The following is a 60,948-nucleotide window of genomic DNA, read 5'->3' as shown; positions in this document are numbered from 1 at the left end:
CACAAGTGCTGGAGCAGTGGTCAGAAAAGTATGAATACAGGATGTGTGAAGAGCATTTAAATCTCTTCTATGACTTTCACTAAGAGCTCTTTTTAAAATTTATGGCTGGTCTACCATTCTCATTGAGATTGCAACCTCGGGCAAGCAGAGCTCTTTTGTTGTCGATCAGGTTTCTTTCTTTCATCGACAACACTGCTGCTGCTGCTGCTAAGTCATATCAGTCATGTCCGACTCTGTGTGACTCCATAGACGGCAGCCTACCAGGCTCCTCAGTCCCTGGGATTCTCAAAGCAAGAACACTGGAGTGGGTTGCCATTTCCTTCTCCAATGCATGAAAGTGAAAAGTGAAAGTGAAGTCGCTCAGTCATTTCTGACTCTTCGCAACCCCATGGACTGCAGCCGACCAGGCTCCTCTGTCTATGGGATTTCCCAGGCAAGAATACTGGAGTGGGGTGCCATTGCCTTCTCCGGACAACACTGCTAGGTATGGACTTTCTCTGCTCCAAATCATGTCAACCAACCATGGCTGCTGGTTTTTACAGCTGGCTGCCTCCAGATAATACACTAGCACCAAGTAAGCTGGAGCCAGAGAGTAGATGGGTACAGCTACAGGCATCTCAACTGAAGATTCCCACTGTTCTCACTTGAAGTTCTAGCAGTTTTCCCTAAAGAAACCCTTTTCAATTTGTCATTTGCCTTTGTTTGCGGTCAATTTCCAGAGCACTGAAATGGTTGCATTCTTTAGTCCAGTTTTATGCTTTTTGTTAGGAGAATATTAGCCTACTTTTCACTCCACTATGGCCAGAAATCTCCCTCCTTTGGTTCCCCAATAAGTGTGTGTGTGTGTGTGTTTGTGTGCGCGCGCGCTTAAGAAAGCAATTATAGTCTCATTTAGCAGAAGAGCTCTGGAAGATATGGACTCAGAAAATGTACTGTCCTATTAACATTAGACACAGGTGACCTGATTATCTGATATTTTACAGTGTAACTGATTTCTACATGAGTTATGTAGGAAGAGATGGTGGCTGTGTGAAAAAGATGTCTTCTATAATTTTTTTTCATAGTCTCAATCTAGTGAATAATTTCCCTGTTGTATCCCCAATGAGTATCTAACAAGAAACCTATTCACCCTCACTGGTTCACTAACAGTCCCTAAGCCCCCAATTAATTACTCCTTTCATAGCTGTGGAAAATGGCAGGCTCAGTGGGTCTTATATTTGGGTCAAAGAAAAGCCAAAGAATAGATAGTTAGGACCTGTCCTTTAATGGGGAAATCTAGTGGTTTCAAGAGCTTTTGAATTTGATAAACACTTTTGGGGGGAGGCAGTTTGTTTTAGAAAATCAGGGCAATTTTTACTTTGTCAAATAAAACAAACACATCAGCCATCAACCATTATTATCATTACATAATAAAGACATCCTATCACCTCCCAAATAGGAAGGTTTTAGTGACTTATAATGCATGTAATTTTAAATTATTTTTATATGAGATAGGATTATTAGCTGCAAATACATTTCTAAAAGGGGCATAAAAACATGTTTGTGTGCTATACAAACAGGGGTAATGCCCAAATATACTTTCAGATGATTCCACCTGAGCCTACCCTGTATCTGAAGCTGGCACAAGTATTACAGTCCACATTGCAGATACGAGACATGGGATACAACAAGCAGACCAGCAGCCACAGATCCTTTTAGTGCAGGATTTTGCTAACTACACATCTGTCTTATTTCAGGTTTCCTAGAAAACAAAGTCTAAGGAAAAGCTTACATTCTAATGCAGTAAGGGTGGGTGCAATCCTGGAAAGCAGGACTAGAAAAGAAAAACAGGAGAGCAGTGCATTAGTGGGGCTTCCCAGGTATTGCAGTGGTAAAGAATCTGCCTGCCAATGCTGAAGACATAATTCTTGCCTGGAAAATCCCATGGACAGAGGAACCTAGCAGGCTACGGCCCATGGGGTCTCAAAGAGTTGGATATGACTCAGTGGGTGAGCACACAGTGCATTGCTGAGTTGGCTAAAATTTCACACAGAGCCTCAGTGTTTATTTAAATACATGGGATGTCTCTAGAGAGGTTATAAGCAAACACTGCATGTTGTAAAATTCCTTGGTGGCAGGCAGCATGGGTGGTTTACCTGCTTATTCCTTCTTGGTGAAAGACATCCTGAAAGACACTGAGGTTGTATTATCTAGAACCTCCATGCAACCACTAGAGAAATCAAAGTTTTCATGAGTCTGATAGGTTTGAATCCAAGTTCCGATGCTCCTGCAGCACTCACTGGGGAGGGGTTACAAATGGAGGCCGTGCTGGAACCCAGTGTGCACTACTGGGAAAGGCAGAGATAAGGAGGAGTACTGTTAGAGGGAGCAGGAGCAATGTAAGGCATCACTGGGGGTGTTTCAAGGACAGAATAAGCCAGAATCTGAGTCCTGGAGAAGGCACGTGGTTTCCAGTTGCCCACTTTACCTGGGCATGCTACAATTCTGCTCAGGCCTGATGTTAATGACCTAGAGTTAGCCCAAATCCTACAAGCTAAGGGCAAGGTGTTAATTCTAGAACTACCGGGATTGAGTATAAGATCCCACAGGTTAAGGACTCAGTCCTATAAGACTGTCCTCCCCTCAGATGAGTGAAAGTCCTGGGGTCCACCCACATTTCTGACAAACTGGCTCCAAAGTGGGTGTTCCTATGATGCCCATCAGGTTTTATAATTCTCTAGAAAGACTCACAGAACTCACTGAAAATGCTGCACTTTATAATTACAGGTATATCATAATGGATGCAACTTGGGATCAGCCAAACTTTGGAGACACAGTCGGAAGTCAGGGCAGGGTAGACGGGAGAGGGGGCATCTTTTCTCTATAGCACCAGGGAGTGCCACCCTCCTGGTATGTTAATGTATTCACTATCCAGGAAGCTAAAGAGCCTCATTGTTCATAGTTTTTAATCTAGCTTTTATTATGTAAGCAAGATTGATTGAATCATTGGCAATTTGATTGACTTCAATCTCCAGCCACACTTCCCTCTCTGGGTGTTAGGGGGTAGGACTTGTTTCTGGCAATTAACCTCCATCCCAAAGACAGCTAGGAGCCTTGTTAACATAAACTCACATGTGGTCCAAAGGGTCTTACTGACACTTCTATCACTCAGGAAGGTTTTTTGAAGCTCTATGCCAAAAGAATCTGAACCCCTGGTATAGATATAAGTCTACTGGAAACAAAACCCAAGTAACAGTTTTCATTATATTACCGCATGGACGAGTGAATCTGGGTAGAGCATACAATCTGGATCCAGCACAACTGCCAAGTGCCTTTCTGTGGCTCTTGCTTCTTCCTGTTGGTGGTGGTGGTTTAGTTGCTAAGTCATGTCCGCCAGGCTCCTCTGTCCATGGGATTTCTCAGGCAAGAATACTGGAGTAGGTTGCCATTTCCTTCTCCAGGGGATCATCCCAACCGAAGGATCAAACCTGCATTTCCAGCATTGCAGGCAGTCTCCTGAAATGCAGATCTGCAATGCAGATAGATTTTTTACCTCTGAGCCACCAGGGAAGCCTGCTTCTTCATGTTACTGACTTCCAGATAGACATTTCAACATGCCTACTGGTGAGTCCAAGGGCATATGACTGCCTCTAGACATAAAAATACAAATACTCAAAAACAAAGAAATTCTCCCCATTATGGGGAAAGTTCAAATTTGTCAATTGTTCACTGCAATGCTGTGTGCCATTGCATTTTTATTACAGAGTGACCCCAAAGCAGCTTTTTTGGGGAAGGTTATTAGACCATGGAATTTTTTTTTAGAAGCACTTTCCCGGTTCTGTTATAAGTGAGACATATTTGTTATTTACAATTATCGAACTTCATTCATATCTTCAGACAGATTTGCTATGCAGTTGACTTTTCTTTACAGTCAAGGTTCTAATTTAAATCATTTGAAGCAAAAGGTAATGATATTGTTAGTGTAGATTAGCTGTCTTGTTTGGTCTTAGTGTTGATTAGCTGTCTCTACAGTCAGTAAAAGAAACTATAAGCTAAGAAAAAAATTGTGTCTACTATTACCTCCATATTCATTGGGAATTTAGTCATATCTAGTAGATGTTAGTCATTATATCTTATTACAACATGTGAGCAACATACTCATAATATGTTAATAAATCTCACAGAATTCTAGGAGATAAAAAAAATTATTCCCGTTTTACAGAAAAAGAATTACAACTTTAAGATTAAAAATTAAGCACATAGATGTCATGTGGAGACAAACAACCCAAGGAAAAAATGGACAGAACACCTAAACAGACATTTCTCCAAAGAAGGCATACAGATGACCCACAGGCACGTGAAAAGATGCTCAACACAACTATCAGAAAAGTGCAAATCAAAACTACAGTGAGTGACCACCTCACACCAGTCAGAATGCCTACCATTAAAAGTCTACAGATAACAAATGCTGGAAAGGGTGTGGAGAAAAAGCAATCCTCTTACACCATTGGTAGGAATGCAAGTTGGTTCAGCCACTATGCAAAACAGAATAGAGGTTCCTCAAAAAATTAAAAATACAGTTGCTATATGATCCAGCAACCTCACTCCTGGGCATAATCTAGACAGAATTATAATTCAAACATATACATGTACACTTAAGTTGATAGCAGCATGATTCATAATAGCTAAGACATAGAAGGCAATGGCACCCCACTTCAGTACTCTTGCCTAGAAAATCCCATGGACGGAGGAGCCTGGTAGGCTGCAGTCCACGGGGTCGCTAGAGTCGGACACGACTGAGCAACTTCACTTTCACTTTTCACTTTCACGCATTGAAGAAGGAAATGGCAACCCATTCCAGTGTTCTTGCCTGGAGAATCCCAGGGACTGGGGAGCCTGGTGGGCTGCCGTCTATGGGGTCGCACAGAGTCGGACACGACTGAATCGACTTAGCAGTAGCAGCACCAAGACATAGAAACAAGTTAAATGTGTGTCAGCGATGAATGGATAAAGATAATACATATATGTGGTACGTATACACAATGGAATACTCAGTTTAGTTCAGTCGCTCAGTTGTATCTGACTCTGCGACCCCATGAATACTATTAAGCCATAAAATAAATGAAATAATCCTATTTGCAGTAATATGGATAGACTTAGAGATTAGCATACTAAGTGAAGTAAGTCAGAAAGAAAAAGACAAATACCTTATGGTGTCACTTAGATTTAGAATCGAAAATATGACACAAATGACCCATCCATGAAATAGAAACAAGACTCAGACATGGAGAGCAAACTTGCAGTTGCCAAGTAGGAGGAGAGGGAAGAGAGATGGATTGAGTTTGGTTAGCTAATGCAAACCATTATATATAGAAATGGATAAACAAAGTCCTACTGCATAACACAGGGGATTATATTCAATATTCTTTGATAAACCATAATGGAAAAGAGTTTTGAAAAAATATATGTATGTGTATGTGTGTGTGTATATATATATATATATGTATAACTGAATCACCTTGCTCTACAGCAGACATTAACACAACATTGTAAATTAACATTATTTCAATTAAAAAAAAAAAGATACTATGTGGAAAAAGAAGGATACAAAGCTGGAGGGTGTAACTTTATGGTCGGGGGCTTTTAAAATCTCTCTCAACTGCCTGTGAAATATAAACTTCGGATACTCCAGTAATCTAGATTTTGTAGCTCTGTCTTTTTAAATAGTTTTATAGGATCAATTAAGTGTCCTCAAGAGGGAAATAATCCTCGCAAATGCTCTTCCAGGAAGTTAAAGAAGAATTTCTCCTTCCAGTTCAGCTCAGAGTAGTCTCAAATACCACTTTCCTTCTGATACACTATTGTCCTTCTTGTTCTCATCAGTATTAATAATGGAAACTTACTATACTAACCTTAGTCATGTTCCAGGCTTTGTGCCTAATAGTTCTCATTCAGTCTTTCTTTTCTGGTTCATCTTGGCCCCGCCCACCTACGTGCTGCTGCTGCTGCTGCTGCTAAGTGGCTTCAGTCATGTCCGACTCTGTGCTACCTACATGCTACCTTGTGGTAAATCCGAACTGTTTGGGATGTGAGTGTTTTACCTCATCAGTGAGGTGACACGGTCCCAAGTCAGTGGGTATACCCTATCGTCACTACAGTATTAACCAATAGCTTGTACTGAATCACTACTTTTTGGATGGCAATATAGATACTGAATGAAAAAACTCTGGCTTCTCTTAGGAATCATCTTTTTGTTCTCTTTCCTGTGTAACCTCTCAGTCAGAAATTTTCATTTATAATAATGCAAAAACTAGGAAGTTACTGGTAAAAGAAATTGTGCAAACAGGGCCACCGGTAAACACTTTTAACCTGGAATCAGTAAGCACCCGGGGGCTTCAGAAACAGGAAAATGGTTTGGCACTTTTTCCTAGCATAACTGTCCCTCTTTGCAGGTGAGAGAGGGAGGATCATTGTCATTAATGAGTCCTCTCTATGAAAACAAATAAATGTAAATAAATTATAACTAGAGCACCTTGGTCTGCTGGTGGCTGCATCTGTGTAAAACAGGAAACAGGTCTGAATCCTGGGAGTTGTCACAGGTCAATTGCTCTCAGCTTTTTTCTGACCTTCTATAGTACAGTGTTGGTCTCATCCATTTTGGTTCTTGATCATGCATACTATCTAATAGCAATCTCTCGCTTTTGCAAGGATCTCATCACCCAAAATATGTTGTCCTGAAACATGAAGTGAGAGTTGCTCCCAGGTGTTAATTGGTGGTGTTTTATTTAGAATTATTCAGTACTAATGTCAAAGTAGGGAGAATAGCATGGAATAGAAATAATGGGTGCCATTCAGAAGGCCAAAGCTTGTGGACTCAACACACAGGAAGATACCTGGTAAGGGAGAAGACAAGTGTTGGCTTCTCCATGGAAACAGATCTCATGCTTACTTGGCCTGCACATTATCTTTAAAGAGCAAAGATGTCAACAAAGCTAGATCAATATTTTTTTTTCCCAGTAAATGTAAGGATTTAAAAATCTGAGAAGTTAAGACAATTCTAGAAGGAAAGAATAGTCTTTACAACAAATGATTCTGTGACATCTAGATATCTGTATGCAAAAGAATAAAGCTGGATCCCTCCTTAGAGGAAAGAAAGGAGTAAAATTATAGGAGTATATCTTCACAAACTCAGGTTAGACAAAACTTTCTTAGATATGACATTAAAAGCATAAGAAACAAAAGAAAAGATACACTGAACAACATCAAAGTCAAAAACATAAAAAATAACTTCTGTGCTCCAAAGGACACCACAAAGAAAGTGAGAAGACAACCTTGAGAATAGGAGGGTGAAGTGAAAGTCGCTCAGTCGTGTCTGACTCTGCGACCCCACATACTGTACAGTCCATGGAATGCTCCAGGCCTGAATACTGGAGTGGGGAGCCTTCCCCTTCTCCAGAGGATCTTCCCAACCCAGGGACTGAATCCAGGTCTCCCTCATTGCAGGTGGATTCTTTACCAGCTGAGCCACAAGGGAAGCCCACGAATACTGGGGTGGGTAGCCTATCCCTACTCCAGCAGATTTTCTCAACCCAGGAATCGAACCAGGATCTCCTGCACTGCAGGCAGATTCTTTACCAACTGAGCTATCAGGGAGGACAATAGGAGAATACATTTGCAAATAGCATGTCTGTTATGATACTTGTATCTAGACTATACACAAAACTTTTATGACTTAAAGCATAAAAAACTCAATCTAAAAATGAATAAAGGATCTGAATAGATAGTTCTCCAGAGAAGATATAAAAACTGGCCCATAAGCACATGAAATGATGCTCATTATTAGCCACCAGGGAGACAGAAGTCAAAACTACAGTGAGATACCATTTTATACCCACTGAGATGGCTAGAGAAGGCAATGGCACCCCACTCCAGTACTCTTGCCTGGAAAATCCCGTGGATGGAGGGGCCTGGTGCAGTCCATGGGGTCGCTAAGAGTCGAACATGACTGAGCGACTTCACTTTCACTTTTCACTTTCATGCATTGGAGAAGGAAATGGCAACCCACTCCAGTGTTCTTGCCTGGAGAATCCCAGGGACGGGGGAGCCTGGTGGGCTGCCGTCCATGGGGTCGCACAGAGTCAGATATGACTGAAGTGACTTAGCAGCAGCAGCAGAGATGGCTAGATAGAAAGGAGATAATAAATGAAATCAGATGAGGGTTGGTGAGGATATACAGAAATTGGAACCCTCATACATTGCTGATAGAAATGTAAAATGTGCAGTTGCTTTGGAAAATATTGTGGCAATTCCTCAAAACACAGAGTTATCTTATAACCCTGGAATTTCTCCTAGGTATATACCCAAGAGAAATGAAAGCATGACCACAAAAAAGTGTGTACACAAATGGTACACGGCACCGATATTTATAATAGGCAAAAGGTGGAAAAAACACAAGTGTCCATCAATTTGATAAATGGATTAAAAAAACCCTGGACATCCAGACATGAAAAACAAAAACTATAAAACTTCTAGAAGAAAATCTTTGTTACAAAGGGACACTGACATGACACCAAAATCAAAATCTTAAAGAAACTGAACTGTTTCAAAATTAAAAACTTTTGAATTTTAAAAAAGCATCACTGAGAAAATGAAAAGACAAACAAACACACTAGAAAAAAAAAATTAGAACCTAAAAGCACTCTTATTATTTTATGAGATGGAGTCCCCACCCTCCAGGATCTAAAGCCTAGTGATCTGAGATGGAGTCCCCAGCCTCCAGGATCTAAAGCCTGGTGATCTGAGATGGAGTCCCTAACCTCCAGGATCTCATGCCTGGTGATCTGAGGTCGAGCTGACATAATAATAATAGGAATAAAGTGCACAATAAATCCAACATGATTGAATCATCCTGAGCGCTGCAGAGCTGATGCTTCTGAGCTGTGGTGCTGGAGAAGACTCTTGAGGGTCCCTTGGACTGCAAGATCAAACCCATCAGTCCCAAAGGAAATCAGTTCTGAAAATTCATTGAAAGGACTGATGCTGAAGCTGAAACTCCAATACTTTGGCCACCTGATGTGAAGAACTGATTCACTGGAAAAGATCCTGATGCTGGGAAAGATTGGAGGTAGGAGGAGAAGGGAAAGACAGAGGATGAGATGGTTGGATGGCATCACCGACTCAATGGATATGAGTGTGAGCAAGCTCTGGAAATTGGTGATGGACAGGGAAGCCTGGTGTGCCCAGTGCATGGGGTGCAAAGAGTCAAACATGACTGAGTGATTGAACTGAACTGAACTGAGTCATTCTGAAACCCCTATCTTGGTCCATGGAAAAATTGTCTTCCACAGAACCAATCCCTGGTATGGAAAAGGTTGGGGACCACTGCTATAAGAGAATAATCTTCCTGACTGTAAAGGAGCCCAAAAAATTAATTTAAGCAATTAAATTCCACGAAAGACACATGAATGGCTTAATGCAACATAAAAAATGATCAGTAGGGAAATGCAAATTAAAATCTGAACCAGAGACCAACACATAGGCTTTTCTGGTGGCTCAGACAGTAAAGAATCTGCCTGCAATGCAGGAGATCTGGGTTTGATCTGTGGGTTGGGAAGATCCCCTGGAGAAGGGAATGACTACCCATTCCATTATTCTTGCCTGGAATTCCATGGATAAGGGAGCCTGGAAGGCTACAGTCCGTGGGGCTGAAAAAAGTCAGGCATGACTGAGTGACTAACACACACAGAGACCAATGCATATTCACTAGAATAGCTATAAAAATAATGACAATAAGTGTTAGAGAAATTATGGAGTAACATGAACACTTACACATTCCCGGTGGGAATATCAATTGGTATACTCCCATTTTTAAAAGTTTAGTAATTTCTTAAAACTTAACATACATTTACTCTGTATGTGTGCACTCAGTCATTCAGTGGTATCTGACTCTTTGTTACCCCATGGACCATATCCCTCCAGGCTCCACTGTCCACGACCATACAACCCAGCAATTCTACTCCTGGGTATCTACCCATGAGAAATAAAAACCTATGTCCACCCCAAAACTTGCGTATAAAAGTTTATCAGAGCTTTATCATGCTATACTAAGTCACTTCAGTCGTGTCCGACTGTGTGCGACCCCATACACGGCCGTCCACCAGGCTCCACCATCCCTGGGATCCTCCAGGCAAGAACACTGGAGTGGGTTGCCATTTCCTTCTCCAATGCATGAAAGTGAAAAGTGAAAGTGAAGTCGCTCAGTCGTGTCTGACTCCTAGCGACCCTATGGACTGCAGCCTACCAGGCTCCTCCATCCATGGGATTTGCCAGGCAAGAGTACTGGAGTGGGGTGCCATTGCCTTATCATAGTAGCCTCAAATTGAAAGTGATTCAAACCAATAAGCAAAATATGGAACCAATCTAATACTATTCATCAACACATAGAAATGAACTTTTGATACATACTACAGCATCAATGAACCTCAAAAATATTATGCAATGTAGAAAAAGCCAGCCTCAAAAGACTACATATCACATTATTCCATTTTCATGAAATTTCTAGAAAACATAAATCTATAGAGGAAAAAAGTAGTCAGTGGTTGCTTAAGGCTGGGTATGGGAATTGACTACAGACAGGTATGAGGGAATGTTTTATATTGGTAGACATGTTCAAAGCTGGATTGTGGGGTTTGTTGCACAACTCTATAAATTCACTGAAAATTACTGAATTGTATATGTGCAATGAGTGAATTTTATGGTATGTAAATTATACCTTGACAAAGCTGTTTAAAAAATGCACATATTTCAGGCTCCTTAGATGCGCCACGGCTTCGGTAGCGACCGCCTCTCTACGCGGGTGTGAGCTTCGCCAGCCCCTCCCCCAGGAGACCGTTGCAGTCGGCCAGCCCCTGCTACTTGGTAACCATGTGTGACCGAAAGGCCGTAATCAAGAATGCCGATATGTCGGAGGAGATGCAACAGGACTCGGTGGAGTGTGCTACTCAGGCATTGGAAAAGTATAATATAGAGAAGGACATTGCGGCCCATATCAAGAAGGAGTTTGACAAGAAGTACAACCCCACCTGGCACTGCATCGTGGGGAGGAACTTCGGTAGTTATGTGACACATGAAACCAAACACTTCATCTACTTCTACCTGGGCCAAGTGGCCATTCTCCTGTTCAAATCTGGTTAAAAGCATGGACTGTGCCACACACCCAGTGATCCATCCAAAAACAAGGACTGCAGCCTAAATTCCAAATACCAGAGACTGAAGTCTTCAGCCTTGCCTAAGGGAACATCTCCATCTTTGAACCTTTGTTGTGTTTTGTACAGGGCATTCTCTGTACTAGTTTGTGGTTATAAAGCAATTAGTAAAACAGCTTACATTTGTATTTATTTTCTATTCCATACCTCTCTGCCCCATGTTTTTTCTCTTCAAAATCCATTCCTTTAAAGAAATAAATCTGTTGAAGTGTGCGTTAATTACCGTTTGTTCAAATAATCTATTGAAGATGGCCTATTACTTGATCTTGGGTAGGTTGGTGGGGGTGATTCCTTGAAGTTTTTGTGGAATGTAATAGACTAGCCTATTCAACACTCTGGAGTTTCATTCTTGTCCAGCCTGCTCCTGTTGTACATGGAAGAATACTACTCAGAAGTGCATGTTGAGAAATGCATGGCAGAGAAACTCGTACTCCTAACCTGATAAATACATTCCTTAAGTGCTCCTTCTGTGGTAACTGCTATAGACTGTTCTAGGCCTTAGGCCTCAAGAGAAGATGAATGTGTCGTATAACTCCTTTAAGTTTTCTGTGGCTGTAAAATGGAAATAAGCTGGTGAGAAAGTTGGGCTAATGAGAAATTTGTTGGGCTGTAGACATTTACCCTCCCCTGCCTTGGCCAAAGTATACTCTAGAGATTAAAGGTGGTCTTAAAGGGAAAAAGCTTTTGAGCAGCAGTCCTCCATGTGATTCTAATAAAGTCTGCAGGAATTAAAAAAAAAAAATGCACATATTTCAAAGGTCTACCACTGTAATTCAGGCCTCTGAGATGATGTAGTGCTTTGCTTTAACCTGTTAGATTCTAGATAGAAGCTTCAGAGTATTTATGGGTATACTGGAAGACAGTCTAGTCTAATAAATGCAATTGGAAACTAATTTATACCTTTTAATAAGAGTTCAATCTTTTTATAAAAGTTTTCTTTTTCTTGTTGGAGAAAGTATTTTTAAAATAATATTAAAATGCTTCTGATTTCCTAGCACACTTCAAGAATCTTAAGGGAAAAATGCTTTGGGATTTTTTAATTATTATTATTGACTACATGTGTAATAAAAGGCTGAAAAAGGAGCCCATCTGAAAGATAAGACATTCTCTCACTCTACTTCCCATTTACATGTCCTTTACTTGTTTCAACAGCATATGTCTGGTTCTTTTTCTTAAGCTTGATTTTTTAGAACTCTCTGCTTCCATTGTATTGAATCTTATTTTTGGTTGTCAGAGAATGCAATGGCACCCCACTCCAGTACTCTTGCCTGGAAAATCCCACGGACGGAGGAGCCTGGTGGGCTGCAGTCCATGGGGTCATGAAGAGTCTGACAGGACTGAGCGACTTCACTTTCACCTTTCACTTTCATGCATTGGAGAAGGAAATGGCAACCCACTCCAGTGTTCTTGCCTGGAGAATCCCAGGGATAGGGGAGCCTGGTGGGCTGCCATCTATGGGGTCACACAGAGTCGGACAGGACTGATGTGACTTAGCAGCAGCATTTTTGATTGTGAACACATTTTTTACTATTGTGTTAGGATTCTCCAGAGAAACAGATAAAGAGGATATTGTCAAGGCTGTATATTGTCACCCTGTTTATTTAACTTCTATGCAGAGTACATTATGAGAAACGCTGGTCTGGAAGAAACACAAGCTGGAATCAAGATTGCAGGAGAAATATCAATAACCTCAGATATGCAGATGACACCACCCTTATGGCAGAAAGTGAAGAGGAACTCAAAAGCATCTTGATGAAAGTGAAAGTGGAGAGTGAAAAAGTTGGCTTAAAGCTCAACATTCAGAAAACGAAGATCATGGCATCCGGTCCCATCACTTCATGGGAAATAGATGGGGAAACAGTGGAAACAGTGTCAGACTTTATTTTTCTGGGCTCCAAAATCACTGCAGATGGTGACTGCAGCCATGAAATTAAAAGACGCTTACTCCTTGGAAGGAAAGTTATGACCAATCTAGATAGCATATTCAAAAGCAGAGACATTCCTTTGCCAATAAAGGTTCGTCTAGTCAAGGCTATGGTTTTTCCTGTGGTCATGTATGGATGTGAGAGTTGGACTGTGAAGAAGGCTGAGTGCTGAAGAATTGATGCTTTTGAACTGTGGTGTTGGAGAAGACTCTTGAGAGTCCCTTGGACTGCAAGGAGATCCAACCAGTCCATTCTGAAGGAGATCAGCCCTGGGTGTTCTTTGGAAGGAATGATGCTGAAGCTGAAACTCCAGTACTTTGGCCACCTCATGTGAAGAGTTGACTCATTGGAAAAGACTCTGATGCTGGGAGGGATTGGGGGCAGGAGGAGAAGGGGATGACAGAGGATGAGATGGCAGGATGGCATCACTGACTCAATGGACATGAGTCTGAGTGAACTCCGGGAGTTGGTGATGGACAGGGAGGCCTGGCGTGCTGCGATTCATGGGGTCGAAAAGAGTTGGACACGACTGAACGACTGATCTGATCTGATATATATATATATATGTAGATATATATATATATGTAAATATATATATATAATGCAAGATACACATATGCATTTTGAGAAAAAATTGGCTCACACCATTATAGAGGTTGAGAAGTCCCATAACCTGCCGTTTTCAAGCTGGAAACCCCAGGAAAGTGGGTAGTATAATTCCAGTCTAAGTCTGAAGGTCTGAGAAGAGGGGAGCTGATGGTCTAAATTTCAATCCATGATCAGAAGAACAATGTCCCAACTCAACCAAGCCAACAATAAGGGGTGAACCCTCCCTTTCTCTCTCTCTCTGTTTTTGTTTTTTTTTTGGTTTTTAGGCCCAGATGGATTGAGTGATATCCAGACACACTGGGGATGGCAATGGGCTCCACTCAGTCTACCATTGAAGTGCTAATTCCTTCCAGAAACACTCCCACAGGCACACCCAGAAACAATGCCTCACCAGACATCTGGGCATCCTGTGACCCAGTCAAGTTGACACATAAAATGAAACTATTCATTCCAAAAACCATTTTCCACATCTTTTCTTAGGATCTGTTTCAACTGCTCTTTTCTGCTGACTTTGTGAACACATCCCCATTATCAATTTGGCCATTTTCTAGTTAGTATTCTCATTTGTAAAATTATATATACACACAATTTAGAATGTTACTTTGAAGGAAATAAATTATTTAAAGTACATAGTACTTTCTGAGCCCTCAATAAAGATTGACTTCTTTTGCCTTTTCAACAAATGTGCACTGAAGGGATGAATATTGAAGATAGACCATTCGTAATAAAATTCCTCCATGAGAATAGTATTACACATGAAAATTAGTATATTTTTAGACCTGTCTGTGAAGTCTAGTTTACAATATTGCCCTATGGCTCTCAATCTGGGCTCATATATTGCCAAGTATATGCAACAGCACATAAAATTTATGGCAACCTATTATAAATGTGGATATTTTGGAAGTGGCTATTTTTATGCATATACATCATCTAAGATTCTCAATTTTAGGTAAATAGAGCAGGGAATAAAATGCAAAATGCTCATAAACTTTTAAGTCATACATCTTCAGAAAGATTTCACAGAGAGAGGAATTTGTGGAAGTGAGGGGATTACACAGTCTCTGCCCTCTGACAGACACTTGGGCAGGAAAATCTAATCATCTCTCATCCTGCTCCTGAGCAGTATGTACAAAACGGTGCTTCAGAACCAATCTTCTAAGTTCAATACTGTTGCTATGCGACGAGAGTGCTTTGGATGTTAGTTGCACAGAGATGAGTCTACACTACTCCCATCCCTGCCCTACTGCCCCTTCACACTTTGACTTGTCTGCCTCAAACAGTGGAGGATAAACCAAATTGAGATTCCTGAGCAGGGCGAAATGGGAATTTATGGTTCTTGAGTGAAGATCTTAGGTAGCAGGAAAAGGGACTGAGGTAGAGGTCTTGCAAGATTTGGAGAGGGTTCAAGTCTTTTGCAGTTAGGGTGGAAAGTAAAGTCTTGGGGCATGGTGAACAAGATCAGGTTACTTAGCAGGTTCTTGATAAATGGTAATGACAGCTAAGGTCTTTAGCTGTAGGAATGTATCCAGGGATGATGGGTCTGCAGCTTCAAGGATGCCGTGTCATTACTGGCCATGAGGCAATAAAGGGAAAACATGCCTGAGGGAAAACTATCTCAAGGAGGATGGAATAGCTGAGTTGGTTGTTAAGAGAAGGTTTTGGAGGCACTGGAAATAAAGAGTCACATTAAGTGAACTGAAATTATTTAAATGAAAGTATCTCAGTCGTGTCTGACTCTTTGTGACCCCACGGATTATACAGTCCATGGAATTCTCTAGGCCAGAATACTGGAATGGGCAGCCTTTCCCTCCTTTAGGAGATCTTCCCAACCCAGGAATCGAACCCAGGTCTCCTGCATTTAAGGTGGATTCTTTACCGGCTGAGCCACAAGGGAAGCCCAACAATACTGAAGTGGGTAGCGTATCCCTTCTCCAGTGGATCTTCCCAATGCAGGAATCAAACTGGGGTCTCCTGCACTGCACTGTAAGAGTCGCATAGAAGGGAAATAAGTCCCTAGTCAGAGTGGATATTCATAGCAGTCATTTGTAAAGAAGAGATATCCATGTCAGGCATTTCAAAGCTGGGGACTCCCTGTATACATCCTAGGAAATTCCCTGTGACAAGATAGTGTGTGATGTGTATGAATGAGCAGTACAGTACAAAGGTCATGAGCTGGATACCAAGGACAGAAATCTGTCTCTCAGCTGCTTCTTGTTTAGTCTGTGCTTTAAAAACAAGAGGGAATGTCACATACATATTGAGATTTCCAAATTTTATTGGAAAAAAATAACAACAACAACAAAAAACAAGATCAGGAAAGACATCCACGTCCTGGCAATAATTAGCTACAGAATGTAGTCCTCAGTTTTCTAAAGCCCTTGTCATTTCCTATTGTCTCACACTCAGCTCTCTTCACTCAGGTGTGTGAATGTCCCCATCCTGGAGACTTCTTAATACCTGCCAAAGACTAAGTATCTCAGGAGGCTCTGTAGCATTCATCTGTTTATTAGAATATAGTTAGGGAATCCTTCTACTTGTCAATTTAGCTACCTGTTCTGTCTTCAGTCAGTTCAATCACTCAGTCGTGTCCAACTCTTCGTGACCCTATCAATCGCAGCACACCAACTCCCAGAGTTCACTCAAACTCATGTCCATCGAGTTGGTGATGCCATCCAGCCATCTCATCCTCTGTCGTCCCCTTCTCCTCCTGCCCCCAATCCCTCCCAGCGTCAGAGTCTTTTCCAATGCATCAACTCTTCGCATGAGGTGGCCAAAGTACTGGAGTTTCAGCTTTAGCATCATTCCTTCCAAAGAACACCCAGGGCTGATCTCCTTCAGAATGGACTGGTTGGATCTCCTTGCAGTCCAAGGGACTTTCAAGAGTCTTCTCCAACACCACAGTTCAAAAGCATCAATTCTTTGGTGCTCAGCTTTCTTCACAGTCAAATTCTCACATCCATACATGACCACTGGAAAAACCATAGCCTTGACTAGATGGACCTTTCTTATCATGTCTTATCCTTTTCTTGTCCCGTCTTATCCATTGTTAAATAAAATGAGGTATTACAAATAAAAAAACATTTATATTGGTGTCTGACAGAATAGATAATAATAACAGTAACTATTTCTAGGAAATGAAAAATGATATTGAAAAATTTCTCTCAGATTTTTTACAGATTTGGTCTGGCTAATTCTCCACACCTGAAAATACTGTTTTTCTCTCACAATCTGTTTTACTTAAAATGAATCAAATCTGCCCTTACCAGTGAGTCAACCTGAGCCCGCCGGTTCCTACTGAATTCCTCAAGTACAGTGTTGGCCCAGTCTTAGTTATTAACTGGTTTATTAATGATCTGCCAATGAGGGGCAGCCTGACAACTAATCTGAATGGTAGTAGTTCTCCTCTGGAGAATAAGATTTAAACACAAAGTGAGCTATTTTTAAATGAACCAGGACACCTCTAGCATAGACTTCAAAAGGAGAGGTTTCTTTGTTCTGTATTAAGAGAAAAAAAATGAAAACAAACTGCACAAATGTGAAACGCAGTCAGAATTGCTTGAAGCAAACATGGCCCTCAAAGATGTGGTCATCTCAGAAGATTTCTCATGGAGCTAAAAGAGCCCAGGCAGCTGACCCAATCCTTTTCTTTAGTTGAAAAAGGCGCTGAGCTGAAAACAGGGCATGTCTCTGGGGTAAGGGCACTGGCTGCGGTGACTGGTGGCTGAGGGAGGCTGGGGTCAGATTTGCTCTCACAGCCCAGGGCTCCCTCTCCATCCCAGGGATAGGTGGGTGCACAGAGAGATGTGCAGGGGGTCAGATGCTTAGATTTGTCAGACACAGTGATGGATAACCTGGTGCCCCTCTTACTTCAGCAATAGGTGGGCTTTTATTGGAGCCCTCTCTTCAGTGTTGCTCTGCACCGCTGAGCCATAACTCTGGGGAAGTGCTGTCTGCCATATTGTTGGGGGAAGCACACAGACTGAAACTGCCCACCCCGGCCTGGCACCGTAGTAACCATTTGCGTGAGTTGTTTTACAACAGGAGGTCCTGGTAAGGAACAGGGAACTAATAAGCCACCATGAACTGGAAGAGTTAAGGAAAGGTCAAAAGGAGACACCACATGTCTGACCACCTCCCAGAATCCTCCTCTCTGGCATCCATCTTGGCTGAACAAGGCGTTCTCCACCAGGAAGAACTCTGAGTCAGAATGATTGGCTAAAGACAACCCGGAAACTAATTCCATCACCATAAAACCCGAGACTGTGAGCCACGAGCCACGTGGCAGAGCAGTTCTCCTGGGTTCCCTTACCCTACTGCTCTCCACCCAGGTGCCCTTTCCCAATAAAATCTCTTGCTTTATCAGCACATGTGTCTCCTTGGACAGTTCATTTCCAAGTGTTAGACAAGAGCCTGGTTTCGGTCCCTGGAAGGGGTCCACTTTCCTGCAATAGTGTCAGTAAACAGAGGATGTTGTAGCCATCAAGGCATCTCATGACAGCCCTCCCAACAGTGAACCCCGAGGGAAGGCAGGATAGAGGCAGGATGTCCACCATCAAATCATCAGCTACTACACACACCCCCAAGGAGGAGACTCAAGATGGGAAAACACAGGATACTGGCCCCAGAGAGTTGAGGTGCACATCAAAGGAATGGTTTCAGGGGGCCCACACTCTTGTATCTTCCCATAAAAGGAAAAGCGTTAAATCCATTAACTTGAGATGTCTGGTTTTCTTTAATTAATAGTAATCTTTTGATATTGTCACTGCCTGATTTTGCTACGAAACTGTTCATATCCTGGCTTCTCCTTTAATGTCTTCGGAGTAGTCTCTCAGAGTGGTTTAAGTTCTCAGTTTTGACTGCCAAATAAAACATAATTATCAACTTTGAGGCTGTGCATTTTTTCAGTTATCAGAACAAAGTTATTAAAGCATAGAGAAATAGTCCTTGGGAAGACAGACAGAAGAATTGGGATCGTATTTCTAATAGAGGAGAGGAAAACTCAGCACTATAGTCTCTACAAAAGAGGGTAAAGATGTCAGTAAGTAGGCTATGAAGATGAGGGTTAATAAATCAAAGAATCAGGTCCCTGGTGGCTCAGACAGTAAAGAACCTGCCTGTAATGCGGGAGACCTGGGTTCGATCCCTGGGTTGGGAGAATCCCCTGGAGAAGAGCATGGCAACCCACACCAGGATTCTAGCCTGCAGAACGCCCACAGACAGAGGAACCTGGAGAACCCCCACAGAGGAGCCTGGTGGGCTACAGTCCATGTGGTGGCAAACAGTTGGGCATGACTAAGTGACTAAGCACACAAGCAATGACGGTATGGGTTAATAAACCGAAGAATTAGGTCTTTAAAACAGCAAAGAAGCCTAATGTTGCACATTCAGATCTTTCATTCAACTTATGATGAAATGGAGGCTCAGAAAAATGTCAAGTCACTGATTTGCCTAAAGGTCCTGACAAGAAATGAAAGCCCAGGACCCCTCACCCCTCACCTCCTGCTTTCTCCTTTATGAGTTAAACAAACAATTGGCCAGGAAAACAATCTCAAATACAGACCCAAAAAGATTAACAAAATTGCCCAAAGGGAATCAGTATAAGGCAAACTTCCACATTTCGCGGAACTCATCATCAAATTGTTCCTTTGATCTGAAGCTTTGGTAAAACCTAGACTTTTCCAGGCATTTAAAACCAAAAGCTACTAGTCTATCTTGCACAAGACTTCTCTGGCCAGCTGGACTTTTAGCAAAGATGCCCAAGGTCTCTCTTTAACAGATTTTGCTGAAAACCAACAAAACAAAATTTTAATAATGCTTTCTTGCTTGAGAAGATGGCGTTTATTCTGATGGGATCCTTATTATCCTTCTTTTTCTTTTTTTGGCTAGAGAGAATCCAAGCTTCCATATGTTCAGCAGTACTCAGCAGTGGCAAGGAAGCAATAACTTGTGATTTGACTTTTGTTACTGCTCCCTGTAACTTGAGTTGACAGTCCCAAGTTACCTTCATTTCCATAGTGCCTTCTGCTACTGCAAAAGCCTCTTGCTCCCAGGACAGTTCTCTGGCTCGCACCTGGGTCTTTCAGACACAGTGGCCGAGGACAAAGGCATGGTCTTCCGCATTAGGTAATGAGAACATCCTTTCAGCACCCTGGTGTGAGGGCCCCTGGCATAGAGTTACAGACCAGATATGCATCAGGATGGTGCAAAGCTGTCTTCTTTCTTTCTCTTTTCATTTCTCTTCCTGTCTCTCCCAAAATCTTCCTCAATAGTGGAACATGATCTAAATGTTTTCAGCATGCTATTAAGCTCCAAACCAGATGCAAATGACTCTTTCATTTTCTACTTGGAAACATGGCCAATTATTAAGCCACATCCCTAGGTTTGTAGTTCTGAGATCAGAGTTAACATCTCAGTAGAAGAGTGGAGAACCTACCATTTCAGCTGGCCTGGGCCCATAGGGGGAGAAGCGGAGCACATGTGCAATCCCCATCCCAGGCTTGCAGCAGGCTTGCTCACTTCATCACCAAACCCAGGGTTTCCAGGTTTCTCTAACATGTGGATAAAAATGTTTCCTGCCGTATCAGCAAACAAAGAATGATGAGCCCAGCAAGCCGTCAGCCACTACAGCTGCCCCAGTGGTAAGCCCGGAGGGGAGTAGGATGGAGACAAATGGGTTGTCTACTGTCAATCATTTCGCCTTTGCAACCACCTACAATGATGCATCCTGGTGGGGGTGGGGGGGACTCAGGATGGGAAAGAACAGGATACTGGCCCTAGGCAGCTAAGGTGCATATCAAAGGAATGATTTCAATGAGCCTAGACTCTTGCATCTTCCCATAGGAGGAAAAACTCTAAATTCATTAACTTAGATATCTAGTTTTCTTTAAATAATCTTCTGATGTTCTGAGTACCTGGTCTTTGTTGGAAAAACTCCTATATATCCTGGCTCCTCCCTTACTTCTTCAGAGCAGTCCCTCAGAGCGATCTGAGAGGATGCACCCAGGGTTTGAAGTTCTCAGAAAGTCTGCTGAGTAAAGCAAGAGCTGTCAACTTTAGGTCTTGCTTTTTTTTTTTTTAGTTGACAAACATTCTGCAACTTGTTAGCTTTCTATTATTATTGCTGCTGTTTCTCTTTATGATGATGAAGATGATTCTCTCTGTCAAAATTTCAGGTGATTTTACAAAGACTATAGGCAATTTATATTGATAAAATTTCTGTTATTTTCAAGGGAACTGATCATTGGTGGCCAATGATGACTTCTGTCCACTCTAGGCAAACCTTAAAGTTCTTACGGGGTTAATAAGTAAAAAAGCTTGTTGGTTGTTATAATGATTTAGCTAAAAATAATGGGTCAGAGTCAGGAAGCGCTCCTGGAGAAGAGAATGGGTACCCACTCCAGTGTTGCCTGGAGAATTTAATGGACAGAGGAGCCTGGTGGGCTACAGTCCATGGGGTTGCATAGAGTTGGACACAACTGAGCGAGTAACACTTTCACTTTTCACTTTCAGTGGTTCAGGATAAAGTGATTAAACCACTATCAACTACTTTCTTTCAAGGTCATTCCATTTGATCATTGTTCAAGTACATTTCTTTATTTCTTAGAGTAAAGGCACCAATGAGAGCTTTATTATTGATTAGTTGTATCAATTGGAACATTTTACTTTGTTCTTAATTTTAACAATAGAAGTTTTGAGTTGGAAGAAATTATAATTTCTCTCCAAACACATGCTGAAAGGTAATGAGACAAATTTTTCTTTTCTAATTTTAGAAGCAGAGACTGCACCATTTCTGTGGAGCTCTAAATACAAGACATGTCACCTCTTATATTTCATTCCTACTATATCAAAGTTTGTTTTTCAGAAATGCAATGTTAGTTACAGAAAAGATAATAGATTGTCTGCATTCAAAATTGAATAGCCTTAAAAGAATGTATATTTTAGTTGGGGAGATATAATGGTAACTTCTTATTATAACATATATATGCTTCATATTTTCACTTTTTTAAACAATGAAATGCATCTTATGCATTGAATATAGAATTTCTTTTTTTCCCTGAAAAGTCATTTACCTGGTGATACATCGTCCTACATTTCATGGCATCTTGCAAATGAAGACATGGTGATTATAATACCTTATGTAATACTGTAAAGCACTTTTAGTTCTACTCATTTGTTTGTATACATTTTATATGTATGTATTTCACATTCTACAGAAAAAATAGGTTTGACATCTTGTCTTCCAACACCCACTCATGTGATCAGAATTCTCCAGATAGTAAAAGGAATCATGATAGTGAAAGAGATCAGATAGTAAAAGGGATTTCAGAAAAGGACAGATGTGGAAGCACAAAGTTAAGACCCTATTAAGAAATGCATCAAATTCCCCTCAAGTTCCCCTCAGTTCCTTGAGCAAGTCACTTAACTGAAGTTGAACTCTCGTCTGTAAAACCAATATGATAAAGTAACTCTTGAAAGAGCACAAAGGACCTTTGCAATTTCTTTAAGCTCAAGCTCAATGGCAAAATGACAATACTGAAAAATATCGGTTGCTAATATTCATCTCTTATTTTAAACCAAATTTTAGTATCTGGCCCAGTGTTGATGGTTCTTCTCAGTTGTCTGTTATAATACCATTTCTACTTTCAAACTTCAGAGTTTGGTTTGATCTCTAAGGCCAGATAGAATATACAATGGATTGTTTGAAGAAGAGGAAGGATAGTAGTTCTTTTAGGACTCCTTCAGTATTTATAAGAATAATGGTGGAAAGAGGCAGTTCCAAAAGCAATTTGAAAAACCTTAAAAAGATGATGCAAGCCCAATATTTCTCCCATAAATCACACTACAAGAGTATTTGATTGACCAGAATGAGACTTGTCAATATTAGGTAGTGTTGTGATCCTGGGGAGACCGGGAAAGGGGAGAAACAGTCTTTTGTGTGGTGTCAGTTCTTTCCAATTCTGCGTTGCCATGTTTATCTAAGTCATGATGTCTGCTTTATTTAATTTTAGTCAAGCAGAGATTGCCATGTGTACAAGGCATGGCTTAATACCTGCTGACACTGCCATTCCTTATAAAAAATGGGGGTTGTTGTGTGCCTATATGGCTAATGTATTTATCTAGCTACTTATCACATTCCTATTCTATGGCCCTACTCAAATCTGTCTTTCCTTTGAGTAATCACAATGCCCCATTCAAATAAAAAATGACAATAGCCCACGTGGTATATACATGCCCCCAGTCAAACAGTTAGCATTCAAATGACTTAGAGAAAAGTATAAAGACCCTATAGTATTCAGGGCATTCATAAATTATGCCTCTGATGAATGTTTAGGGCAGGGCTTTGATATTCCACTGGTTAACAGACCTTCTAAATCTCATCCAATAAAAGGGCTCTTAAGCAGTGGCATACATGAAACATCCCAGATCACCACGGACAGAATACGCCCAAGGCCAGCAGTTATCTTGTCAGTATATCTACACTGTCCCCAGCAGTTATCTTGTCAGTATATCTACACTGTCCCATGTGTAGCCATTGGCGGAGAAGGCAGCTGAGTTTGCTCTGCATTGTGATCAATATTGTACTGTGACAGGAACAGCAGAGACTGTGTTAATTCTGTTGATGAGAAACTGGCTCAGAGCACAGGAATTCACATCAGGGATTTATCAAGATAAAAAATGGGATTCAAAATATTACCTTCCAACCTCTCCATGTCCCCAGTAAATATTTTTGTGAGTCTATGAATGCACTAGACTGAAAAAAATATATGTATTTTTTTCCTTATTCCTTGGCCTGGTCATGCTAATGGAGGATTCACTGTGCTGGGAATGGCTTTTTTTCTTTTTCAAGAATCATACCAGCTGAAAGCAGAGCAGCAATGATACAGAAAAAATACTTTATGCTGCATAGATGTTATGTCCATAAGAACTAGTTTGAAATACCTTTCCTTCAAAGTATTGAGCTATGCCACAACTGTTTTAAAGAATGATGGATGACTTGCCTCCTCCCACACCCTCCACCCCCTAAGTCCACTGGATATAATGGCCACTCCCCTGGTCACCTCTGATGAGAGAATGGGAAAGGACACAGAGCATCTCAGCAGAGCCTTTCACCTTTCAAAGCATCTGATTTTCATTTTTCCTTTGGCATTTTCCACACATATCCTTTTACAACTTGATTCATGTCTTTTTAGCTCTGAAAAAAATATTCGCTGGCTGGAATGAGAAATCAGGAATGTGGGAATTCATACATTGCGTGCATGTGTGGTTAGCAGCGTGTGTGCCATTTGTACACATCACTGGCTGGGGAAGTTAAATCATTTTTGGATGCAGTTTGTGGCAAGAGTACCCAGCGTGCCAATTCCAGGTCTTTGAAGTTACATTCTGTACAACCTGTTATTGAAACATTTCTTGCCAGCTTAAAGTAGAGGAAGTACCTACTGAAAGAGGAATATTTTCCTTTTCTTGCTATTCAAGCCACACAGGGACATTCTTTCAACTCATATGAAAAGAAAAGAAAAAAAAACCCTCCTAAATGTTTCTTTATTTTCCTTCCATCTGGTGAGGATATAATGACTTATGAATATTTTCTCTCAAATTCTCCTTTAGCCTTGCATCACTTCTAAAACAGGATCTAATAAACAGATGTGTAAATAAGAGATGGTTAATGGGCAGATAGCTTGGAGAAGGAAATGGTAACCCACTCCAGTATTCTTGTCTGGAGAATTCCATGGACAGAGAAGGCTGGTGGGCTATAGTCTACGGGGTCACAAAGAGTCGGACACGACTGAGTGACTAACACAATGAGCAGACAGAGTCAAGAGGGGAGCCCAGTTCAGGGGCAAGTGACTGACTTGTGCGGAAAAGCTGAGGAAGATTAGTCTGCCCTCTTGCTTGGAGGACTAATGGTTCAAGTCCCAGGTCCAGGGAGAGTCTCCAGGAACCCTAGCGTATCACATCTTCCCTTGACACTTTATGAATACAGATAAGAGACTGAGCACTGTGGTGTCAATGCCTTTGACAGAGTCGTCCTGAAGCTTTAGCTCATGAATCAGGGAAGAGCAATGTGGAGGAACTTCCCTGGTGGCCCAGTGGTTAAGACTCCATGCTCTCAATGCAGGGGCCCGGCTTGAATCCCTGGTCAGGGAACTAGACCCTACATGCCACAAATAAGACCTGGCACAGCCAAATGAAAAATTAACAAAATAAAATGAACTGTTTACATTAAAAAAGAAGAGTGCTCTGGGAGCACACACCGCATCATAACAGCCTTAGCCCCCAGCAGAACCTCTCCTCAGTTTCCAAGATTCATGAACTTATAGAGAGCCATTTAACTCTTCAGCCTGTAAACTCTTCCCAGTTTATAATGTGCTGAGAAGTAAAACCCCACATGATAAGAGAAATCTGACAGGCCTATCAACTCCAGCTATTTATGTCCAGGACATTTGATTTTCACCATGGATAGAGTTTTCCAACCAGCAACGTGCAGAAGGAATCACCAGCCTTGCCACAGAGAGAGGAGTTTTATCAGGTCTGCAGTTCCTGGATTTGCATAGTGACTTTCTGCTTTGCTTCTAGCTCAATTGAGAGAGATAGAGGAGAGCACACTGGCTTAAGTGAGGTTAAAATTTTTGATGCTGAGTGAGGCTGAGCTATTCCTCAGATCCACCCCCTCCCCCCAAGGCACACAGCTCTCTCTCTCTCTGGCTGCACCCTCCCAGAGACAGCGGAATATCCGCTGTCACCCGAGCCTGTACAAGACTAGGATGACCTCATGGCAGCTCAGCTAGGTGCCTTCCTTCCAGTCTGGGAAGCCGAGTCCAGAGGATACTGACCCTGTGCTCTGGGGATACAGGATGCAGGCGAGGAGTCAAATCAAGTGTGAACTAGGAGGTTGATGGGTGCAACAGACACCTACAATGTCACCGTCTCCCTCATCAGATCAAAAAGGTGCTGGTGGAGAAAACTTACCCAGGCACCACCTGCGTATCTGGCCATTTCTTGAGCAAAAGGGAAATGCTTTCTCTAAGTATCACATGTAACAGTGCTGTCAAAATGACTCCCAAGGAATGGTTGCCCTTCACTTTCTTTTAACAACCATTATCATAGTAAAATCTGTTTTGCCTTTTTTTTTTTTTTAACTCACCAACCCCATAACGCCACTGCTGCTGCTGCTGCTACTAAGTTGCGTCAGTCATGTTTGACTCTGTGCGACCCCATAGACGGCAGCCCCACAGTCTCCACAGTCCCTGGGATTCTCCGGCAAGAACACTGGAGTGGGTTGACATTTCCTTCTCCAATGCAGGAAAGTGAAAAGTGAAAGTGAAGTCACTCAGTCATGTGGGACTCTTTACGACCCCATGGACTGCAGCCTACCAGGCTCCTCCGTCCATGGGATTTTCCAGGCAAGAGTATTGGAGTGGGCTGCCATTGCCTTCTCTGCATCGGGCCACCCCAACCAGCAGTACCCTGGGATTCAGAAAGATGAGCTATCAGCTGTGAGACAGGCACAGCCTGAGGTCCATCTGGACCCTTTGTTTCCTTTGTCACTTCTGTCAGTGTAAGGAGAGCTCAGAGCATCTGGGTGCAATTTTCATTAGAGGCATCTGCGGAAGAGGTGCGGGTTCTTGTTTGCAAACCCCCTTTCAACACCCCTGAAAGTGACCAATGTATCCCCCTGCCCTGAGTCAGGAACTGGAGGTCCCATCAAAAAAAAAAAAAGTGAACAATTTGCAATAGCCCCAAGTAACGGTGGTATTTCTAGGATCCAGGTGCTATCTCTTTCTTCCAATTTGTCCACAATGGAAAATTACTGCTAACATGATAAAGTAGTTCTTATAGGAAAAATCCCACCACCTGACAGCTTTAGAGCTCCATGAGTTCCTACTCAGGTACCTAAGATGTCTTCTGATTTGGGGTTTCTGCTGACAGTGAGAGAGAAGCAGGCCATCAGACATGCCCGTTGTCTGCAGGTCTCAAAGGTAGGAGGAATGCCAGCCCTCCAGAAAAATTCCAGGTGAGGACAGAAGAAAGAGGTGAGCAGAAGAAAGATCTTGAAGTCATGTTAGCTGTTCTCTAGCAAGGTTCATGGAGAAGGCAATGGCACCCCACTCCAGTACTCTTGCCTGGAAAATCCCATGGATGGAGGAGCCTGGTAGGCTGCAGTCCATGGGGTCGCTAAGAGTCGGACACGACTGAGCAACTTCACTTTCACTTTTCTCTTTCATGCATTGGAGAAGGAAATGGCAACCCACTCCAGTATTCTTGCCTGGAGAATCCCAGGGACGGCGGAGCCTGGTGGGCTACCGTCTATGGGGTCGCTAAGAGTCAGACACGACTGAAGCGACTTAGCATAGCGTACTATAGCAAGGTTCATTAACTGAGTCTTGTGAGGGTGGGGTAAGTACAGGTTCAAGAAACATCAGCGCCAAGGAGGAGCCTCTCTGTGATGTCAAGAGAGTTGATGCCACTTAAGAGGGTGGGTTTTAGTGAACAGTGTGGTGGGGTGCAGGGGGGCAGAAATTGTATTGGCCACTTATGACAGAATGTGCTGAAGACGTTGCACTTGTCACCTTGTTTAACCCCCCTAAACGCTTTGAGAAGCTGGCACTATTGTTCTTATTCTATGGATAAGAAAAAAATGGAAGTTCAGAGAGGCTAAGTAAGTTGCCTAATACTAGGCTGATAACAGTAGTAGTGATGGGATATGAGCCTTGGAAGCAGGTTCCAAAGAATATAAAGTAGTCTACTAACCTAGTTCTTCCTACACTTTTGCTTTGAAATCCTTCTAAGGAAAGAGACAATTTGAACCCTGGCAGGGTGGCAGTAGGGGGTGCAGATGGGATTTGCAGTTTCTGGTGCTAATTTTTAAGGTCTCATGTTTTACCTTAAAAGGAATGATGATGTTGCAGTTAATCCCCTACTACATTTACTTAAAAATACAATTTCTCTTTCAAGCCTTTGTTGTTGTTGTTCAACCACTCAGTGGTGCTGACTCTTTGTGACCCCCTGAACAGCAGCACGCCAGGCTTTCCTGTCCTTCACTATCTCCTGGAATTTGTTCAAACTCATGTCCACTGAGTCAGTGATGCCATCCAATCATCTCATCCTCTTTTGTCCCCTTCTCCTCCTGCCTTCAATCTTTCAAGCCTTTAAATATATTTAACTATCCAGAAGTGAAGGCATGTTAGACCATGTTTGACTGTTTCCTGAATACAAATGGCTATTCTGAATGTACATACTTTGCAGGCACAGGTATCCAGTTTGAGAAACACCAGGATACCCAATGCTGCTCCCTTACTAGAGGTTACAGTCACAGATGACCCTATATTGAGTGTGTTATCAGAGGGATTTGTGATTTCGATAAAACGCTGGACTACACGAGGCTAAATAACTGCTAACTTTCTATGGGATTAACATAGTGTAATGATGAAGGGGGAGGTTATGAGTCAAACAGGCCTGAGATTTGAATATGGACTCTTCTCAACTTTCAGCAGCATGACTGAGGCAAGTTTCTTAACTTCTCTAAAGCTGTTTCCTAATCTGTAAAAAGATCACTGAAAAGATGCTCAACATCACTAATTATTAGAGAAATGCAAGTCAAAACTACAGTGAGGTATTACATCATACCAGTGAGAAGGGCCATCATAGAAAAACAAACAATAAATGCTGGAGAGGTTGTGGAGGAAAGGGAACCCTCCTGCACTATTGGTAAGAATATAAATTGGTACAGACACTATGGAGAATAGTATGGAGGTTCATTGAAAACTAGAAATAGAACTCCCATATAATCCTGCAATCCCACTCCAGGGAATATCTCCAGAGAAAATCATAACTCAAAAACATACATGCACTCCAATGTTCATCGCAGCACTATATATGATAGCCAGGACATAAAGCCAGCCTAAATGTCTACTTACGGAGAAATGGATCTAGACGATGTGGTACATTTATACAATGGAATATTACTCAGTCATAAAAAAGAATTAAATAATGCCATTTGCATGACCTAGATGGACCTTGAGACTGTCATACTGAGTGAAGTCAGATAGAGAAAGACGAGTATTGTATGATATTGCTTATATGTGGAATCTAAAAAAAAAAAAATGGCACAAATAAACTTATTTACAAAATAGAAATAGAGTGACAGATATAAAAAACAAACTGATGGTTACTGAGGGGGTAAGTGGAGGGTAGGGATAAATGGGGAGACTGAGATTGACATATATATACTGCTGTACATAAAATAGATAATGACCTACTAGATAGCATATTCAAAAGCAGAGACATTACTTTGCCAACAAAGGTTCGTCTAGTCAAGGCTATGGTTTTTCCTGTGGTCATGTATGGATGTGAGAGTTGGACTGTGAAGAAGGCTGAGCGCCGAAGAATTGATGCTTTTGAACTGTGGTGTTGGAGAAGACTCTTGAGAGTCCCTTGGACTGCAAGGAGATCCAACCAGTCCATTCTGAAGGAGATCAGCCCTGGGATTTCTTTGGAAGGAATGATGCTGAAGCTGAAACTCCAGTACTTTGGCCACCACATGCGAAGAGTTGACTCATTGGGAAAGACTCTGATGCTGGGAGGGATTGGGGGCAGGAGGAGAAGGGGACAACAGAGGTTGAGATGTCTGGATGGCATCACTGACTCGATGGACGTGAGTCTGGGTAAACTCTGGGAGTTGATGATGGACAGGGAGGCCTGGCGTGCTGCGATTCATGGGGTTGCAAAGAGTCGGACACGACTGAGCGACTGAACTGAACTGAACTGATAGCACAAGGACCTCTACCCAATACTCTGTAATAACCTAAATTGGAAAAGAATCTAAAAAATAATGGATATGTATATTTATATTGATTCATTCTGCTGTATAGCAGAAACACACACACATTGTAAATCAACTCTACTCCAATAAAAATTAATTTTGAAGAGTTGTACATATGTTAGGCTATGGTGAAGAAAGGAACAGAGTTCCATAGCTTTTTACCACTTTTAAGAGGATGATCATTTGAATCTCAGTCTTCAGCCTCCTGTCTCACTGATTTACAGACTATTATCACTGAGGTAAACATTCATTAAGTCAGAGGAAACAGGAATATTTGCTCATAGCTGTTTGTTTCTAAAGCCAGTTTCTTAGTGTATTTTTATGGCAAGGGGGAGAAAAGGTGTTAATATGGTTTCTAATGAAATCAGATATTTAAATGAATGACTAATGTGTTTTAGAGAGAAAAATCACCAAAAAGTCATTTTTTAAAAAGTTAATTAGACCTACCTTATCATCAGATCAGATCAGTGGCTCAGTCGTGTCCAACTCTTTGCGACCCCATGAATCGAAGCATGCCAGGCCTCCCTGTCCGTCACCAACTCCTGAAGTTCACTGAGACTCACGTCCACTGAGTCAGTGACTCCATCCAGCCATTTCATCCTCTGTCGTCCCCTTCTCCTCCTGCCCCCAATCCCTCCCAGCATCAGAGTCTTTTCCAATGAGTCAACTCTTCACATGAGGTGGCCAAATACTGGAGTTTCAGCTTCAGCATCATTCCTTCCAAAGAAATCCCAGGGCTGATCTCCTTCAGAATGGACTGGTTGGATCTCCTTGCAGTCCAAGGGACTCTCAAGAGTCTTCTCCAACACCACAGTTCAAAAGCATCAATTCTTCAGCACTCAGCCTTCTTCACAGTCCAACTCTCACATCCATACATGACCACTGGAAAAACCATAGCCTTGACTAGACGAACCTTTGTTGGCAAAGGAATGTCTCTGCTTTTGAATACGCTATCTAGGTTGGTCATAACTTTCCTTCCAAGGAGTAAGCATCTTTTAATTTCATGGCTGCAGTCACCATCTGTAGTGATTTTGGAGCCCCCCAAAATAAAGTCTGACACTGTTTCCACTGTTTCCCCGTCTATTTCCCATGAAGTGGTGGGACCGGATGCCATGATCTTCGTTTTCTGAATGTTGAGCTTTAAGCCCAATTTTTCACTCTCCACTTTCAGTTTCATCAAGAGGCTTTTGAGTTCCTCTTCACTTTCTTCCATAAGGGTGGTGTCATTTGCATATCTGAGGTTATTGATATTTCTCCCAGCAATCTTGAGTCCAGCTTGTGTTTCTTCCAGCCCAGCGTTCCTTATGATGTACTCTGCATAGAAGTTAAATAAACAGGGTGACAATATACAGTCTTGATGAACTCCTTTTCCTATTTGGAACCAGTCTGTTGTTCCATGTCCAGTTCTAACTGTTGCTTCCTGACCTGCATACAAATTTCTCAAGAGGCAGATCAGGTGGTCTGGTATTCCCATCTCTTTCAGAATTTTCCACAGTTTATTGTGATCCACACAGTCAAAGGCTTTGGCATAGTCAATAAAGCAGAAATAGATGTTTTTCTGGAACTCTCTTGCTTTTTCTATGATCCAGCAGATGTTGGCAATTTGATCTCTGGTTCTTCTGCCTTTTCTAAAACCAGCTTGAACATCTGGAAGTTCACGGTTCACATATTGCTGAAGCCTGGCTTGGAGAATTTTGAGCATTACTTTACTAGCGTGTGAGATGAGTACAATTGTGTGGTAGTTTGAGCATTCTTTGGCATTGCCTTTCTTTGTAATTGGAATGAAAACTGCCCTTTTCCAGTCCTGTGGCCACTGCTGAGTTTTCCAAATTTGCTGGCATATTGAGTGCAGCACTTTCACAGTATCATCTTTCAGGATTTGCACTAGCTCAACTGGAATTCCATCACCTCCACTAGCTTTGTTCGTAGTGATGCTTTCTAAGGCCCACTTGACTTCACATTCCAGGATGTCTGGCTCTAGGTCAGTGAGCCCACCATCGTGATTATCTGGGTCGTGAAGATCTTTTTTGTACAGTTCTTCTGTGTGTTCTTGCCATCTCTTCTTAATATCTTCTGCTTCTGTTAGGTCCATACCATTTCTGTCCTTTATCGAGTTCATCGTTGCATGAAATGTTCCTTTGGTATCTCTGATTTTCTTGAAGAGATCCTTAGTCTTTCCCATTCTGTTGTTTTCCTCTATTTCTTTGCATTGATCACTGAAGAAGGCTTTCTTATCTCTTCTTGCTATTCTTTGGAACTCTGCATTCAGATGTTTATATCTTTCCTTTTCTCCTTTGCTTTTCACTTCTCTTCTTTTCACAGATATTTGTAAGGCCTCCCCAGACAGCCATTTTGCTTTTTTGCATTTCTTTTCTATGGGAATGGTCTTGATCCCTGTCTCTTGTACAATATCACGAACCTCATTCCATAGTTCATCAGGCACTCTATCTATCAGATCTAGGCCCTTAAATCTATTTCTCACTTCCACTGTATAATCATAAGGGATTTGATTTAGGTCATACCTGAATGGTCTAGTGGTTTTCCCTACTTTCTTCAGTTTAAGTCTGAACCTTATCATAAGGGGTGTTATAAGCATTGAATTAAGAGTACAGACAGTTTTAGCTCAGAGATGGGCATGCATCATGTATTCATAAATGGTACTGCTGCTATTATTACCCAGGGGGCTCTGGCACCTGTGGAAATGGCCCCCACCCCAGCAATGGGGTTGCACAGAATCGGACACGACTGAAGTGACTTAGCAGCAGCAGCAATCTCCTTACATCTCCCCTCCCGGTGCACTCTGCCCCCTCTGCTTTGTCCCAGCAATAGAAGGTGACTGGAGCTCCTCCCGGCAGAAGATGATGTGTTGATGCTGTGCCATTTCCTCTGCAGCCAATACAATGTTTGGGCTCTCGATTTCCTGTCTGTGGTTTCCCACACCCTTGGAGGAATAGTCTTTCTTACTAAGGCATCCCTTCCTCCCTCTCAGGGCTCTGCGGTGCCTGGTGATACGTATGTGGTTTTGGCTGCAGCAAAGGTGCTCACCAGGAGTTTTCTCCTTAGTCCTTACTATACAGCAGCACATGTAGTAACAGTTTGGCCTTCTTATGTTTGTGGCAATAATAAGAACAAGTGATAAAATATGATAAGGAAATCTGGATTGTATACAGAGAAAGAGAAAAACCAATGAGGAAAGTACACTTTTTTTTTTTTTTAAACCAGTCAGACACTGTAAGTGTATTTTTAGACTCACCAGTCTTTTGTAATGCATAGAAATTTAGAGTCAGGAAGGGCCTGTCTTCTAGGACTAGCCAAGGCAGAATCCGTCAGCTGTACACAGTACGGTTTCGACAGCTGTGTTCTGTCACCAGCCGTGACTACAAGCAGGCTTCCTGCCTGGGCCACCTCAAGAACTCCCCACATGTTTCTGAGCCTTCGTGTCTTTATCACTGTTATTCTTGTTTCAAAAGAAAAAAAAAAAAAAGAAAGAAACCAAAAATCTTACTTTTGCTTTCTGTGTGAAAGAACACTTCAACAGGCAAAATGTATGAATAGTCAGATCCTTGTCCGAAATGAACAAAAGGTGAGACACTCTTGAATAAAACAAGAGGCTGAACATCTCTGACTAAAACAGTCCAAATTAGGAGTCTCACAATGACTTCGTAGGAGGAGCCGATCGATTGCAAGGTAAACAGACCCTTGTTGAGAAAACAAGCCGGCGAGTTACTGTTGCATCATTTTTGTTTGTTTGTTTTTGCTGACCAGTTTGATTCCCACAACTACAGCTGCTGTGTAGTGAAATGGTTCAAAAAAGACCTTTCTGACGGAAGTTCCTGAAGAGAATTAATGGAGGAATGACAAAAATACTAGTGAATGGAGTTCCTTATCTTGGATCATGGAATATTTCCTCTCGGTGGAAATCAGCTTGTTCTGCCAAGAGAACCTGAGGGAGTGATTGGGAGGTTTTGCCTGTTACGTAAGGGAGTTTATTTTGGGAGGTTTGGGTACGGTGTGCCGCTGCCTTTAATCACATCTGCTCTACTTCCTAATGGCCGCTTCATCCCCAGGCTGTGTGGAGCACGGCCTACACTAGTGGCGGGTGAGGGGTCATTAGTGAGCGGTGAGGCTCCAGAGTGAGCGAGATACTTGCACGAAGCTGCAGTACTCTGCTCAGAAACAAACTACTGGTTTGGAATCATAAAGACAGCTGTGGTAAAAATGTATGGCATTTGGATTCCCGTTCACAAAGGTATCCGAAGGCCCCTTACCTTACTCAGTTTTTCTTTCTGGGTGAAATTCTCTGTATTTTCTACTTCATTCAGTTAAAATAAGTAACAACTAATCTTTCTTAAATGAATTTGTGATGCAAATTTTGTATGCTTCAAATTTGAAACCCCAGATAGTATGGTTTTGTGTTTGAGACGTGCATATATCTACTAGGCTTTTCTCACCCTCTCAGCGCAGACTCCTTTCTCCTTTCTATGGCTCTGTTCTGAATGTATTCCTTCCAATGTGTTTGGTGTGCTCTCTCAATGTTCCTCTTTCAGTTGGCTTGACAACTCTTCAAGCATAATTTTCAAAATGGTAAACAACATGATTCTCAGGGTCATATAAAACAAACACACAAGGATTCTAATTAACTCATCAATTAATTGAGGAGTCTATAAGACATTAAAACCAGCCCAAAGAGCACTTGAAATACTACCCTATTGTCAATTTAGAAAAGAAATATCAGGATAAGCTGTCGGGGTTGCATACAACACTGGTTTGGTGGTTTGGTGTTCAACAGGCTGCTAACATTAATAGCCCATTCACTCTAGTCAGAAATTAGTTGCCTTTCCTGGGTAAAAAAAAAAAAAAAAAAAAATCTCCACCTTCTGCCATTATAGAACTGTAAACTGCAAGAAAGTTGTAAAAAGTGCAGCCTAGCATTCTACTGAAAGTACCCCCAGTAATCTCTCCAAATACTGAATAATTTTTCAGACGTCATCTAGAGTCTCTCACATTGCAAACAATTAAACCAAACCAAACCAAGTCTCTTACTGGATTTCTCATCTCTGGCCATCTCTTTCCTATCTTTCTCATCCCCTTTCACAGCCAAAGTACTAGAAAAAGTCACCTCTTTTCATCAGTTCATTTTCTCACCTCCCATTTACTGTTGGACATGACTGAAGAGACTTAGCAGCAGCAGCAGCAGCATTTACTGTCTAATCCACTCTAATATGAATTCTGGCCCAACATTATATGTGTTTTTCATCTTTTTCTCTGGTTACCAGTGACTACTTGTTTCTAGAGCCAGAGGATATTTTTTATTTCTTATCTTATCCAACCTTTCAGCAGCTTCTGAACTGTAGACAACATACTCCTTTACGCATTTCCTCATTTTGGCTTCTGGGACCTAATAGTCTGATGGCTTTTCTGCTACTTTTTGGGATGCTTCTTCTCTGTCTCCCTTGCAGGCTTGTTTTTCTATAACCTGCCATTAGATGCTGGAATTTTTCCAGGTTGTGTACTCAGCTCCTTTCAGTTCTTCAGTGCTCTCTTCTTCTCAGGTATCACCCAAGCTAATAACTTCAGTTATCCCCACTTGCAAATAAAGCATCAATTTGAATCTCCAGGCTAGATACTTCAGCTCATACATCCATCTGCCTACATGAAATGCTCTCTTGAATTCCTAGAGACATTTCAACTTCATTATGTATAAACCTGGTCTTACGAACTCCACTTCCAACATTCCCGGTTAAAGCCAGTCTTCTTTCACAGCTCCATAATGACATCATCGCCTATTTGGTAATGCAAGCAACAACTTAGGGAGGAACCTACACACATCACTTTCACCAAGTCCTGATGCTTATCAGACCCAGGGTAGATCTCTACCTCCTGCAGAGAAGCTTTCCAGAGTTTCATGAAAAGGCCTTTAGAATTTAGAACACTCAAAAAAGGCTTTCAGTTATTAATGGGCCAATTATACTTGAGAGATATCAGGTAATTCAGATTCTACTGATATACTTTAGAATGTGCATCCCAGTTCCAAAAGGAAGATGTGGGAGTAAGGGTTTCAAGGAAGGACAAAGTTTGTTGGTCCAGAGAGGGACTACCGACAGGCATGGTGGACACACGGGTCTGGGTTGAGTTTGTGCTACTGCTGCTTTAGGTATAGAGAGAGGAAATCAGGATAATATTCTAAGAAGAAATGAGGCAGACTGGAAGAAGAGTACCTCTCTTTTTCCTTCCTTAATGACATTTACTTTTCTATTGTGATACAAAAAGAAATACTCTTTGTAACAACTCTTTTGAAAGCACAGGAAGATATAAAGAACAGAATCCAAAATCAGCTTAAATCCATCACCCAAATGAAATCATTGTTACCTTTTTGTTGTATATTTTAAATATTTCTCTACACTTACAATTACATATAACTAATATGCATCAGAAAGTGAAGAGGAACTCAAAAGCCTCTTGATGAAAGTGAAAGTGGAGAGTGAAAAAGTTGGCTTAAAGCTCAACATTCAGAAAACAAAGATGATGGCATCCGGTCCCACCACTTCATGGGAAATAGATGGGAAACAGTGGAAACAGTGTCAGACTTTATTTTTCTGGGCTCCAAAATCACTGCAGATGGTGACTGCAGCCATGAAATTAAAAGACGCTTGCTCCTTGGAAGGAAATATATGACCAACCTAGATAGCATATTCAAAAGCAGAGACATTCCTTTGCCAACAAAGGTTCGTCTAGTCAAGGCTATGGTTTTTCCTGTGGTTATGTATGGATGTTAGAGTTGGACTGTGAAGAAGGCTGAGCGCCGAAGAATTGATGCTTTTGAACTGTGGTGTTGGAGAAGACTCTTGAGAGTCCCTTGGACTGCAAGGAGATCCAACCAGTCCATTCTGAAGGAGATCAGCCCTGGGTGTTCTTTGGAAGGAATGATGCTAAAGCTGAAACTCCAGTACTTTGGCCACCTCCTGCGAAGAGTTGACTCATTGGAAAAGACTCTGATGCTGGGAGGGATTGGGGGCAGGAGGAGAAGGGGATGACAGAGGTTGAGATGGCTGGATGGCATCACTGACTTGATGGACGTGAGTCTGAATGAACTCCGGGAGTTGGTGATGGACAGGGAGGCCTGGCGTGCTGCGATTCATGGGGTTGCAAAGAGTCGGACACGACTGAGCGACTGATCTGATCTGAATATGCATCATGTATTTCATTAAGTGGGTCCTAACTATATCTAATGCTGGAGAGAGAGTTCCAGTTTCAAAGGTAAAATACCCTAACTTTGAGAATTTGTTAAGTTTTCTTAGATATTTACCTTCCTAAAGTCTAGATTTAAATGTCAAGTTAAACATACTGGACTACCTATTTCCTTTCAATATTCCCCTTCCTGCCTGCCATTTTTCTGCCTTCCTCCATCATTGCGTTCCAGTTGAAAACCACAGTCAACACCCACAGTACAGCTAAGAATAAGAGTTCTACCCAGAAACAGTTTACAGTCAGAGATGAATATTTACAAGAGGGTTCAGGGTATACTTGAGGCAAGATAGCCATGTTCTAACAACAAAATTGATTTTGTTTTATCTATTCTTTTCCTCATCCATTTAATTGCTTTCATTTTCTGGTGAAGCTAGAATATAAGATTATAGCAGAAGGAATGGTATATTTTCTACCTTGCTAGGAATTTACATTACATAAGTGGACATGAATCTCAATATCAGATGATCAAAATTATTAGTAATAAAAATTATCAATAATAAAAATTATCAGTAGTAAAAATTTCATCACCAACTGAGAAATCATGAGTCCAGGGAATATTATCATCACAGAGTATTTCATTTTTCACCTGTAATGTTATATTGACTCTCTAATTACAAATAGAAGTTACAATTTTTCTTAAATATAGAGCTTAAGTTAAAAATAATTTAAAAATAATGAGGCAGAATAAATATGTCCCCCAGAATTACTTGATGAAAAACATATATTTATTTCTTTCAATATGGAAAAACATGATAGAAAGAAGCCCCGATACTTGAGAATATTGAGTTTGCTGTAATTATATATTATTATAAGAAGAATTATAGTGATTGCCAATACTTCAGAGTTTATCCTCCCAACTCCTTGTTGGTATCAATAGAACCATGTGGGCATACACCAAAAAAAAAAGCACAATATCAAATTAAGTATTTGAACTCTCCTCAAGGAAATATATGTTAAACAGGAACTGATTTCTTGGAAGTGGCCTCACTGTGCTTAGTCTGCTGTTGAGGAGAAAGCTGAAGCATTAGTCACTTGTAATGGCTGCTCTGGAGCCACCCACATGTCCAGAGAATGACTTCACTTCTTACCAGAGGAACCATCTTTTGTATTTGACAAATGTGGCAGAGACCTGCAAAGGAGTCATTCATCAAACCCATGTCTTCTTTCTCCTGGGCACACGGCGAGTCTACATCCTCCAGCCTTCCCTGCAGTTAGGTGTGACCTTGGGGCTGAATTCTTGCCAATAGAATGTGGGCAAAACTGACCCAGTCCTGTTCCTTTCAGGATTGGGCCCAATCACATCTCCTCTCTGCCTTTTTTCCCCTCTCTCCCTTTCCCAGCTGGCAGATGGAGCCAACTGAAAAACTGAAAGAGCTGCAAGATAGAAGGTGACTGGTTCATGCATCAGTTCTTCAAAGACTGTCTACTAAATATGCTTTCTTGATCTGTGCACGACCACACCCTTCTCTATCTCTAGGCCCGGAGTTCTTTCAGAACTTCAGGCTTATTTTCTTCACCAGTGATTGTAGAGCACCTTTCTTTTATTTTGGGCTGGTTTTTGTTCATCAGCCGTTTCCCCGCCACCCCCGTTAGGATATAAGAACTCCCAGCACAGTGCACTGCATGTCTTTCCACCACTGCCTTTCTAGATCTGGCATAGAGACTACTGCGTGCATCACAGATGCTCAATAAATGCTGGTTGAATGAATGAGCCAATGCATAGCATCTGCCTGCCTAGGGATGGGCTGCTAGGAAGAGTTTCTAATGGAGTTGATGCCTGATCCAAACTGTAAAGGGTAAGTAGGTATTTGCCTGGAAGATGGAAAAGGAGATTCCAGGTAAAGAGTACAAGTAAGATCATAATGCATGGCCTGATGTTTGTGGAAAAAAGTATAAGAGATACAATGGTTGGAGCAAAATTATTAAGAATGGTGGATAAGGCTGAAAAATAAACAATAGGGAGATTATTGTCTCATCTTCACTTATCCATCAAGCACCTTCTCTGAATTCTGAAAGCATTTCACACATAACACTTACAACATTATTACTATGTTTTGAAACAAATCTATGGGCTTGAATGGGAGAAGCTGATTCTTACTCATTCTCTGCTCCCAGCTCCCAACTTTATCATCGATGTAAATCATAAGCAGTTCAGAAGACAGGGGATCCATTAGAATATTTCTGGGCTGTTCAAACAAAGATAGGCGATCCCTAGCATATAATATAGTAGGTCACAATGTATAATCACAAAAACTATAGTGTAGAGGAGAAAAAGGCCCTATGGTGTACTTTCCTCTCACAAGGTCAGAGGGGGACATATCACGGTGTCCTTCCTACCCACAAAACAAGGAACAAGACGAAGCTGATAAAGCTTCAAATCTAGAACAGACTTGAGCTGAGCCCTGACAGAGCCTCACTCTAATCTTGAGTGTGTAGTAAGTTAAAAGATACTAATGTTGTTAAAGAAAACATACCAAGCCTGAAAATGGCCTATTTTTGCTTTCAAGAAAAGTAGAAACAAGCATATATAATATCAAGCTGAATCCTTAGGAAGAAAGAAAAAAAGAAGCTTTACCTATAATACGCACCTCAAAACTTAGGAAACAAATACCCTAGAACTTTAAAAGATGTTTTTTCCATGTGTCTGATTATAAATACATGTGCTCAATATAAAACATTAGGATGAAACAGAAATTTTGTAAAACCCTAGTAACCAGAAATAGATGACTTTTATCATATATCCTTCCAGATAGTTTTAAACAAATACACATAAAATGAACACACACAAGCACACATGTATTTTATAATGGGTGGTCATATTACACATGACTATTTTAAAGTCTGCTTTTCTACTTTAGTATCTCATTGATATGTTTCATATTAATGGCTGACTATAAATAATTATTTTAAAAGTTTGCATAGGATAGAGTCTACTGTATGAATACTGAATTTATATATATATATATTTATACATGATTTACGGAGAAGGCAATGGCACTCTTGCCTGGAAAATCCTATGGATGGAGGAGCCTGGTAGGCTCCAGTCCATGGGGTCGCTAAGAGTTGGACACGACTGAGCGACTTCACTTTCACTTTTCACTTTCATGCATTGGAGAAGGAAATGGCAACCCACTCCAGTGTTCTTGCCTGGAGAATCCCAGGGACAGAGGAGCCTGGTGGGCTGCCGTCTATGGGGTCGCACAGAGTCGGACACGACTGAAGCGACTTAGCAGCAGCAGCAGCATACATGATTTAATACATAATTTATTTGCAGGTCAATTGGCAAATTTGACTGAGTCTCATTCAATGCCAGTGACTTCTCTAGACAAGGAAGCAGAGCTTGTATCTGGCGCCTTAGACCACTTGTCCACCCTGACACTTCCAACAACAGTTCGTAGTGACCAGTGCACAAGGCAGAGTCCCAGGCATCCAATTACTCATATTTAACTTGAAGATGAGGCACAAAAAACAAACACATAGATAAATAAATTCAGGTACTGACGACGACTATAGAGACCATAACAGATAATCCTAAAGACTGACAAGGTTACTGCAATTTCTGATAATATGGTTGACTAGTCTTAAAAGTCTTTTTATTTTTTTAATAATGCAACACACATACACAGTTTGTAATGAATACACATTTTTTTTTCCTTTTAGAAAGTATAGCCAAACTAGTAAGAAAGTGAGGAAACTTCATACAGATCAAATATAAAAGGTAAGCAATTATTTCACATAATACTTAGCACTGAATCACCCTGAGGCCGCCTACCAATATGGCATTTTAGGCTTCAGGGTTAGAGGAGATGGCAGAGCTCAAGAACTAAAAAATTATGCAAATTCAGGGCCCCTGAAGGGCTAGCCACTCAGTGTAAACATGGAAAAAAAACCATTCCACCTACCTTCTGAATGAGATGAGCAGAGAGCTTTTGTCTTGGTTTTCAATCCGGGAAGAAGCAAAAAATGATCCCTCCTGAGCACTGACCACCATAGCCCTGCCCTTGTGTGGGTTTGAGGTTTAAATTTGTACCACCTGCGTGATCTGGGAAACCTGAAACAGAGAAATTGACACAAAATGGAGAGCGCCCTGGGCACCTGGCTGAAGCCAAAGGAAACCCTCTGCTGAGGTGAACCGAGGCCCTTCTGAATTCCAACAGATTTAAGTTGCTCAAAAATATTGAAAGACATATAGGAAAACAACCAGCATGAAAGTGAGATATGTGATATTAATAGACAGTTATAGTTTTAAATGGTTACAGAAGAAATGGAAAAGCACTGATAAAGACCTAAGCATCCAATCTTAGAAGCTGGGGAGATTGTAAGATAGGAGAAGGAAGACATGAAATAAACCATAGAAATCAACAGAAAGCAAGTATAATATCAGAAAGTTTTTTTTAGGACTAATTAACGAGACCAAACTCAGCAAGAATGATCAGCAAAAAAAGAGAGAAGGTACAAAAAATATTAGAAGTGCAAGGGTTAAAATACTGAGGGGTGAAGATTAAAAGTATATAAACATTGTACCATGAATTTGTTTATGCCAAGAAATTTGAAAACTTGGTAAAAGTGGATCATTATCTTAAAAGCCAAAATTAAGACAGATTATAGAAAAAAAAATAGAAAGCCTGAACAGTTCTAAAATCATTCTAGAAATTAGATCAATACTTAAAAATCTACCTACCAAAAAATGCTCATGTGCTTGGAGGCTCCCTCATCCAGGCTCCAAGCCTCTGAGTGGACCATTTCAGGTAAAACTGAGTGTTGAGAAGGAGGGAGCTCAAAGTATCTAAGCCAGTGAGAGACAGACAGCAAAACAGCAGAAACAGATTAAAAAGGCTCACTTAAGATAGTAACAAGGGGGATTCTCAGGTGGCTCAGTGATAAAGAAGCTGCCTGCCAATGAAGGAGACATGGGTTTGATCCCTGGATCAGGAAGATCCCTTGGAGAAGGAAATGACAACCCACTCTAGTATTCTTGCCTGGGAAATCCCATGGAAAGAGGAGCCTGGCTAACTACGGCCCATGGGATCACAAAGAGTTGGACACAAGAGTACAAGAAACATATAAACAGTATTTACTGAATTTTTCTCTGCACCTGTTGCAGAGCTCAGAGCTTTGGTTATGTGATTTTCAGTCCTCAAACGCCCCTATTTTATAGAATGGGTGACAGAAGCTTGGAGAGTTTAAATCTGATGGCCCACAGACACAATTCTAGGACTGGAAACCAGTTTGACATCTGAATTCTGAACTGCACGTGCTGCACCCCAGGAGAGAATGCACTGAACAAACACCGCCTGGAGCAATGACTCCAAGCACGGTCCCCATCAGCATCATCAACATCACCTGGGATCATGTTACAAAGGCAAATTCTCAGGTTTGCAAGCTTAGCCCAAATCTACTGATTTAGAGACTCACCCCAGGGGTGGGGGCACCAGTATGTTTTTCACAAGCCCTCCAAGTGATTCTCAACTTCTCATCTAGAGCAACTAGAAAGGAAGGATGCTGCCATAGAAACGGTGTGGACTTCGGAGTCCAATAACTCCAGATTCCAGTCCCAGATCTGCCGCTCCTAGCAATGTGATCTATACTTATATCTTTGTAGCTTAGGTTTTTGTGGGGATTAAGTAAAATCATGTAAATATTAAGAAAACAACGTGTGCCCCATAGAAAGTGCTCAATGAATGTTCTGGAAAAAATACTTACTATTAGTACTCTCTGCCATCCTGGGAGTCTGTCTTCCCTTATTCCTTCCCACAGACACTGTGCACCCTCACTATGCCCTGAGAAGAGGAACGGGCAGGATGGAAATATCTGGAGCCCAGAAAAACAGCTGGAATTGAGTCCAGGTGGAAACTAACAGGGGCTTCCCAGGTGACAGTAGTGGTAAAGAGCCTGCCTGCCGATGCAGGAGACTTAGGAGATGTAGGTTTGATTCCTGGGTTGGGAAGATCCCCTGGAGGAGAGAATGGCAACCCACTCCAGTATTCTTGCCTGGAGAAATCCCATGGACAGAGGAGCATGTTGGGCTATGGTCCACATGGTTGCAAAGAGTCGGACATGACTGAAGTGACCTGACTTAGCATGCATGTACAAAAGCTAACAGAGGGCTATAGTAGCGTGGGCTCAGTGGCAGAGGAGAGACATGGAGGATCCAAGAGCTGCTCCTCTGGAGGCGTGGGTAGACCTGGGTGCCTGGTCAGATGTGGAGAAACACAGAGCAAAGTCAGAGATGGGTCTGCCTCTAGTTGGACTGACAGGTTTAGAGTGATTCCAGCGGGAAAATTGATTCAGGCGGGAGAAAAGGTTTGGGGATATAATAATGTGTTCATACTTAGGCAAGTGAGTTGGAAGTACTAGATGTAATGCAGGAGTGTCTTTACAGAGAAATAGTGTGCCTAAGGAGAAAGTGCTCTAAACAAGTGCTGCCTGGAGCACTGACTCCGAGCATGGTCCCCATCAGCAGCATCGACATCACCTGGGGTCCTGTCAGAATGCAGATTCTCAGATTTGCACACTTACCCCACATCTACTGAATCAGATCTACTGAGTGTGTGTGTGTGTGTGTGTGTGTGTGTGTATGTGCATGAGAGAGAGAGAGACTAGAATTCTAATGTCAGTGTGACAACCCAATGTTCTTAGTTCTTTGTCATTGAAACTGCTGTTTCCCGTGGGTACCAATGTGACAGAGAAGGGTGTTACTTGCAGCCAGCAGCCCCTGCTGTTAATGCCATGTTCTGCTGATACCCAGCAATCGTGGTCAGTACTAATGACACAAAGAAGTGTCACTGAGGAGACAGAATATGTGAGGAGGGAATGAAGCCATCACTAATGAGTAGGTTAATGGAACTTGATGAGCAGTGAAAATCAATGAGGCAAAAAATGCCTGCCTCAAAAAATAAATGAACTAGGAATGGACGAGTGCCAAATCACAGCTTATCTCAAGGCTGTAACCCAAAGGGTGTCACCCAGTGAGGCAGAATTCACACCAATCACACGTCATTCCTGGCATGGCCATGGGTTTATGGCCATCAGTGCATTCAATCCTAAAATATTAATAATAGCACAGCCCTGCAGGGCTAAGAACAGAGAAGGACACTGAGCATAAAGTGAGGAAAAAGACAGACCTGGTCCCTGCCCTCATGGAGTCATCCAATCATAGGCCAAAAATACATTTTAGCTTCTTTAACCCTTACAAGTACTGATGCTGAAGCTGAAACTCCAAAACTTTGGCCACCTGATGCGAAGAACTGACTCATTGGAAAAGACCCTGATGCTGGGAAAGATTAAAGGCGGGAGGAGAAGGGGATGACAGAGGATGAGATAGTTGGATGGCATCACCAACTCGATGGACATGAGTTTGAGTATGCTCTGGGAGTTTGTGGACAGGGAAGCCTGGTGTGCTGCAGTCCATGGGGTCGCAAAGAGTCGGACATGACCGAGCTACTGAGCTGACTGAACTGAACCCTTGTATATAAATTAGTACATACATATCTCCTCCTCCTAATCAAAACTACTACTCTCATAAACCTCCTCATCACCAGTATCATTTAATTGCCCAATGTCATCCACAAAATACCTCTAGATCTCTTTAGATAACTACCTATCTTGAAAGATTATAAGCATCGTGCACAATTATGAAACTTTATCTGTTATTCCTCTCTGTTGTCCAGATGGCAATTGCTGCATCTGGGACCCATTGTGCCACTTTCTCTAATACCAGGGCACCCATGACATCTGGAGCTCAAACTGTTTTGAGTACAACTCGCAGGCTGTCTATGCCAGGTTTCTGCTAGACTTGGGAATGCCCTAACAGGAGCTGGGAATGAGAGCATTGGTGACCGAGTTCTCCAGCCCTAGATTCCCACCAACTGAAAATAAACCCTTCAGACAGGAACTGAAAACCTTCTGACCAAAGGTAAATACTTTAGACACAGATGCTCAAGATTCTGGATTAACAGAATCAACTGAGCTGACTCAAGACTTAATACATGAATTCCAAGCCATGTATTCTGTGCCTGACTCAGTCTCCTTGGATAAGTCAATGCATTTATCTGAGTCTCAGCTTTCTCACCTGAAAAATGGCCACATCCAAAGCAAGCCATGGCATTTTTGTATTTAGACTTCTGCGTTATTTAGTGACTCACTAAGTTCATTAGCTAAAGAGGGCACGAATTAGTGCTTTACATTTTCAGGAAGGTATTTCTCCACCCAGTGCTACGTCCCACATCAGTGATCCAGTGTGCTTGTTAGCATCTGAAGGCTCCAGGCAAGCTGCACAAGCCTATTGCTTCTTTGTTTAATAGAAGCAGCAGATGAAAGTCCTCCTGACTGTGGAGAGGTGGCTTCTAACATAGAAGCCAAGCCTTTCTCATGTTGCATTTGCTGTCCACTATCTGTCGACTACTACAGGCTCCCAGATTCAGCAATCTTATCTGTTGGCAGTTGTGCCTCCTGGTTTCAAGGCTACCACTTCTATTGAGTACGGAACACATGCCCAGACCTCTGTGTTCCTGCCTGGATTTCTGACTCCATGTTTTGACTACACCATCAACTTAATGGTCCCTGGATTCTGGTGACTCCTCACAACTGCCCCAGATCTGGGAGACTGCATCCCTTCTCAGACACTTTAGCCCCACACCTTGATCTGTGTCTGAGACTCATGATAGCCTGCTGTCCAAACAGCATCACACAGATATAACTGTATGAAATGGTGCTTGACTGGCTTGATAAAGGTTGTTTGCTTAGCTGGACACTGCAGAGAAAAGATTTCAATGGTGATTACCAAAGCTGTATTCATTTCTTGCTATTCTCTTCCCTCTACATCCCTGCTAGGATAAAGGAGAGGGAAGGGTTTGAACCTGCTCTGCCTTTCTGCTTAAGGACTTGCTCAAAGAAACTTGCTCTGGTCTAGACCTCTGCACAAGGACTCGCAGCTGCTGCCTTTATCACACAAGGCAACCTGAGATAAAATGAATCGGAACTAAACGGTGTAAGCAAGGGCTATTATTTCTGTCATTTTTGGCTGCCAACAAAATGCCAAGAAAATTACAATGTAATAGCTACCACTGTGAAAGAGAATAAGAAATAAAATAAACTTTTTATGCCTCAGGAAAAGCTTTCCATTCCCTCTACTTTTACGGGGCAGCACAAGAGCTTTCTGCGGGTCTTGGCAAGCTGACATCCCATAAACAATCATTTGCACACACTAGGAATCCAAATGTGTGCTGTTCTGGGGTCTGTATCCTTCACCTTGACTGGAACAGACACAGAGTTTTAATCAGATTTATTTTATATACAGCAATTTTTGTCTTTCTTTTGTCAGCAAGAAAGAAATCCAGTTAAATCCAGTTAAACAGCTATTCGTATAAAAAGCAGCATAAGCATTTTTAAAATTAAATCGCACTTTATGAGACTCGGTCTATCTTTCCCTTCTCCCACTTACCCCTAATTTCACCACATGAACTTGGCAATGAACTCCTTCTTGTTGTTCAAAGCAGCCTCCACAGAGAGAAAAACTATTGTCCAATTAAGCTCTATGTGTACATTCAAGCCCTGTTGAAAAATTTAAAAAAGAAAAGGCCTCAGGTGGCAGTGCGACATTTCACTTGTCTCCACGGCCTTTCCTACTTTGCTTCAGGGTTGAAATCTGCGGTGTCTGGATGGGGCATTGATGGGGGTGGGGGGGTCCTGGAGTTGTCTGTCTGGAGCCAGGAGGGGACTACAGACCAGAAAAAAGATCAAACTAGGGGCCAAAGGGAGCAGTAATGATGATTGCATATTTGTTGCTTCCGTTCATTTCAGGATCTGATGAGTTCACAGATGAGAGAACATACTCTGAGGGTGGTGTGGCTTGCCTAGACTGCTGCTTACCCCTGCAGAGCCCATCATGGGCCAGCATTTTAGACAGCTGCAGAGTTTGCTTCATTAGACCCCCGAACAATGAGAAGATTAGACTGTAAGTTCCTCTAGGAAAAATAACACGTCCTGTACTTTATATGTGCCATTTGTGAAGACCCTGTAAAAAAAGCCTCAATCTCCTTACCTCCAGCTCTGAGCTGTTTGTGTTATGTCACATCAGTATGGTATTTTATTCTGGAAAGGAGCAGAGGGATGAGAGGTTGAGAATAAAACGTAAGGATCTTGGAGTGGCATTTGTCATGCACCTCTCAGGAAGTCCCTATGGGAATGACAGTGGTCATTTGCATTGGGTGGATACGTGTGCAAAAAACTTTATGCAAAAAACTGAGAATTTTGTAGCAGAAAATGTAGATACGTGTTCTGGTTCTGCTATTTCCTAGTAGTCAGATTTTGAGCATGTCCCTTAACCTTTTGAAAGTCAGTTTTATTCATCTATTGATTAAGGATTAGAGAAGGAAATGGCAACCCATTCCAGTATTCTTGCCTGGAGAATCCCATGGACAGAGGAGCCTGGCAGGCTACAATCCATGGCGTTGTAAGAGTTGGACATGACTTAGCAACTAAACCACCATTAAGGATAATGTTTGCTTGTCTTCTTTCTCATCTGCTATTAAAGAAAAGTAAAAAAAAAATAAATGAAAGGGATTTGTAAATACAGCATAAAGTGTTATCAAGCAAGCTTTACTTGATCAACATGAGTTAAGCAGTCTCAACTCTTAAAAATAAAATACCCTAATAATCATGTACTTGTTTATGGGTGAAAACACGCCCACTGAGGTCTATCTAGGGGTCAGGGGTAACTGGTAAGTGATGCCAGAGAAGCAATTTTTGAAGAAAGAGCAATAAAACATATCTCCATGCCCTGTCAGGTATGTTAAACTCGTCTTAGATTACAAGAGTAGGAGTTGAGTGGAGGGTTGGGATGGCTTCTATCAGAAGCAAAGTCGTGTTCACTCTGCCCATCTCCATCTAATTCAGATGAGAGGGTGAGACCTTGGCTCTCATGCTTCTGGTCTATTTTCTAAACCTCAGCCTTTATTCTCTCATTATCACTTTCTAGGAAGTCCAGTAAGGAAACAAATTGAAGGTGAGATTAGAAAATTGCTTGTTTTCAAATGGAAATAAGATGGCCTGATAGTTTTCATCCATCTAATGAGTCTCAGTTCAAATATGAATATAAAAATATAATTAAAATTGTCTGAAATGTGACCACTTTTTAATGTTACTCTACAAATGTACATGGCGGTTCTTAACTCCCACCTCTAAAGTGTGAGAAGACCAGTCTTATAGATCCCTCTCTAAATATTTTCAGAAATTTACCAGGATACTCACGTGCCCCCAAATTAGAGTTTGCTGTATCTTGCCATTGATGGCCAACCAAACCAGTGCATTGGAATCTCTGAAGTTAAAGCTACTGTGAGAGCCACTTTCACAGAGTTGTAAGCTCGAGGTTCCTATTCATGGTGCCCACGGTGGAGAAACTGGACAGTGACTGTGCCTTAAGGCTGGAGATCTTGCCACCACTCTTGCAAAGTGACAAGGGGACACTCAGTTTTAAGCTAAGCTTGGTGCTGGGGAAGGGTTCTCAGTAAGGTTATTCGAGTCCTGGTAGCCAACTGGGACTATTCAAAGACTATAGCCAAAGTTCCATTTACCTAATGCTGCATTTCTTTCCGTGAACACACATACCTTTCTTCCCAAAAACAATGCAAGGGTGTCTGGGTCAAGATAACTTGTGGAGTCCTTTATCATGTATAACCTGGAACTGTCACTCTCCCACAATGCTCAAGCCTGCCTCTGGTTTCCGTTCACTTTTCAAAGATTTCTTTTCCTTGTTGGGACCACCTCAATAAGCTGACACACCGGTGACTGAATTCCAGGGTGAACAGGTTTCAGTTTCAGGATGCTCCTCAGGCCCAGTGGCAATCAGTGGGTGCAAACAGAGCTGGGGGAGATGGGACATCACCCTCCACTGCTCTCCAGAGCTAGGTGAGCCCGTCCAAACGCCCCTGTTGCTGTTCTTACACCACTGCAGCTTCTGTCTTGTTTTATGGATGTGGTGAGTGCCTTTATGCTTCAGGGACTTGGCACGCACTTTTCCTCTTCTAGGGACTCTGTCCTCTGCTCACCATTCATTCCTTCAAGCCTCAGCTTAACTATCACCTCCTCGGAGACCCAGTTTCTTAGCCTGTAGTATATTGCCCTCTCTAACGCTTTTCACAATCTACATCTTTGTTGTTTATTTACTTGCTTCATCCATGGAAATGCCATGAAAGCAGCAGCATGGCCTGTCACTGCTGTCTCTCTAGGCCTGGTAGGGTGAATGGCAGAAAGATCAACAACAGTCAACAGTGATAGGGCACTTAGGAGTTGCCATGTACTGTGCTGAGTCAGCTTCTGTGTACTAACTCATCTAATCTTAAGTACAAGCACAGGAGGTAAGTGCTTGTATGCTATCCTTGATAGGGAAACTGAGCCTGGGTATGTGTAGTGACTTGTCCAAGGCACGGAACTACTGCATGCTGGTATTGGACTTCCCTGGTGGCTCCAACAGTAAAGACTCTGCCTGCGATACAGTAGAACAAGGTTCGATCCCTGGGTCAGGAAGATCCCCTGGAGAAGAGAATGGGAATCTACTCCAGTATTCTTGCCTAGAGAATCCCATGGACAGAGGAGCCTGGAGCACTATGGTCCATAGGGTAGCAAAGAGTCAGACACAACTGAGCAACTAACACTTTAACTTTTTCACTTTTTGTTGGGATGAAAACCCGGACAGCCTGACTGCAGAGTTCATGCACTTAATGACTACGTCATCAGATCATATCAGATCAGTCGCTCAGTCGTGTCCGACTCTTTGCGACCCCATGAATCGCAGCATGCCAGGCCTCCCTGTCCATCACCAACTTCCAGAGTTCACTCAGACTCACGTCCATCGAGTCAGTGATGCCATCCAGTCATCTCATCCTCTGTCGTCCCCTTCTCCTCCTGCCCCCAATCCCTCCCAGCATCAGAGTCTTTTCCAATGAATCAACTCTTCACAGGAGGTGGCCAAAGTATTGGAGTTTCAGCTTTAGCATCAGTCCTTCCAATGAACACCCAGGACTGATTTCCTTTAGGATGGACTGGTTGGATCTCCTTGCAGTCCAAGGGACTCTCAAGAGTCTTCTCCAACACCACAGTTCCAAAGCATCAATTCTTCAGCACCAGCTTTTTTCACAATCCAACTCTCACATCCATACCTGACCACTGGAAAAACCATAGCCCTGACTAGACGAACCTTTGTTGGCAAAGTAATGTCTCTGCTTTTGAATATGCTATCTAGGTTGGTCATAACTTTCCTTCCGAGGAGTAAGTGTCTTTTTAATTTCATGGCTGCAGTCACAATCTGTAGTGATTTTGGAGCCCAGAAAAATAAAATCTGACACTGTTTCCACTGTTTCCCCATCTATTTCCCATGAAATGGTGAGACCGGATGCCATGATCTTCGTTTTCTGAATGTTGAGCTTTAAGCCAACTTTTTCACTCTCCACTTTCAGTTTCATCAAGAGGCTTTTGAGTTCCTCTTCACTTTCTGCCATAAGGTTGGTGTCATCTGCATATCTGAGGTTATTGATATTTCTCCCAGCAATCTTGAGTCCAGCTTGTGTTTCTTCCAGTCCAGCATTTCTCATGATGTACTCTGCATAGAAGTTAAATAAACAGGGTGACAATATACAGCCTTGACGAACTCCTTTTCCTATTTGGAACCAGCCTGTTGTTCCATGTCCAGTTCTAACTGTTGCTTCCTGACCTGCATACAAATTTCTCAAGAGGCAGATCAGGTGGTCTGGTATTCCCATCTCTTTCAGAATTTTCCACAGTTTATTGTGATCCACACAGTCAAAGGCTTTGGCATAGTCAATAAAGCAGAAATAGATGTTTTTCTGGAACTCTCTTGCTTTTTCCATGATCCAGCAGATGTTCGAAATTTGATCTCTGGTTCCTCTGCCTTTTCTAAAACCAGCTTGGACATCAGGAAGTTCACAGTTCACATATTGCTGAAGCCTGGCTTGGAGAATTTTAAGCATTACTTTACTAGAGTGTGAGATGAGTGCAATCGTGTGGTAGTTTGAGCATTCTTTGGCATTGCCTTTCTTTGTAATTGGAATGAAAACTGACCTTTTCCAGTCCTGTGGCCACTGCTGAGTTTTCCAAATTTGCTGGCATATTGAGTGCAGCACTCTCACAGCATCATCTTTCAGGATTTGCACTAGCTCAACTGGAATTCCATCACCTCCACTAGCTTTGTTCGTAGTGATGCTTTCTAAGGCCCACTTGACTTCACATTCCAGGATGTCTGGCTCTAGGTCAGTGATCACACCATTGTGATTATCTGGGTCATGAAGATCCTTTTTGTACAGTTCTTCTGTGTATTCTTGCCATCTCTTCTTATATCTTCTGCTTCTGTTAGGTCCATACCATTTCTGTCCTTTATCGAGCTCATTGTTGCATGAAATGTTCCTTTGGTATCTCTGATTTTCTTGAAGAGATCCCTAGTCTTTCCCATTCTGTTGTTTTCCTTTATTTCTTTGCATTGATCGCTGAAGAAGGCTTTCTTATCTCTTCTTGCTATTCTTTGGAACTCTGCATTTAGATGTTTATATCTTTCCTTTTCTCCTTTGCTTTTCGCTTCTCTTCTTTTCACAACTATTTGTAAGGCTCCCCAGACAGCCATTTTGCTTTTTTGCATTTCTTTTCCATGGGAATGGTCTTGATCCCTGTCTCTTGTACAACGTCAAGAACCTCATTCCATAGTTCATCAGGCACTCTATCTATCAGATCTAGGCCCTTAAATCTATTTCTCACTTCCACTGTATAATCATAAGGGATTTTATTTAGGTCATACCTGAATGGTCTAGTGGTTTTCCCTACTTTCTTCCATTTAAGTCTGAATTTGGCAATAAGGAGTTCATGGTCTGAGCCACAGTCAGCTCCTGGTCTTGTTTTTGCTGACTGTATAGAGCTTCTCCATCTTTGGCTGCAAAGAATATAATCAATCTGATTTCGGTGTTGACCATCTGGTGATGTCCATGTATAGAGTCTTCTCTTGTGTTGTTGGAAGAGGGTGTTTGTTATGACCAGGGCATTTTCTTGGCAAAACTTTATTAGTCTTTGCCCTGCTTCATTCCGTATTCCAAGGCCAAATTTGCCTGTTACTCCAGGTGTTTCTTGACTTCCTACTTTTGCATTCCAGTCCCCTTTAATGAAAAGGACATCTTTTTTGGGTATTAGTTCTAAAAGGTCTTGTAGGTCTTATAGAACTGTTCAAATTCAGCTTCTTCAGCATTACTGGTTGGGACATAGACTTGGATTACTGTGATATTGAATGGTTTGCCTTGGGAACGAACAGAGATCATTCTGTCGTTTTTGAGATTGCATCCAAGTGCTGCATTTCGGACTCTCTTGTTGACCATGATGGCCACTCCATTTCTTCTGAGGGATTCCTGCCCGCAGTAGTAGATATAATGGTCATCTGAGTTAAATTCACCCATTCCAGTCTATTTCAGTTAGCTGATTCCTAGAATGTCGACATTCACTCTTGCCATCTCTTGTTTGACCACTTCCAATTTGCCTTGATTCATGGACCTGACATTCCAGGTTCCTATGCAATATTGCTCTTTACAGCATCGGACCTTGCTTCTATCACCAGTCACATCCACAGCTGGGTATTGTTTTTGCTTTGGCTCCATCCCTTCATTCTTTCTGGAGTTATTTCTCCACTGATCTCCAGTAGCATACTGGGCACCTACTGACCTGGGGAGTTTCTCTTTCAGTATCCTATCATTTTGCCTTTTCATACTGTTCATGGGGTTCTCAAGGCAAGGACACTGAAGTGGTTTGCCATTCCCTTCTCCAGTGGACCACATTCTGTCAAATCTCTCCACCATGACCCGCCCGTCTTGGGTTGCCCCACGGGCATGGCTTAGTTTCATTGAGTTAGACAAGGCTGTGGTCCTAGTGTGACTAGATTGACTAGTTTTCTGTGAGTATGGTTTCAGTGTGTTTGCCCTCTGATGCCCTCTTGCAACACCTACCGTCTTACTTGGGTTTCTCTTACCCTGGGCATGGGGCATCTCTTCACGGGTGCTCCAGCAAAGCGCAGCCATTGCTCCTTACCTTGGACGAGGGCCATCTCCTCACCACTGCCCTTCCTGACCTTCAATGTGGGATAGCTCCTCTAGACCCTCCTGAGCCCGTGCAGCCACAGCTCCAGGTAACTCCTCTCATCGCAGCCCCCTGGCCTTGGGTGTGGGGGCATGGGGTAGCTCCTCCTGGCCGTTGCCCCTGGTCTTGGGCTTAGGGGCGTGGGGTAGCTCCTCCCGGCCGCTGCCCCATACACCCTCCTAAATTACTGTACAATTGATAGTCATTTTGCCCTATTCCTGGAGAAGGCAATGGCACCCCACTCCAGTATTCTTGCCTGGAAAGTCTCATGGATGGAGGAGCCTGGTGGGCTGCCGTCTATGGGGTCACACAGAGTCTGAGACGACTGAAGTGACTTAGCAGCAGCAGCAGCAGTTGCCCTATTCCAGGCATAAAGCAAAAGAATAACATGTTCTGCTCATGCTCACATGTGAGAACACAGCTGCACACATTCAGAGAGCACATCTCTAGAACACCAATTCTAGTGGAAAATAAACATGGGCAATAAACACCTCTTAGGCACTGGCCTTGCCAGATATTAAAACCTACAATTTATTACACACATATAACTTCATGAGCCCCGATTCCTTCATTAACACATTCTAGGTTGTAATATGAATGCAAAAACCACTGCCTGGGTTCAAATCCTGGCTCTGCAACTCACTAGATATGCAAACTTGAGCAAATTTGCTAAACCTCTCTGCATCTTTCAGAGGATTATTGTGAAAAGCAAATGGATTAATACATGTAAACCACTTAAAACATTTAAGAACCATTAGCTATTATTGTTCGGAGAAGGCAATGGGACCCCACTCCAGTACTCTTGCCTGGAAAATCCCATGGATGGAGGAGCCTGGGAGGCTGCAGTCCATGGGGTCGCTAAGAGTCGGACACGACTGAACGACTTCACTTTCACTTTTCACTTTCATGATTGGAGAAGGAAATAGCAACCCACTCCAGTGTTCTTTCCTGGAGAATCCCAGGGACAGGGGAGCACGGTGGACTGCCATCTATGGGGTCACACAGAGTCGTACACGACTGAAGCGACTTAGCAGCAGCAGCAGCAATTGTTGTTAGCATTTCAAGTCTTTGTGTGACTAGTTTTCAAATGCTATTGCATTTGATGTCATTGAATCTTACAAAAGCCCTTTGAGGTAGGTACTGTAATTATCCCTTTCTGCACATAGGAAGCTGGAGCTTAGAGGGAACTTTCGAACTTGGCCACACGTCAAGTACTCAGTAAAAGATGGAACTATGGTTTGGTCCCATCAGTGAACTGCACAGTTTAAGCTTTCAGCTTCACATTGTTCTGCCTTTTCTCATTTGATTCTAAAGATGGTCCTGCAATCATAGACCAGGGTTAAACTGTGATCCCAGCACCTTTTACCATTTCAAAAGTTACCTCTGTATTTATTTGCCTATTAAAAAAAAAAAAAACAGCTACTATTTCCACACCACCCCCCCTCCAGTATGACATCTTAATTCGGGGAAGAATGTCCTGGGTTATCAGAGGCATCAAAAGATGTTTCAGCCTCACATTTTAAGACCCTTGTGGATATATTCTCTCTAGAACAGGTGGCTGGTAGAAGGGGGTTCAGTTCAGTTCAGTTCATTCGCTCAGTCGTGTCTGACTCTTTGAAACCCTATGGACTGCATCATGCCAGGCTTCTCTGTCTATCATCAACTCCTGGAGCTTGTTCAAACTCATGTCCATTGAGTCGGTGATGCCATCCAAGCACCTCCTCATCTGTCATCCCCTTCTCCTCCTGCCTTCAATGTTTCCCAGCATCAGGGTCTTTTCAGGGCCTAGTAGCAGAGGGACTCTTGCAATAAGTTCTCCCATCCATCTTCCAATGCACAGATGGTTGCCTGTGGCTTTTTTCCTCCCCATGAGTAAGCCTTGTTAATGCTCTTGTAAAGGGTGGTGTCTGTTCTGATATTAAAACTGATTTCTTTTCTTCATTGTGTGTGTGTGTGTGTATTATACCTGGTTCTTCTTCAGTACCCACTGCCACATAGCCACCAACTCCCTCTGCACTTAATGCCTCTTTCTTGCTCCTCGCATGACAGGGCAGCAGCCTGCCCGGACTTGGGAGGGACTGGGGAGAGATTCTTTTTTTTTGCTGCCTGTGATACATTATTTCCTTTCCCCAGAAAACGATTCCTCCAATGCTGTCTCCTGGGGACACGTTGCTGCTCTTGCCTGGAGCTGCCCTGGTTACTTGGTCTGGGCTCATGCACAGCTCTAATTCAATTTATAATGCAGTTACATAACTGTTCCCAGTCTCCAGTTGACCTTGATGTCAAGCAGCGGTCAAGTTGTACCAGCCCGGGGAAAGGAGGAGGGATCTCTGGTCAGCCCTTGAGAACATTTTAGCTGGGGTTCTGGAACGGAATGTGGCACAGAAAGGCCAAACCAGACCAGTAAATTCTTTGAAAGGGGGAAAGCAAGGGTTGTTGATTTCTGTAAGATGGATGCTGTTGACTCTTAGGGTGATCCTGTGTCACTCGGTATCATGAGAGCTGTCCTCTTACCAAAGATAAGCGGGCTGTCTTCTTCCCTGTGAACTGCTCTTAGCAAATAAGCCTTTGGCCTTAGAGGAAGTGCTCCTATGAGTGTCTTCAGCTTGGAAAGCTCTCAAGGACAGACTTTCAGCACATTGTTTTCCGGAGAGTCCTGGTTCTACTCAGTTCTAAACAGTGACAAGAATAACCAAGTTCTCAGACTTTTGCTTCTGGTCTGAATAAAGGAAGGGAAAGCCAGGGGTTTCAACATGAAATCAAAACTACAACATCAAGACTGAACAAATCAGTCAAAATTTCAGAAATTCAATAGTATGAAAGCTCTCTGAGAGCAGGGGCTTTATTTATTTTGTTTTCTGTTATATGCTCACACTGCAAAAAGTATCTGGCACAAAATAGAGACTCAGAGAATAGTTGTTGAATGATGTCTCACAGAAACATAACATGATTTATGGGTACTGGCAAATGACCTTTTTCTAGTTTATTCATCCAAGGCTATCACACCAGAGGTTTTCAGAACTCTATTCCACATATTTTAATCATATATGTCTGTGTGTATATATATATATATATGTGTGTGTGTGTATAGTGAAAATGTAATGTCAAACATTGTACAAATGTTATATTTATGTTGTAAATATATTTTTACATTTATATACATATATGTTGTCAATCCTAAAGGAAATCAACCCTGAATATTCATTGGAAGGACTGATGCTGAAGCTGAATCTCCAATACTTTGGCCACCTGATACGAAGAGCTGATTCATTAGAAAAGACCCTGATGCTGGGAAATGTTGAAGGCAGGAGGCAAAGGGGATGACAGAGGAGGAGGTGGTTGGATGGCATCACTGACTCAATGGATATGAGTTTGAGTAAGATCTGGGAGATGGTGAAGGACAGGGAAGCCTGGCATGCTGCAATCCGTGGGGTTTCAAAGAGTCAGACACGACTGAACAACAACATACATATATGTGTATATTCATGACCCTTAACTGGTCACCTATGATCAGTACACTAATTGATCGTGCCTAGATTTAGCAGTTTTGCCTTAGTCATGGCTCACTTACACCGATGTGGTTTTCCCCATCAGCAGGACTAGCTTCGTGGGTGTGCTCTTGTACAGTCGTCAGAACCCCTTGCTTAGAAGCACCCTGTACTTATGTTTCATGCTCTGTTATCATCTGTTATCTGAAATTCTTAGTAATTTTTTAACAGAAGGACCCCATTTTCATTTTGCATTGGACCATACAAATTATGTTGCTAAGCCTGTCAAAAATCCAGAGAGAGCTACTATAGAGAAATACCATTTCATACCACCTACCGACGCTTACAGCCCTTGGTGAGAAAAAAACAGCTGCTTATTGAGCAAGTCATCCACTAGTATAATATACATATTGAGAAGGGAATAGTCACTAAGAGATATTAATGGATACATTAACCTTACAAGTGGCAGATGCACAATACACATATATTTTGAGAAAAGAATAATCAGGGAAATAACTCATGAACTCACTGGCACTTCTTTGTCACAATCTAGCTATCTCTGCTTTTACTATCTTCGTGAACCAAAATTCTAGCAATTTTTCTACCAAATATTTTTAAGTCATTTATACTGTCAACCTTTACCTTTTCTTACAACACAAATGCCTCAGATCTCATCTGCTCATACTGCTTAAATTCTACCACATTTCAGCACTTGGTCAAAATCAATTTGGCACTTTAATACACGTTATATAGTGCTTCAAGAGTAGGGTTTCCATATCAAATTATTTCCATTATCTTCCTTCCCAGGATGCATAGAAGGACAACACACATAATGTTAATTTTTCTAATAGTGCGTAACCTGGCCTAGGCACCTAGAGCCGCTGAGCAACATCTAATTTGGCAGTTAAATTTAACTAACTTTAAGCCAACTAGTAATTTCCTAGGTATCACACACTGCTGCTGCTGCTGCTGCTAAGTCACTTCAGTCGTGTCTGATTCTGTGTGACCCCAAAGATGGCAGCCCACAAGGCTCCCCCATCCCTGGGATTCTCCAGGCAAGAACACTGGAGTGGGTTGCCATTGCCTTCTCCAATGCATGAAAGTGAAAAGTGAAAGTGAAGTCGCTCAGTCGTGTCTGACTCTTAGCGACCCCATGGACTGCAGCCCACCAGGCTCCTCCGTCCATGGGATTTTCCAGGCAAGAGTACTGGAGTGGGGTGCCATTGCCTTCTCTGATCACACACTAACATCCACCTAATAACTTTTACTTTATTACATATCTTTTTAATGTAAAAGTTAAACTTTCTAAACATCTGTTTTTGCTTAAATAAGCTTTTTAAGTTGCCATGATATGATTAGAAGACAATAGCCTACGCATGTTTGTTGTGTAAGAATGAATTCACGGAATAAGCAAACAAGCAGAACACTATAGAAATAGATTGATAAATAAGAGAATAAACCGGTGGATACCAGGGGAGGGGGTGGTGAGAGGACAAAGGAAATTATTTCATACTGTGTAAAATATCAAATCACTGTATTTACTACATGAAACAAATATAGTATTGTATGTCAATCATAACTCACTTGGGAAAAATAAATTCAAACCTTTTTGTTGCCCAAACTAGAGAGGTAAAGAAACGTTAAGAAAAACAAGCCATTGAAATAATGGAGGTGGTCTTTCTTATAGATTTAATTTTCCAAAAAAATCTCCCCCAATTCTCCCAATTTCAAAGCACACCAGCTGCTCAGGCCGAAAATTGCTGGACCATTTAACACTCACTTGAATCTCATAAAGTTTCCCATGTGTATAATTTCAAAGGATATTTTATGATGATCTGAATACTTATTTATTTATTAAAATGTCAAGTCACTCAGCGCGTTGTCTGATCAGAGCAGTCTGATTCTAAGGCACATCTTGATGCGAAGCAATGATGTTGCTTGAAGTCAAACTGGGGCCAGAGCCTCACAGCCAGATAGTTCTTAATTGCTTTATTTTCTAGATAGGAATTTTCTGAAATATATTTTCTTTGCAATGGAGAAAAAATTTTAAAGCTTTGCTCTCACTTCACAGTGAAAATAAGAAACAGACAGATGGAAAATAACGAGTTTCTTCAATACTGTCTTGGCGGGGGAAATATATTTTTTTTAAGACTCCACCTTTTTCTACATATTCCAGCAACACCAAACTCCTGTTTTTCATTAGTTTGACTCTTGTTAGCTCCACTTAGCTACTCCTCTCTGGTTAGAGGGGATCACAGATGGAACACTGTCCTACCAGGACGCTCAGACAGCAAGCATGTTCTCAAACTTGGACATGGATAGAGAATCTAACATTCAAACTCATGCCGTCACATACATCCTAGTAAAGGGAGTCCTTATTTATGCTGTTCTTTTCTGAAGTGGCTCAGGCCTTTTATTGTTTCTTTGATTAAAAAAAAAAAATCCCTAGTCCAACCAAGCAAAACTAAAAGAATACAACAAAATAATGGGTTACACTATGTGAAAAGACTAAATTAGAGTAAATGATTCCTGGAGATAATCAACTTAAAGTGTTTGAATAGCTATTAATTTAGTTATGAAAATAAATCAAACCCACATATCCAGGCTAAATAAAACAAAAAGATTAGGTCTAAGTAGATCACCAGTCCAAGTTCGATGCATGAAACAGGGCACTCAAAGCCGGAGCACTGGGACAACGCTGAGGGATGGGATGGGGAGGGAGGTGGGGGTTCAGGATGGGGGACACATGTACACCCATGGCTGATTCATGTCAATGTATGGCAAAAACCACTGCAATATTGTAAAGTAATTAGCCTCCAATTAAAACAAATTAATTAAATAAAAAAAAGAGACATCTTAAAAGCACCTACATTGCCCATTATTTTTCACACAGTCTGCTTTTTTATAAAACTCTTTATCTTTGGGGGACATTTGATCCTTCATTTGCTGCAGGGAAATGACTCTCTTTTCTTGTTGTCAAGATTTTCAAGTGGGGATTCTAATGCTTTCTCTTAGGTCTTTCAGGCTTGCCTGATTTTCAAATCAGTTTCTCTGTAAATATTTACCTATATTCAAACTGTAAGATACTGTCAGGAAATCTGCAATAATGACTTAGTTGATTAAACACTCATTCCAAAAAGTAAGAGAAAGAAAATAAAATGAGGAGCTTGAAGGGATTGGTTTAAGTAGGTGCTCCACAAGGACAATGGGACTAAATGATTTCCCAGACTGAAACCCTTATAAAACACATCTTTATTTTCACACGAGCTAAGACAGCTGACTGGCAGGAACAGAGCTGAGGCAGGAGGCATGGAAAGGAAGCAAAAACACTTGATCAAGTGAGCAGTGACACAGATCCAGTGTACATCCCCAAATTTCTGCTGGTCAGGTATATCCAATCAACCATTTGCAAGGGTTGGTAACTTATCCTTTCAGCTGGTGTCAGTGTTCAGAAACTGAACTTGGCAGTCTTGATTCCAGCTTGTGCTTCATCTAGCCTGGCATTTCATATGATGTACTTAGCATGTAAGTCAGATAAGCAGCACCCTGTGCTGTGCTTATAAGCTGTGACAAAATACAGCCTTGATGTACTCCTTTTCCAATTTGGAGCCAGTCTGTTGTTGCATGTTTCTAACTGTTGCTTCTTTCAGACTTCTCAGGAGGCAGGTCAGGTGGTCTCGTATTCCCATCTCTTTCAGAATTTTCCACAGTTTGTTGTGATCCACACAGTCAAAGGCTTTAACGTAGTCAATAAAGCAGAAGTAGATGTTTTTCTGGAATTCTCTTGCTTTCTCTATGATGCAACAGATGTTGGGAATTTAATCTCTAGCTCTTCTGCCTTTTCTAAATCCAGCTTGAACATCTGGAAGTTCACAGTTAATGTACTGTTGAAACCTGGCTTGGAGAACTTTGAGCATTACTTTGCTAGCGTGTGAGATGAGTGCAATTGTGCAGTAGTTTGAACATTCTTTGGCATTGCCTTTCTTTGAGATTAGAATGAAACCTGACCTTTTCCAGCCCTGTGGCCACTGCTGAGTTTTCCAAATTTGCTGGCATATTGAGTGCAGCACTTACACAGCATCATCTTTTAGGATTTTAAATAGCTCAACTGGAATTCCATAACCTCCACTAGCTTTGTTCATAGTGATGCTTCCTAAGGCAGAAAGTGAAGAGGAACTAAAAAACCTCTTGATGAGAGTCAAAGAGGAGAGTGGAAAAGCTCCTTAGAACTTGACAGTCAAAATACTGAGATCACGCCATCTGGTCCCATCACTTAATGGCAAAAAGAAAGGAAAAAAGTGCAAACACTGATAGATTTTTATTTTCTTGGGCTCCAAAATCACTGTGGAAGGTTACTGCAGCCATGAAATTAAAAGACACTTACTCCTTGGAAAGAAAGCCATTGCAAACCTAGACAGCATATTAAAAGGCAGAGACATCACTTTGCTAACAAAGGTCTGTATAGTCAAAGCTATATTTTTTCCATAGTCATG

At 41.9% G+C, this 60,948-nt stretch overlaps 1 protein-coding gene across 1 annotated transcript; it reads left to right on the top strand.

Annotated features, from left to right (window-relative positions):
* The first annotated feature begins 10,786 nt into the window (after positions 1-10,786).
* Positions 10,787-11,462, top strand: LOC102287714 (dynein light chain 1, cytoplasmic). Its single transcript, XM_005895777.3, has one exon. The coding sequence runs from the start codon at positions 10,903-10,905 to the stop codon at positions 11,170-11,172; it is 270 nt and encodes an 89-aa protein (XP_005895839.1). The 5' UTR covers positions 10,787-10,902; the 3' UTR covers positions 11,173-11,462.
* Positions 11,463-60,948: the final 49,486 nt, after the last annotated feature.

Source organism: Bos mutus, chromosome 20 (assembly GCF_027580195.1).
Source record: "Bos mutus isolate GX-2022 chromosome 20, NWIPB_WYAK_1.1, whole genome shotgun sequence".
In the NCBI taxonomy this organism is placed as follows: domain Eukaryota; kingdom Metazoa; phylum Chordata; class Mammalia; order Artiodactyla; family Bovidae; genus Bos; species Bos mutus.
This window is presented reverse-complemented; position numbering and strand designations above follow the sequence as displayed.

Coding starts and splice junctions, on each gene's coding strand:
- LOC102287714 (XM_005895777.3), top strand. CDS start 10,903: ATGTGTGACCGAAAGGCCGTAATCAAGAATGCCGATATGTCGGAGGAG.